The 64,541-nt window shown below is 38.7% G+C and overlaps 3 protein-coding genes across 3 annotated transcripts; 1 reads left to right on the plus strand and 2 right to left on the minus strand.

Moving 5' to 3' along the window:
- Positions 1-18,087: 18,087 nt before the first annotated feature.
- LOC308677878 (vomeronasal type-2 receptor 26-like) lies at positions 18,088-26,895 on the minus strand (the record flags this gene model as incomplete). The annotated part of the gene is made up of 6 exons (XM_081344573.1): positions 18,088-18,986; positions 20,485-20,611; positions 21,803-22,030; positions 22,477-23,337; positions 23,672-23,950; positions 26,755-26,895. The coding sequence occupies 6 exons, from the start codon at positions 26,893-26,895 to the stop codon at positions 18,088-18,090; spliced, it is 2,535 nt and encodes an 844-aa protein (XP_081200699.1).
- A 5,423-nt stretch (positions 26,896-32,318) lies between these two features.
- Positions 32,319-35,809, minus strand: LOC308677879 (vomeronasal type-2 receptor 26-like; the record flags this gene model as incomplete). The annotated part of the gene is made up of 4 exons (XM_081344574.1): positions 32,319-33,220; positions 34,202-34,328; positions 34,580-34,807; positions 35,261-35,809. The coding sequence occupies 4 exons, from the start codon at positions 35,807-35,809 to the stop codon at positions 32,319-32,321; spliced, it is 1,806 nt and encodes a 601-aa protein (XP_081200700.1).
- A 12,642-nt stretch (positions 35,810-48,451) lies between these two features.
- Positions 48,452-59,226, plus strand: LOC308677880 (vomeronasal type-2 receptor 26-like; the record flags this gene model as incomplete). Its single annotated transcript, XM_081344575.1, has 5 exons — positions 48,452-48,742; positions 49,985-50,839; positions 52,824-53,042; positions 54,771-54,897; positions 58,325-59,226. 5 exons carry the CDS (start codon positions 48,452-48,454, stop codon positions 59,224-59,226), a joined length of 2,394 nt encoding a protein of 797 aa, XP_081200701.1.
- Positions 59,227-64,541: the final 5,315 nt, after the last annotated feature.

Raw genomic sequence — 64,541 nt, forward strand, 5'->3', positions numbered from 1 at the left:
AAGCTCCCTTCGTCCTGTGCACTCCCACAGGGAGGGTCTTCTCAGGGTACCACCGGTAAAAGATTGCCGGTGGACAATACCCAGGGGGAGGGCCTTCTCTGTGGGTGCGCCTGCCCTTTGGAATCAGCTGCCTGTAGAGCTTAGGACTGCCCCTGACCTTCGTTCATTCCGCCGGGACCTGAAGACCTGGCTCTTTGAGCTCTCTGGCCTGGTCTGAGCATATTAATTGGGATTTTAACTGTTTTTTAACTGGGGTTTTATTGCAAGGTCTATATAATCTTTTTAATTGATTTAAAGTTTTGTAATTGTTGTATTGTTTTTTTAAAAAAACCTTGTGAACCGCCCTGAGTCCTACGGGAGAAGGGCGGTATATAAATTGAATAAATAAATAAATAAATAAATTAGAAGAATTCCACAAAGGAAAAATTCACCATTTCATGGGGCTTCCAATTCTGGGTGTTAGACACTATCTTCAAAAAAGTAAGGACAACACTCTGGAAATATTGCATTTTTAAATTTGAACATCCAGATGTTTAACTATTTCAGAGGAATATACCTCTCCCTTTGTTTATGACCCTGTAATCCCTTAATTTGGGGTAGAGTTGGGGCAACTGGATGGAGCTGAGAGTTTACAGGTTGGATGCCCTTTCTGATGCCACATAGAGTTTGCATCACACATTTTTTGTTTGTGCCTTAGGAGAAAAACATCTGCCACTACTTAGGATTGAATTCTCAATCTTCCAAGTGGGAAGCTAGCATCTTCACCAACAGGCCACCATGCCACTCATTTATAAACAGTACCTCTGAACCATCAAAATTCTACAAAGTATGGAGATATAGCTTCTCTTGAAGAGAGTTACATTTGCATATATAAAGTCATCCAAGCAATGTTGAATATTGTTTTCATTAACAGATTAAGCTTATGAAGATCAGGGGTAGTAGAATGATGTAAAGGAAGGTTTCACCAAAATATGTAGAGAGCTGACCTTTAAGATTTAAGGTGCTTGTACTTAACTTTAAAGCCCTACATGGCTTAGGCCCGGGATACTTGCAGGACCATCTGCTACCGGGAACGAATTCCCATCGCCCAGTACGCTCACACAGAGAGGGCCTCCTCAGGGTACCATCGGCTAGACAATGTCGGCTGGCGACCCCCAGGGGAAGGGCCTTCTCTGTGGGAGCACCAGCCCCGTGGAATCAACTCCCCCCTGAGCTTTGGATAACCCAAGATCTCCAGTCCTTTCACCGCGGCCTCAAAACACTCCTTTTTCACCTGGCTGACCTGGACTGACAGGGATTTTAATTATGTTTACAATTTTTAATTATTTTTAATTTTTAATTTTAATTTATTGCACAGAGGCCTTTAACTTTAATTTTATCTTAATTTCTGTATTTATTGTATATTATTGTTGTTAGCCGCCCTGAGTCCTTCGGGAGATAGGGCGGGGTATAAATCCCATTAATAAATAAATAAATAAATAAAAGAAAGTATTTGAGAACAGATAGAGTCTTTTATGTTGATTCTTGGGTCCAATATGTTTTAACTTAAGAACTTAGTATATTGTATTGAAATCATCTGATGAGAAATGTTAAAACCCCAGATTTATCATATGAAATATTTTATTTATAGAAGGAAAGTTCACTAGAAAATATTTGTTATCAGAGAAAATATGATTGATCTTCAAAGGAAAGTTCCAAGATCACCACCTAATTGAGAAAAGAGGAATTGGGTGGATGAATGCTATGCTTTTTTTAGGACATGAAGTGATGGGATTAGGCATGACTTCCTAACTGTAACTAGGACCAAGAAAACACAGGTTCAGGTCCACCTTAAGGCTAACTGCATGACTCAATATAATTCAAATTAAAGAAGAGCACCATGAAAATGCCTTCAGAAGGAAATCTGGAATATGTTTCAAGAAAAAAATGAAATTATATAAACAATTTCTTGAAAGATTGAAATTTTTTAGAGTATTGTTCTCAGTGACTCTTTTGAAGTTTATTGTGCTCATTGGTGACCTAAAGAGATATATTTGGAAAAGGTAGAGAATTCAGCCATAAATATTTGGCTTGGGAAAAATCTCATGAACAATGACTAAATTTACAGAAATAATTTACAGAAGTATATAAGTATTTAATGTGGAATCTCTTTAAAAAAAACCCTAAGAAGATAGTTACACAAAGCTGTAATGTGGAAATGAAATAATAGTTCTCCAAACCCTGGGGGTTCCTTTCACAAAGATGACTCTTTAATAGCAATTACTATTATTGCCAAAGCAATGACTATCATTGATGCTTTATGACATAGCTGCAACAACTTTCCAAGAAATACTGAAAAAAATTCATGAGTCAGTCTGGAAGAGGTTATAAAACCTTTCATTTCAAGGGAAAAGAAACAGGCAGGATTTTGTCCCTTTGAATTCTCATGGTGATTTTCATTTACTGGAGCGTGCTTGTATGTTGATTTGCTAACCTTGTTGGTGTCAACCCATTGGACAAGAGAACTGACAAAATTGGATCTATTAGATGAACATGTTCCTTGATTTTTGTAGTTGATGCAAAATAGCCTCACCATATGCAGAGACTGGGTACAAATAATAATCTTCTAGAGAAAATGTTGAAAACAGAGATGGTTCTATGGTTGCTGGTTGAGATGAAGTGCTGGACTGATGCCATAACTTGCCCAAGAAGTGAACCTTCTGCTATTCTTCATGAATGGTATAAACCAGGAAACCTCCTTATTGGTGGGATCACAACTCAGATTGTATACATATTTGAGGAGCTTCCCTTTGATAAGCATCCTTCACAGAAATCATCTATGCCACCTCTGTAAGTAATTCTCTTGTCGTTTTTCCTTCCTTTCCATGTGTCACTTGAAACTGCAGAAAAAATAAAGAAAAAAAGGAAAAAAAGGAAAAAAAGTAAGTATTTGTCTAATTTTTTAATAATAATAAAATAATAAACCTTTATTGTCAAAGTACAACATGTGTACATTGAGATTAACTGAGCCTCCCCCCCGTGCTCTCTCCCTCCAACACACAGTGACAACAAACCCTCCATCCTACCACACCATGTGAACCAACTACACCACACACCGGCCTCCCAAGTCAATTCTGCATAAGATTATGTCCCATTTAAAAGCCTAACAGCCCACGGATAAAAGCTATTTTTCAGCCTGTTGGTACGGCTGGCTATATTCCTATATCTCCTACCGGATGGTAGGAGAGTAAAGAGATACCGTCCAGGGTGTGAGTCATTCCTGAGAATCTTCCTCACTCTTCCAAGGCAACGAGCCCTGGCGATGTCATCCAGTGGTGTCAGGGGACAGCCCACAATGTCTTGTGCTGTGCTCACTACCCTCTGTAATACTTTCCTGTCCGCAGCTGTCAGACCAGCATACCAAACCACAATACCATATGAAAGGACTCTCTCTATCGTAGACCAGTAAAAGAGGGTCATTAGCCGTTGTACTACCTTGTTCTTCCGCAAGATCCTAAGAAAGTGAAGCCTCTGTTGGGCCTTTCTAGCCACCTGGGCTGTGTTAACTTTCCAGGTCAGATCTTCACAGAGGTAGACTCCCAGAAATTTAAAGGAGGAAACTCTCTCTACACAGTCCTCCCCAATGTAAAGTGGGGCAGGTTCCTCCTTTTTTCTCTGGAAGTCTAACACCATCTCTTTCGTCTTGCTGATATTTAGGTGCAAGTTGTTGTTACTACACCATATGGATAGTTTTTGTACCTCCGCCCTATATGTTCTCTCATCCCCACCTGTAATAAGACCCACCACAGTTGTATCATCTGCGAACTTGATTATCGCAGTGGATGGGTCAGATGATACACAATCATAAGTGTACTTGATCGAGGGCATTAGATTTTTTTATTTGCTACTGGGTAGTGGTAATGGTTGGATGGTTGCTAAATCAGCAAATGCATAACAGAATAACAGAGTTGGAAGGGACCTTGGAGGTATTCTAGTCTGATCCCCTGCTCAAGCAGGAAACCCTTATACCATGCCAGACAAATGGTTGTCCAATCGCTTCTTGAAAACCTCCAATGTTGGAGCACCCACAACTTCTGGAGGCAAGTTGTTCCACTGGTTAATTGTTCTAACTGTCAGGAAGTTTCTGCTTAGTTCTAGGTTGATTTTCTCCTTAATTAGTTTCCATTTGTTGCTTCTTATCCTGCCTTCAGGTGCTTTGGATAATAGGTTGACTCCCTCTTCCTTGTGGCAACCCCTTAAATATTGTAACACTGCTATCATGTCACTCCTAGTCCTTTTCATTTAAACTAGACATAGCCAATCCCTGCAACCATTCTTCATGGGTTTTAGCCTCCAGTTCCCTTATCATATTTGTTGCCCTTCTCTGCTTTTTTTTAAAGAATCTAACATCATTTTTATATCACGGTGACCCAAACTGGATGCAATATTTATATTATGCATAAAATTACTGAAAAACCCGTATGCACTTCAGAAAATATTGCAAGTGCAAAGGAGACTCTTTTCAGTAGACATTTTCTATATCTTCCCCAGGAAACCACCAGTTCCTAGCAGACATGTCAAACTCGCAATGTCACATGATGTTGTGCAACATATCGGAGCTTTTTTCCCATTGCTGGCAATGGGGTGGGCGTAGTTTCCTGGTGATGCATCCAGCCCGTGGGCCAGCAGTTTGGCTTCCTAGTCTAGTCTACAGCCCTGAGATTTCTTGATAAAAATCTATTTTATCTAGGAGGGAGATGGTTCTGCTTCAAAATTTAATAAATAAGTAAATATTAGTCTAAAATTATGGGATCAAAATATTTTAAATCTCCATTGGAACACCTGAGATCTGAAGGTTTAAGACGCAGTGGCTCAGTGGGTTAGGATGCTGAGCTTGTCGATCAGAAGGTCAGCAGTTTGGCGGGTCGAATCCCGAGTGCCGCGTAACAGAGTGAGCACCTGTTACTCGTCCCAGCTTCTGCCAACCTAGTAATTCGAAAGCACGTAAAAATGCAAGTAGAAAAATAGGGAACACTACGGTGGGAAGGTAACAGCGTTCCGTGCGCCTTTGGTGTCTAGTCAATGCCGGCCACATGACCACGGAGATGTCCTTGGACAAGCGCTGGGTCTTCAGCTTTGAAACGGAGATGAGCACCGGCCCCTAGAGTCGGAAACGACTAGCATGTGTGCGCGGGGGAACCTTTACCTTTACCTTTAAGTAGAAGAAACTCTGAGCATATAGTCAGTCTAAGGTAAGTGGGTTTCTTTCACTTGCAGAGGTGAGAATTAAGTAATTACGTTTAAGAATTGCAAGAATGATAAACCAATTTAATTAAAGCTATATATGGAAGCAGCAGAGGGGAGTGAATAGTCCAGTTATAACAACCCCCCCCCAAAAAAAAATGCTCCCAGCCCTCTTTCTCACAAACTATGTATGCAAACAAAGTTGTGGGAGTGTTTTGGTGTGTTTACCCTCCTGCTGCTTGTGGATAAGGCAGAAAAGGTAGCAAGACTTAGTAGAAATAAATAACACAATGTAAGAATGAACTTAAAAAAATTCAATCAGGCTTCAACTAGATCTTGCATCATCATTATTGCAATATTTGGAATATCATTGGAATATCTGCAAAAAATACCATTTCCCCAAAGGCAACAACTATTGGGACCAGAAAATAGACAAAGTAGTAGAAAATGAAGAAGCCAAAGTTCCCTGGGACTTTAGTACTTTGAACATATAAGCATCTTCCATGAAACATTCCAGACTTAGCAACTGTCAATAATAAAAACAAAAGAGTTTAGGTAATAGACATGGGAGTGTTTGGAAACAGCAGAATAGAAGAGAAATAAGTGCAGAAGATAGCAAAATGTGAAGACTTGCAAACAGAAATAAAATGACTGTGGCAAAAGAAAGCAAATATAATAGGTGTCTTAGGTGCAATCCTAAAACCACCAGAGCACCACTTGAACAATATTACCACTGACAAAATCAGCATCGGTCCATTGGAAAAAAAAAGCAGCTTTAGTAGAATAACTTCCTTCCTGCCACAATACTTTTAACTATCACCATACAATGAGAACCACCTATTCCCAGGTCCTTGGAAAGAATTGATATGTCCGTAAAAATGGCAAATCCTGTTTTAAACATCTGTCTGATTATCTATTGAGATTCTCAGTTATCCAGGTCCTGGTTGTCCCAAAGGTGTTTTTTTCAAGAGGCAACTGGACTTTCTTTGTTTTTCTTTGAAGCAGAACTGAAAAAGCTTCTTGAATGAGAAGCAAAATATCTTCAAGCAAAATCAAACCAAGTCCAGTTGCCTCCTGAAAAAACCACCTTTGGGACATCTGTCTGATTCTGTGATCAGTCATGGTCTAGCTTCATTATACAATTGAATTTAACTTCATATTTTCATGCAATCTAGCCCAGTTCTCGACAAACTAAATGTTCCTCATTGGTCTTTATATCTGATGCCTAACAAAATGTCCAGTTTCATATTGTTGTTGCTCACAAAATATATTCTTCTTTCCTCAATCCCTCTGTATTTCAATTTATGTTTTCAGATCCGTTTTAAAATTATACCAGCATTCCCTGAGCTTGGCATTTGCTGTGGAGCAAATCAATTCAAACCCAAGACTCTTATCTAACATTACCCTCGGACTTTTTATCTGTGACAACTATTTTGATGCCCGGCTGACTTACCATTCCACTTTGGAACTGCTCTTCCGATCGGATCAGTTGGTTGTCAACTACAGATGTGATACCAAGGAGAATCTCATTGTGGCCATTATTGGGGGATTTGGTGCTGATATCTCATTCTTCATGTCAGATATCATAAGTCTTTATAAAATCCCACAGGTAAGATATATTTATTGACATATGTGAAAACTTGTCCATGTGGCAAAATTGAACGGAAGGGGAAACAATTCTTTTCCAAGTAGGTCAGGGGTTCCCAACGGGGTGTGTGAGGTGATATTCCAGGGGATGCGAAAACCTGGGTTTAGAAATTCAAAATTATAGTGTACATATGCATAATTCGTTTCAAACTTTTTTAAGGGGTGCGAGAATATATCAGAAGTGTTCTAGGGGTGTGGGGTATAGAAAAGGTTGGGAACCACTGAAGTAGGGGTTAGATGCTATTTCAATTATGCATCAAAATGGACTGATGAAATTTGTGGAGTTGGAATTAAGACACATCTGATGCAACATATTAAAAATCTGTTTAAAACAGCTAACAGGTTCTGAGAGCTTCAGATGGTTGGATATTAGTTTATCCTCACCCATGTAGAATAGAATAGAATAACTTTATTGTCACTTTAAATGTACACTAATCGTCATACATAAAAAATGAAATTTTGTTGCATACAGCTTTCAAAGAGTAACCACCTCCAATAGACATGTGAGCTAACAGGTAATTGTGTCCATCACCCTTTCTCAGCCAAACTTACAGGATTGCTTAGAGTGCTCTATCGGTCTTCTTGGGCACCTGAAAAAAATGTCAGGGTATAAATTTAAGAAATAAATAAATAAATAAGATAGGGTTCCATATATATAGCGTTTAGTATATAGTCATCACAATGTTCAAAGCTTTATTTGCACTTGAAAGTGGAAGCCCATGCAAGGAAAGAGCTTGCAAAAAATGTATCTTTCTGTGTATTCTTTAAGAAAATATAACTTTCTCACAGGAATGGAGAGTTTACAACAAAGTATACATTTTATTTTAGCTCTCCTATGGCTCATTTGCTCCCAAGAAGCAGGGGGCAAAGAGGGCTGCTTCCTTTTACCGCATGGCTCCCAATGAAAACCTTCAGACTGTGGGGATTATCCAGTTGCTGAAGCATTTTGGATGGACGTGGATTGGCCTTTTAATTCTGGATGATGACAGTGGAGACAATTTCCTCCGAGCTCTGGACCCACTTCTTTCTGAGAACAGGATCTGCTCTGCTTTTGTGGAGAGATTTCCCAAACAAGCATTTATTTTTATTTTTCAAAATCCTATGGTGGGTAGGATAAATGTACACTTGAGGAAAACCAAAATCAATACATTCATCTTCTATGGAGAAAGCTTCACAGCAATGCTTCTATTTCTGTTTGTTAAATATATAGATGAAACTTGTGGGAAAATGTGGATTCTAACAGCTCAAATTGATCTTACATTAACAAGTCTTCACCGACCTTCAGATTTGCAATTGTTTGATGGAGCAATTTCTTTTGCTATTCACGCCAATGAACTGCCAGAGTTTCAGGAATTCATTTGGGCCATAAAACCATTTCAGACCCAACAGGATAACTTGTTCAAAGAGTTCTGGGAACAGTGCTTTGACTGTGTCTTTTTAGAGACCAATAAACCAGTGGAAAGTGATGATATTTGTACTGGGAAAGAAGAGCTAAAAAAACTTCCTGGACATTTATTTGAAATGACTGGCCACAGCTATAGTATCTACAATGCAGTCTATGCTGTAGCACATGCTCTTAATGGCATGAACTTACTTAAGTCTAAATACAAAAGACTAACAAAAAGTAGAAGGAATGAACTTGAAGATAAAGGGATCTGGAAGGTAATCACTTGTTAATCAAACAACATCATTCCAAAGAGTAGATTAATACTGAACTTCTTGTTTTTTCTCTAATTAGTTAGCAGTACTGGTTTAGGGGTGCCAAATAAAACAGATAACCCCTTCCTGTGTGTGTGTGTTCATAGCCTGGAACAGGACAATATATCTCTTAGGTTGGGTGAGATGTTGATATAAGCAAGAAAAATGATTGCTTCCCGATCTCAGCGTAGTATTCAATTAATTGGATTTTGATAGTATCCAGCTCTGGAAGTCATGCTAACCCATTGTCAAGGATGAAACTTTGGCAGCTACGTGCCTCTGTGTTTCAACTTGCCTTTAGATAAAGGGGAGCTGGAGGTGTTACTTTCAAGTGGATAGATGGAGAAGTAAAACATTTTTGATTCAGCTGCAGACTACGGGAGCCTGAAACCTTGTCAAGGAAACAAAAACAGGTGTGGATTTGAAGCAGATGGTTCCCATAACAAAGTAGACTTGTTGATATGGATTACATAAGATGTTGGGGTGGGGGGTTGGCCGGGAAAAGTCTATGAATTGGTGTGGGAAACTCAGAGTTAGTTTTGCTTTGACATAACCATTCCGTATATTCAATAAACAGAAAGATTTTCGGAAACAGAATTAATCTGGAGTCTTATTTGGATTCTCAAGCTGGATGTTGACAGCCATGATGTGGCTTATTTCACTTTGAATCTAACAGGTATCCTTTATAAGCTAAATGATGACAATATGCTAACATGTGTCATCTTTTTGTCTCATTTGTGGATGACTATAATTGTGACTGGTGCAAGTTGTCATGATCTAGTGATAAAAAGGTAAAGGTTCCCCCGCACATGCGTGCTAGTCGTTTCCGACTCTAGGGGCCGGTGCTCATCTCCATTTTAAAGCCAAAGAGCCAGTGCTTTTCCGAAGACGTCTCTGTGGTCATGTGGCTGGCATGACTAGACACCAAAGGCGCACGGAGCACTGTTACCTTCCCACCGTAGTGGTCCCTATTTTTCTACTTGCATTTTTACGTGCTTTCGAACTGCTAGGTTGGCAGAAGCTGGGACGAGTAACAGGCGCTCACTCTGTTACACAGCACTCGGGATTCAACTATCTAGTGATAGTCCTACACAAATTTGGTTGACAGATATTAGTGGGACTTAAGTAATGCCACTTTCATTTCTACAAATTTCAGGAAGTCTTGATGTAACCCATAGGTTTTTCCCCCCGTTATTTGTTCCCTTTCATTTTTATTTAGCTTCATTGGTTTCTTCAAGGCCTTTCATTCAATAATTCCCTTGGAGAAACTGTATCCATCAACCATCATGGAGAAGTGCTTTCTGGATTTGATATTACAAATGTGGTCATGTTTCCAAACAATTCCTACCATAAAGCGAAAATTGGAAAAATTGATCCCAAAGCTCTTGAGGGAAACACATTTGTGATTCATGAAGATTTAATTGTGTGGCACAAATATTTTAAGCAGGTACAGATTTTTGAAATATTGCATTATTCTGGGTGAAAGATTTGGAGATGAGCAATGAGTTTGATTGTACAGCCTACTTTCATATCCTTAAATTATTTAAAATTAACTATTTGTATTCCAATTTGTTTTTCCCCCTGCTGTATGGGACAAATTTACAGGAGACTTTTTCCCCTCAGGGAGATGGGGGATTTTGCTACTACCCTAGCTGCAAAAAAAAAAGAAAGAAAGAAAGAAAAAGAAAGAAAGAAAGAAAGAAAGAAAGAAAGAAAGAAAGAAAGAAAGAAAAGAGGGGGAAAGGGAAAGAAAGAGTAAGAGAAACAAAGAAAAAGAGAGGGAAAGTAAGTAAGAAAGAAAGATGAAATGAAATTCAGGAATAGATGAAAAAACAGACATTTTAAAATATTTGAAAATAAAATAAAAAGCCCTACCACCCACCTTTGACAGGTTATAAGAAGTTTAAGAATCAGTGAGCTGACTAATATTATATATCCTGGCTTCACTGGGGTTGAAACACTAAAGCCTCTGTATGTACAATAGTGTACAAAGTGAGTAACTGACTCCTAATGTCATGGTTATGAAACATCCTGGTTTATCAATAGATCTTGCCTCGTTCAGTGTGTAATAATCCCTGTTCTCCTGGCTATCAGAAGAAAAAAAAAGAAGGTGAGAAATTTTGCTGCTATGACTGTGATCGATGTTCTGATGGGAAGATGTCAAACATGTCAGGTAAATTATTCTCTGGTTTACTCTACTACACTACACTACATTACACTACACACCTTATTCTACTTTACTCTGTGGTTTATTAGACTTTTTCACTGCTTAATTGACCAGATAATAAATTACTTTTATTTAAAAGTATATTTGATTTCTCTGTTTCATTTATTTTATTCCAATACCGATCCACATACTTAAAGATTTCACAAGGTGCACACATAAAATCGAATAAAACCAAAGTGAAAAGCTTTCAAATAATTCCTAAAAGGAAAAAAAAAGTATGTTCAATAGAGGCAGTGGATTGCATCATGCTCATGAAATCTCTCTCTTCTGAGGGATCCAGGAGTCTGCTTGGGTTACAGAGGAGCTGGGGGAAATAAAATTAAGTAGGAGAGATCTAGAACATAGAAGGCACTTTGCCAAGGACAAAGTTGACCAAGCATGGAATAGTGCTTCTATTAAGACCTATCTTGTGATGCTAAGGGTGGGGAGGCACCAGTATGTCTTTGCCCCTAATGAAGTCACAGAAAGTCTCTACCATCCTTGGTAAGAAGGCATGTTGAACATGTTATAAGGCCATACAAAGGCAATTGCACAGAATTTGTCAGATAAAGTCACCGAGACTTGTTCCCAAGTGGACACTCATCTTGTTTCAGGAGATTACTGGGAAGATTCATGCCTGTTGTGAACCTGCTGGATCAAAGAGAATGGACAGGTTTCCTGGGAATGAGAGCTTGTCCACTTGGCTCGTAAAATGGAATTAAGGCAAAGTGTTCAGATACATAAATTTTATTAAAAAGTATTTTATCAGAATAAAAAGATTGATGCTTCCTAACTATGATCATCACTAACAAAGAAGATTCCCACCTCAATACATTCCCTTTAGATCTCATCTAATGATAGGAAGAGAAATTGGCCAAGTGTGATTGTACACACAAAGAATTTGTCTCTGGTACATAAGCTCTCAGTGTACATACAAACAAAGAAATGTATGTCATGATGTAATAAATTGTTATTCAAATTTAGCAACCTTAAGACCTGTGAATCTTAACTCCCAGAATTCCCCAGAAACAATTCTGAGAATTGAATTCCAGACTTCTTAAAGTGGCAAAATTTGAAAAACACTGATATATTCTAATATAAGTTATATATTTGATTTGGTGCTTCATCACTTTTTATGGTTAGATCTCATACTTTATGGTATGTCTCTTATTTTCAGACACAATTACCTGTTCTGAATGTCCAGAAGATCAATTTCCAAGTAAAGACAAAGTTCGATGCATCCCCAAAGCAATAACATTTCTAACTTTTGAAGAACCTTTAGGGACCAGCTTAGTTGTGATTATTATTTTATTTTCAACCATTACCATATTTATACTTGCAATATTTATTAAATATAAAGACACACCTGTTGTGAAAGCCAACAACAAAGACCTCACCTACACTCTTCTAATCTCCCTTCTGCTTTGCTTCCTCTGCTCTTTTCTTTTCCTTGGAAAACCTCTCCAACTGATTTGCTTCCTCCGACAATCTGCATTTGGCATGATCTTCTCGGTGGCCATTTCTTCTGTATTGGCCAAAACCATCACGGTCATTGTAGCATTCATGGCCACCAAACCAGGGTCTAGCATGAGAAAATGGTTGGGGAAGAAACTGTCCATCTTAATTGTATTTTCTGGCTCCTCTATTCAAGCAGGCATTTGTCTGGCATGGATGATCACCTCTCCCTCCTTTCCAGAGCTTAATATGCGATCAATGGCTGAAGAGATCATAGCAGAATGTAATGAAGGATCTGTTGTGATGTTTTATCTTGTCTTGAGCTATATGGGATTTCTGTCGCTGGTCAGCTTCATGGTGGCTTTTCTAGCTAGGAACCTGCCAGACACATTCAACGAAGCCAAGTTCATCACTTTTAGCATGTTGGTGTTTTGCAGTGTTTGGTTGTCTTTTGTTCCAACGTATTTGAGCACCAAAGGAAAGTATATGGTAGCTGTGGAGATCTTCTCCATCTTAGCTTCTAGTGCTGGGTTATTGGGATGCATCTTTTCCCCCAAATGCTACATTATTTTGTTGAGGCCTGAACTCAACAGCAAAGGGCAACTTGTAAAGGAAAAGCATTTCTGATTATTAAATCATGGCTATGTGTATTTCTGCTGTGAAATGCAATTAATAATCCTGTTCTAAGTGTAAAAACTGGGGTTGTTATTAGCTTTACCGACTTTACCAATTGTTTATATCCCTGGCATGTATAACAGTATGTCAAATTCTTATAAATGGAACTGGACAATAAAATCTTTCACTGTTTCATGACTCTACTTTTAATAATTTTGATTATTTAGCTGGTCTTTTTAATGAAGAGAATAATTAAGTCTTTAAAAGATATCTGCTGTTTGGTAACCATTAACAATGATCTACCATGGCAAATCTAGGGAAACAACCCTCACACAGGGAGGCGGATATCACTGCCTGGAGCCAGATTCGTGTTCCCTCTCGAGCAGAATATACCAGCCAAGAAGGGCACGGATCTAATAAACAAGTGGTGGAGCTCAGCTTCCTCATAATTCTGTCCACTTCCTTTGGGGTCACAGGATCGAACTCGTCCCATTTAACATCGACGAGATCACCCATGTTCTGATCGTTAGACTCTGCCCAGTCGGAGTCTAAGCCGGTCAAATGGGGAAGAAATGGAGGTAGTGACAGATTTTGTTTTCCTGGGCTCCAAGATCACTGCAGATGGGGACTGTAGCCAAGAAATTAAAAGACATGTGCTCCTGGGGAGGAAAGCCATGGCAAATATAGACAGCACACTAAAAAGCAGAGACATCACCCTGTCAACAAAAGTGCGTATAGTCAAGGCCATGGTCTTCCCAGTTGCAATGTATGGCAGTGAAAGTTGGACCATAAGAAAGGCTGAGCGCCAAAGAATTGAGGCCTTTGAACTATGGTGCTGGAGAAGACTCCTGCGAGTCCCTTGGACTGCAAGGCGATCAAACCGGTCAGTCCTAGAGGAGATCAACCCTGACTGCTCTTTAGAAGGCCAGATCCTGAAGCTAAAACTCAAATCCTTTGGCCACCTCATGAGAAGGAAGGACTCACTGGAGAAGAGCCTAATGCTGGGAAAGGTTGAGGGCAATAGAAGAAGGGGACGACAGAGAATGATGTGGCTGGATGGAGTCACTGAAGCAGTAGGCGTGAGCTTAAATGGACTCCAGAAGATGGTAGAGGACAGGAAGGAAGGAATGTTGTCCATAGGGTCGCGATGGGTCGGACACGACTTCGCAACTAACAACAACAACAAACAATGATCTAATATCTGGATAATATGGTCTGGATTTTATTATCATCAAGCAGCAATGGGGGAAAAACCCTGTTTCCCACTGTAAATCATTGAGCTAAAAGGATGTCAGAATATCTCAGCAATTAGAAATGTATTTGTTTTTTCCCCAAGAGTTCCTTATTCCCATGTTCTCTTTCATTATTTTCTAACTTTCTGAGTTTGAAAAAGACAGATCTTCTTTAAAATCTTAGTTTTACATTTCTCTTCTCTTTGACATCTGGAAGAATGATTTCATATACATACTCTAGTTTTTATTAAAGAACATTTTAAAAGAATAAAAATGTGCAGGTCACACTAGAAGAATGTCCTAGAAATTAAAATTAATTAAGTACAGTAAATGAAAGAAGAAAAAAAAAAGAAGTGGCTTCCAATCTTCTGAAGGATGGTTTCAAGCACATTTAAGTTGCAATATAAGTCGTGGTGGTGCAGTGGTTAGAATGAAGTATAGCCAATACTCCAGAAGATAGGCTTAAAATACAGGAGGATCTGGACAGACTCGAACACTGGGCGTTATCTAACAAAATGAAATTCAATGATGAAAAAAAGTAAGGTTCTACATTTAGGCAGGAAAAATCAAATGCACAGGTATAGTATAGGTCAGGGATCAGCAACCTGAAACAGTGAAAGAGCCACTCGGAACCGGTTCCCTCACAAAAGGAAAATCTGGGAGCCACAAAAAATGTGTGGACATGCGCGTACATGTGCGCATGTGCAGAACAGGGTTTGACTGAAGAGTGGAGCCAAGGCGAGATATGCACCTACCCTGCATATTTGAATTGATTGGTTGAACTTTTTTAGTCCCACTTTTTTTTTTTGGACTGCAAGTCAGAGGACTGGGAGCCGCAGGAGACGGCTGAAAGAGCCACATGCGGCTCCGGAGCCGCGGGTTGCAGACCTGTGGTATAGGTGGTACCTTGCTCAATAGTAGTAACTGTGAGAGGGATCTCGGAGTCCTAGTGGACAATCACTTCAATATGAGCCAGCAGTGTGCTGCAGCTGCCAAAAAAGCCAACACAGTGCTAGGCTTCATTAACAAAGGGACAGAATCAAGATCAAGTGAAGTACTAATACCACTCTACAATGCTTTGGTAAGGCCACACCTGGAATACTGCATCCAGTTTTGGTCACCACGATGTAAAAAAGATGTCGAGACTCTAGAAAGGGTACAGAGAAGAGCAACAAAGATGATTAGGGGGCTGGAGGCTAAAACATATAGGGAACGGTTGCTGGAATTGGGTATGTGTAGTTTAATGAAGAGAAGGGTGAGGGGTGACATGATAACAGTGTTCCAATATCTCAGGGGCTGCCACAAAGAAGAGGGAGCCAAGCTATTCTCCAAAGCACCTGAAAGCAGGACAAGAAGCATGGATGGAAACTAGTCAAGGAGAGAAGCAACCTAGAACTAAGGAGAAACTTCCTGACAGTTAGAACAACTAACCAGTGGAACAACCTGCCTCCAGAAGTGGTGAATGCTCCAACACTGGAAGTTTTTAAGAAAAGACTGGACAGCCATTTGTCTGAAATGGTATAGGTTTTCCTGCCTGAGCAGGGGTTTGGACTAGATGACTTCCAAGGTCCCTTCCAACATTATTATTATTATTATTATTATTATTATTATTATTATTATTATTATTATTATTATTATTATTATTATTATTATTATTATTATTATAAAAATTTATTTATTATTATTTTATTATTATTATTATTATTATTATTATTATAAAAATTTAATTAAATAAATTAAATAAAATAAATTATTATTATTATTATTATTATTATTATTGCAGGCTACTTCTGCTGACTGCTGGCTGCTAGCAGTTTGGTAGTTTGAGTCTCACCAGTTCAAGGTTGACTCAGCCTTCCATCCTTCCAAGGTCGGTAAACTGAGGATCCGGATTGTTGGGATCAATATGCTGACTCTGCAAACTGCTTAGAGAGGGCTGTAAATTCTAATGCTAAAATTGATGAACATGCTGACTGAAGGGGCTTCCAACCTATGCTTGATGTTATGGCAATTGCAGCACGGGGGGGAGGGGGCACACAATGGAAAGTCAGGTGCTTGGCAGCCTTCCTACCCTTAACAACCACAGGGGAAGTTTTGATTATCCCCACCCCACATTTTGATACTTCCATCTGGCTCTATTGTGCCAGCTGACTTTCAGTATATTACAGAATAACAGAGTTGAAAGGGACCTCGGAGGTCTTCTAGTCCAACTCCTTGCTTAAGCAGAAGACCCTATACCATTCCAGGCAACTGGCTGTCCAGTCTCTTCCTAAAAGCCTCCAGTGATGGAGCACCCACAACTTCTGAAGGCAAATATAACAATACACATGTCGCTCTCTATAGTTACAATATAAAGGTAGTCCCACAACTTCCAATGGTTAATTATTCTGTTAGGAAATTTCTCCTTAGTTTTAAGTTGTTTCTATCCTTGATTGGTTTCCATCCATTGTTTCTTGTGTTGACTTCTGGTGCTTTGGAAAATAGTGGTAGGCCATCAAATATTGGAACACTGCTATCATGTCACCTCTAGTCCTTCTTTTCACTAGACTAGTTGCACTTCCTGCAACCATTCTTCATACATTTTAGCATCCAGCCCTCTAATCATCTTTGTTGCTCTTTTCTGCACTCTTTCCTGAGTCTAAACATCTTTTTTTGATCTTGGTTGATCTGAACATAGAAATGTATAGCAAAAACAGCCTAGCTGTTCAGCCTTCGTGTTTGAATATATTTAGGAACAAGAAATATTAATAACATCAGTCAGTGTTGATTGGGTTTTTGGTTTTTTTTGCTATTCAAAATTCCCATGGCCAATGGATGTACCTGGCCTTTACCATCCATGCATAAATTCTGACTGAAAAGGATCCATCTAGAGCAGTGATGGCAAACCTATGGCATGTGTGTCTCTCTGTGAGCATGTGTGCCATCACCTCAGGCATGCCTCCCTCCACGACCCCCTCCTCAACAGCAACCCCCCGGAGGAGAGTTGCCCCTGGGTGTGGCCCGCATGGAGCAATGCAGCCAAGTACATGGCAGCTAGACAGCAGGGACAAGACTCTGCCTTTGCACCCCATCTTGTGCAGATGATGCTGCAGGGTGCAGGCAGAGGGCAGGCCACCATGGTGCTGCTGGGTCACCTGGGCAATCTGCTGCGTCAGGCCGTGGAGGTGGTGGGTGGCCCTATGGGCAGGGGATGGAGCAAGAGGGGGCAGGGGGGCAGGGGGTGGAGTGGGGGCAGTTTGGGGGCACACAGTCTTTAAAAGGTTCGCCATCACTGAGCTAGACTGCTTTGACAGGGAATCTACGCTATTTACCTACCCTCCAAAAGAAAGTTGGAAACTACTATCAAAATCCAATAAGGACTTAGCTTCTTAAGAGCTCTGAATTGGATGTTGGTAACTATCATCTTATACTTATACTCATACCCTGGACGGTATCTCTTTACTCTCCTACCATCCAGTAGGAGATATAGGAATATAGCCAGCCGTACCAACAGGCTGAAAAATAGCTTTTATCCGTGGGCTGTTAGGCTTTTAAATGGGACATAATCTTATGCAGAATTGACTTGGGAGGCCGGTGTGTGGTGTAGTTGGTTCACATAGTGTGGTGGGATGGAGGGTTTGTTGTCACTGTGTGTTGGGGGGAGAGAGCAGGGGGGGAGGCTCAGCTAATCTCAATGTACACATGTTGTACTTTGACAATAAAGGTTTATTATTATTATTTTATTATTATTATTAAGCCTCCTTCAAAGCGTTACCCATGATCCATGAAGACCCAAGACTACAACAAATCTGAGTAAATGGCAAGCAAAACGCTGGGCAAAATTGCCACGGGAAGAAATTGTACTTTATTTGTTGACACGGTTATAAACCTAGGCACATTCCAACATTTGACAAATATTTAGTTTGTGCGTTTTTGGAAAAAAAAATCTGTTTCAGTTTTCCGAAACTGCAAAGACTAGCAGAAAAAGGAAACACAACAGTGAGGAGAGTTTATAAGGTTCAGAAACATAATTCAGTTTTTTTTAATAAGTTTGTCCTTTCTGTTTAAATCCGGTCTCAGAAGAATTATATAGCATTTTGGGAAAAAGATACAGCCAAGCAACCCCACTGCTGAAGCCAGAATAGAGAAGATCTCCACCACCACCATGTACTTTCCCTTGGTGCTCAGATAGGTAGGAACAAATGTTACCCAAACGCTGCAAAACACCAGCATGCTGAAGGTAATGAATTTGGCTTCATTGAAGCTATCAGGTAACTTCCTAGCTAGGAAGGCTACCGTGAAACTGATAGCAGTTAAGAACCCCATAAAGCCAAGAACGGTATAAAACATGATGGCTGATCCTTCATTACATTCTAGTACAATCTCTTCAGCCATGGAGTGTGTGTCTGAATCTGGAAATGGGGGAGAAATGGCCAGCCATGCAACACAAATTGTGACTTGTATCAGAGAGCAAGAAAGGACAATGGAGTTGGCAAGCCTTTTTCCCACCCATTTCTTTATTTGGGATCCCGGTTTGGTGGCCATGAAAGCAAGAACCACTATGGTTGTTTTACCCAGAATGCAAGAAATGGCTACAGAGAAGATGATGCCAAATGCAGTTTGTCGCATGAGACATTTCACTTGATCAGGTTGTCCAATGAAAAGAAAACTGCAGAGGAAAGATAGCTGGAGAGCAATGAGAAGAGTATAGGTGAGGTTCCTGTTGTTGGCTTTGACTATGGGGGTTTCCCACTCTTTAATGAAGATCCTCAGCACCAAAGCTGAAGTTCCAAAAAAGAAGACAGCTACAGTGGCCAAAGTGATTCCCAAAGGTTCTTCATAAGACAAGAAAGTTATATGTTTTTCAATGCAAAGATTGTGAGCTTCATTTGGATATTGATCTTCTGGACATTGGAAACAGTCAACTGCATCTGCAAAAGAAAACATGAAAGGACTATTTATTGATCAGAGTTTAAGAGCTGCGTCGTGGCCTAGTGGTTAATCTCCACTTGGGAGGTTGAGAATTCAATAGCGGCAGATGTTTCTCTTAGGGTGCAAAGAAAAAATATCTGCTGCCAACTCCACATGGTGTCAGGAAAGGCATCCAGCCAGTAAATGCTCAATTCCATCCAGTTGCCCCGACTCTACTCCGAATTAAGGGATTACAGTCATAAGAAGGAAGTTATTTATAACTCAGAGTTGAAATGAGGAAACTTTGGTGCGATCTCAGATCAGTTGTTTCCTTGCAGACATTTCATAATAAAACGTGGCAACATCATCAGTGCTAGTCAAAGTCATTAATGTTGCACTGATGATGTTACCTAGTTTTGGTAGTGAAATATCTGCAAGAAGACAACCAAGCTCAGAGACTACCAAGCAGTCCTCAAAGAAAACATTGTGGCCCATAGAAGCTATGAAAACAACTCCATTTTTTCTAGTTAATTATGTCCATTTTATTTGTATTACACTCTTAAAAATTAAGAATGGGACCATCTACGTGCAGAAAAGTGCCCTGCATATGTTTGGTCAAATAGACATCAAGAGTGCAGTTGGTATCAATCTCAGTGTCATGTTTGAAGATGGAAGGATCATGCAACAGAAAATTTTGTAATAGGTCAGTTTCCTAGCTTATTTTCCAGAGAAACGGTGTGGTACTTCTTTTTGAGCTCATCTGGTTGGACATTTTACTTAATGACTGTTGTATTTTATGGAAAATAAGTTAAAATCTAACACTTTTCTTCTTAATAACTGACTTCTCTACATTTAAAAAGAGATAACCTAATTTTGGGAGAAATTTCTCTTTATTCAAAAGCTTTTTCATTTTGAATATTCTTCATGCTCAGGTGACAAATGTTTTAGCAAGAATTCCAGTTATTTATAAGGGTTAAAGATCCATGAAGATTGTAATTCATTATCAGACCGGCAGAAGGACCAATATTTATGTTTCATATCTATGTGCCTGCTTCTCTCCAGCAAGGATGAGCTCATTTTCTTGCTTCTTTATACTAACATAGCATCATATTCAATTCACAACAACAAACCAGTCAGTCAAACGGCCCGAATCCTGACCATGACTCAGAAACATCTGGACAAATAACATCCACACCAATTTTAAGGTCAGCGTTCTGACACATGAGCACAATTCAAAGCGCACTGAAGATTTCTCCCCGAATGGAGATGAAACATTTGCAGCCAAATTGCCAAGCTTGGAGATCAAACTAACAGCTCAACTACCAACCTGAGCTACTAATATTCAAATGCATCTCATCTAATACCAAGGTTACCTTGCTCCAGTGAGGCTAATACTCTAAATTCTGAATAACTGATTACATTTGAGAACAATACCGTGCAGATTAAACACAGATAAGTATACAGTATTGCTGGTGAGAATTAACAAGTCTTCTCAATTACATACATGGCACATCTTACCTAATCTGTTTGAAATTTTCCCTTTTGCACAAGGAAGACAGTCATAGCAGCAAAAAGGCTTCTCATCTATTTTTTTCTTGAGGTAGCCTGGATGACAATTTTCATTGCATACAGAAAGTGGTAATGCCTATTCAGAAATTAAACCAGGAGGAAATTGTACTTTATACACTCATATTTCACTACGTATATGATATTATGACAAATCTGCATAGCTTTTGGAGAAATTCTATATATGGGATTCAATTCAACGTATTATTAGATAGGCACATTTAATGAATGCCACCATAATAATGTGACATTCTCTATATGTCCTCATGAAACCATGTATTTTCTATGTATTTCCTATGTATTCCTATGTATTTCCCATGTATCCTATGTATTTCCCATGTATTTCCATGTTTTCGCAAAATCCTAGAGGTTTCCTGAAGGCTTAATTGTTCAAATTGGAGTCCCCTCCAATTCCATTTTGGTTAATCGGATCGTTAAATATCTATGAGGATTCTCAATTGTCCAGGTCATGGTTGTCCCAAAGGTGCTTTTTCAGAAGGCAACCAACTTTCTTGGTTTTTTCCTTGAAAATGTTTGAGAAACATTCAATTCCTTGAGAACTGAAGAAGCTTCTTGGATGAGAAGCAAAATTTTTCAAGAAAAAAAAAGTCCAGTTGCCTTTGAAAAGCACCTTTGAGGTGAATCTGATTGGTAATTTATCCCACACTTTGTAGGTGAAATTAAACTTTGGAATTATCTGCATTTTCATTGAGTCCAGTTCTTTCTGCCAAATAGGTCCTAAAAAGAAATACTACAGAGAGTGTACTCACGGGATACAGAGTTCCAATTGCATCTAGTCAGCCTTGTAGAAATTATTAAATAGACCATGTTTTAATGGTGACAAATTTGCAGGTTAAACTTAAAAAAACTAAAGAAAATAGATGGGATTTTAAAATATCTCTTAGACAATCTGCAGTTAGAATACAATAAAATTGTAAGGTAGCAATGGACAGGAATAAGATATTTCAATCTCAGCATGTCTCTTGTTTATTATTAAATAATTTCCAGCTTTTATAACTGAAAGATGCCCTACGTAGGACAACCTGAAAATGACAGCTGGTAATTGCGTACATTCAGAAATGCCCATAGATTTCTGGAAAGACAAGTTTACTAATGGAAGCCCTGTGTAATCTGATCTCTGCTCTTTCATTTTACATCATATTTTATTGCCTTCATTTTATTACTAATGAGTCACTGAAATGATAAAAGTGATTTTTGAAAATGGTAGGGAGGAGGATTTTAGACAACCTGAAAGATCAGTAGGAAATACCTGGTTGAACATGGTTGGCCAGATGATGTTTTCTTCAGAAATCATGAAAGACTCTTCTGGAGAAGTCAGCGGATCTATCTTTCCAACTTTGACTTTAAGAAAAGTTTGGTTTGGGAATGTGATCCAGTTGATGATATCAAATCCAGTTGCCAATTCCCCCTTTTCATTAAAGAAAACTGTTTCCCCAACACTGTTGTTAAATAAGACTGTCCTTAGGTAAGGATGGAGCTAAATGGAAGCAAATCAAACACAAATGTTTGTTTTTTGAATTATGTTGATTCTTTAGCTTTGTGTTTTAACTGTGCATGGTGTCCATATAAATTCAATAAATAAATGCAATTAATCTGGAGAAATAAATGAACACAACTACCATTTAGAAGTTGCTAATACTACTGTGCAAGTGAACCATAATATTAATAAACAGATTATCACCAAGTAAAATAGTTTGAGAAAATTTCAAACTGAATTATGCAGCTTGATTTAATCAGATTTTTTTTAAACTGGAGCTTTTTTACATAGTTCCTCCACGCTGTTGTCATGAAACATAAACCATGAATTTGTGTAAACAATGTGGATACTAAACCTGAATTGTATACTTTTTTCAGTCATAAAAAACACCTGATGACATCAGAGAGGCTTGATCAATTTGTCATTGTGATTTCTTTTATTATTACCTGCCATGTTTCTTCCTTGATAATCATCAGGCTTCCATGGTCCGCCCTTGCTCTGTGTTTGTATTTGGATGAAAACATGGCCTTTAAGGCATGTGCCACAGCATAGATCGCATTATAAATGCTGTAACTCTGCCCAGTCATGGTGGTCTCAAAGACAGAGTTAGGAAGAGCCTCCAACTTCTCTTCTCCAGTGCACAGCACTCCAGCGTCCTCATCTAACTTATTTTTAAAGAAAAAACATCCGAATGCCTGCTCCCAGAACAATCTTGTTAAATGATCTTCTTCTTCTGAATTAGGGCTTCTCATCTGCAAGAATAGTTTGAACCCAGTCACCTCTTTGGAAGATACTGCAAAAGATATGGCACCATGAATAAAGTCCAAAGGCTGTGTTTTTTGAAAAGGGACTGATGTGAATTCCATCTGGGCTGGCATGATCCAAACTTTGTCTTTTCTCTTTACTGGTAAATCATAATATTCTGAAAAATGGGGAAATATTCTGAAAATGCCAATGATGTGGTTTTCACAGTAGAGGATCACAATATTGGAATTGCTGTTCATGACAACCTTGTATATGTCAATTAAATAATTAAATACACATTCAATGTTGTTAGCAAAAGTTTCTTCGGGCAACTCTTTCATGAAGTCAAAGCAAATACCTTTCTGGACAAACAGTGTAAGGGCATTCCGTACAAACATCTGTCCACTCTCATCACGTTGGGAAATCAGCCCTATCCATATCCACTTTAAATGCAACAGCAGCTGAAGAATCCCCTTAGTCTGAAGTTCCTCGTTTGGGAAAAAATGATGCAAGAATACTCTATGTTCACTATTATCTTTCATTGGAGCAGATCCATACAGAAACTAGGGAAAAATGATTTAAAATAGTTGGGTATTAGAGTTTAGGATTCAGACTGTGTTCCTCACACACTTCAGGAAAAATATAATGTAGAAAGAAACCAGTTTTTCCTTTAATTTAATATTGGAATGCCAGAGATTTGACAATCTATTGATTCAGTAATTCCTGAACTTTAATAGGATAACAGAATAATACAGTTGGAAGGGACCTTGGAGGCTTCCTAGTCCAACCCCCTTCTCAGGCAGGAAACCTAATTAAATGGAAACCTAATAAAAAGTTAACCAAGCATGGATATTAGACATTGTGAAAAAAAGGCATTTATTCATAAGTAATTCGTACTTGTGGCATCTTGTATATATTCAGAATATTTGGCATAAATGGACAGATGTTTGCATTAGGTCCTGCTATAACAGATATTGTCTTCTCCTGGATATCACACTTATAATTAGGGATGAATTTGCCCTGTGTGGACAGTAGCTCCAGTGAAGCCAAATAGGTCCATTTTGCCATGAAATTGCTGTTAGTGATGCGAATGCCCAGAGTCATGTTGAATAAGAGCTGAGGGTTTTCATTAATCTCGTTTACGGCAAACATCAAAGCCACGGTGTGTTGGTAGTTCTGAAGAAAAAACCTGCAATGAGAATTATGCATGTATAAAATTATAGCATGAAAACCAATATGATCTTTTTTGGAGCATCTGGAACTGAGCCTTCTTTTGAATATATTTTAAAACTATCTAAAGCATGAAATATATATTTTCTATGAGAAAAAACAAACATCTTTCACTAGAGAATGGATGAATTACCAAATGGAAAATTCATGAATGGCATTACATTTTGCTTGTGTTATTAGACCTAATTCTAGTCCTACTTTCTACATCTTCTTTCTTCACTTATTTTTCTATAAATATGTAATTGTAAAGCCACTGCACAGTTTGCCAGGATCACAACTGCAGAAAGCAGATATGCAATCTTGGGGGGAAAATGTGGCTACTTTAAACAGGAAATAATGTATCCTCTCCACAGTTTAGATCTTCTGAGACTTGAAACTAAAATGCACACAGAGCTATATTTTCTTTAATATCCATCAAAAGGAATTCAAAACCAAAACACTGATTTTTCATTAATTGCAAAGAGTTATCAGGAATGCATTATTGGGGATTCATTCCATAGTATATAAATTAAAAATGAGCTATAGACTTTCAACATTTCTAGAAATAAAAGAAATTAGTTTAGTCACTTGACATTATAGGTGTTGCTTTATATTTGTTTAAGACAGGAAGTACTTATGGGCATCTAAATACACACAAGAAGGTTGGATCAGCAAGAAATACTGAATATTATTGGTATTAATGATATTGATGATACTATACTATAATGCACTTATGTATGTTAACTATTACAGTAATACAATTGGAAGGTAGGATTTCCATCAGTCCGATGTTCCCTCTTTAAATAAAGTTAAACATTCAAGTCACGATATAAAGAAAGGTATCTGTTTTATTATATGTTACACTTAAGAGCAGTATACATGAGGTCAACAACTAGTTCTTCAGATGGATGCCTTCTAAAATCCACTGCATCAGAAAACATGTAGAACTGAGAAATAATGCCAGCAATGATGAGATCTCCTTTATGATAATAATTATGCTTAAGAAGATTAGGCTTGCCCACCACACAGCTAGCAGTAGCAGGAATACGGCATACCACATCTGGCAGTAATACCATCAGTGACATGAACAGTAACATATTTTACAAGAAAGCTGAATTTCCTTCTGAAAAATATAAGCCTCACTGAAGTGCAATAGCTTCTTTTTTACTTGCTTGATTTGAACTTAGAATGTGGAGTTTGAAGAAGTGGATTATTACAGCTCTGTCTCTTTCATCCCATCCATGAATGAACAAGAAACGTTATTTGCTCCCTTCAATCGTATTTCATTGTTATGCTATGTTCCCTGAAGCTCCCTAGAGATTTCAGAAGGAATTTAATTAATAAAGTGGTTTTTTTGGTAATTATAGGAGAGATAACCATGACTCCTTCCAGAGACACTGAATAGAAAATAACTTTTTTTGGAAATAGCAAGAGAATCTTATGTTTGTAAATACTATTGAAACTTAATCCCCAGTTGATCCCAGGTTAGAAATTGAGGAAAGATAGATTTTGTAATCAGTGAGGTCCATTTTTTCAACACTTTTTAAAATACAGAATAAAAAGAATGGCTTGTTTCTCTATATTCATTTACTGCATATATACTGCGTAATTCATAATCAAAATGTGCATGCCACAACTTAGGAAGTTTTGTGATGATACTGAGCTGCAATTGCCTCCATTTATCTCTTGACATTTTAACAACTGCAATATCAATAAAGATTTAATTGTTTATAGGTTGTCTCATTTAATGTCCACTATCCAAATGATCATTTGAAATTATGATGGCGCTGAATAAGGACTACTTCTGACAGGTCATTGTTGTTGCACTCATTGTCATATCTCCATGGTCATACGATCACAACTCGGGTGTTTGGAAATTAAATCACAATTAATGATTTATCAACTTTTAAAACCACCCATCTCCCTAACTGAGGGATTCTTGGCGGTATACAAATAAAATATTGAAAATTTAAAAACTATATATAAAAGTGGCAAGCAATATTAAAAAATAATTAAAAGGTTGGGAAAAGGCTTTCAGGGCACTACCTACCTCCATAGCTGCATGCTTCTGTATACACCCCAAGCTAGGGCACCGAGCTATGTTTTCATGCCTTTGTGGAAGGCCAGGACAAATGAGAGAACACTGCCTACTGATGTCAAGAAAGTCCGTGTGGTCACCCTAGCTCTGGATGGTGGAGCAGTTGACTAGATCATGACCCTTTATAACTGCAATGCACCCAAATTGAGAAACTTCAATTTTTTTATGTGTTTTATTTGGAGTATGATCAGAGCGAGACGGCAGGCTGGGTTTCAGACATTTATTTTGCTTCAGCTCCAAACAGCTGTCAAGCTGTGTTTTAAATGTGCATGGTGTCCAGTGTTACATGTGTGAGATGGGTGGCCATATAAATTCAATAAATAAATGCAATTAATCTGGAGAAATAAATGAACACAACTACCATTTAGAAGTTGCTAATACTACTGTGCAAGTGAACCATAATATTAATAAACAGATGGTTTATTAAAACCAAGTAAAATGGTTTGACAAAATTTCAAACTGAATTATGCAGCTTGATTTAATCAGATTTTTTTTTAAACTGGAGCTTTTTTACATAGTTCCTCCATGCTGTTGTCATGAAACATAAACCATAAATTAGTGTAAACAATGTGGATACTAAACCTGAATTGTATACTTTTTTCAGTCATAAAAAACACCTGATGGCATCAGAGAGGCTTGATCAGTTTGTCATTGTGATTTCTTTCATTATTACCTGCCATGTTTCTTCCTTGACAATCATCAGGCTTCCATGGTCCGCCCTTGCTCTGTGTTTGTATTTGGATGAAAACATGGCCTTCAAGGCATGTGCCACAGCATAGATCGCATTATAAATGCTGTAACTCTGCCCAGTCATGGTGGTCTCAAAGACAGAGTTAGGAAGAGTCTCCTCTTCTCCAGTGCACAGCACTCCAGCGTCCTCATCTAACTTATCTTTAAAGAAAAAAACATCCAAATGCCTGCTCCCAGAACAATCTTGTTAAATGATCTTCTTCTTCTGAAGTAGGACTTCTCATCTGCAAGAATGGTTTGAACCCAGTCACCTCCTTGGAGGAAACTGCAAAAGATATGGCACCATGAATAAAGTCCAAAGGCTGTGTTTTTTGAAAAGGGACTGATGTGCATTCCATCTGGGCTGGCATGATCCAAACTTTGTCTTTTCTCTTTACTGGTATATGCTCGTATTCTGGAAGATATGGAAATATTCTGAAAATGCCAATAACGTGGTTTTCACAGTAGAGGAGCACAGCATTGGCAGTGCTGTTCATGACATCTCTTTTATCTCTTTTACAGCAAAAACCAAGGCCAGGATATGTTGGTAGTTCTGCAGGAAAAATCTGCAATGAAAGATATATTGTGTGGATCTAGGCAGGAAGTTATGATTAATTCATCATAAACAATTTTTACTAGAAACAGATAAATTGCTTGAAGAAAAATGATCATATTAAAACCCATATTTAATTTTATATATCCTTATATTTTTATCTTCTTCTTGGGTATGTTTTATGGTGGATATAGGCATGAAAAGTGTGTTTGGAGTAAACTTGAGGACAAATGTTAATATATATATACATATTTTTCTGGGATAATGATAGACCTTATCCCAATAAAGGTCACTGATGTTTCATTAGGGCAGAGAGGCTCTAAGTCTGTGTTCCATGCATGGTCAACAGCTGTTTGAAAAATAATTCAGAGCATGCAACTGTTCCCTAATATTAACTGAAAGAATTAAATGATTAACATAGATTTAGCTACAAATAGTGCAGCACCTTGATAGTACATCACTAATGATTCATTTAACAGTAAGAAAACAAGAAAATCTCAATATGGAATTTGAATAAAAACACCAGTAGGAGAGTTGTCATAAGTGTGTTTGTGTATTTATTTGCCAGGGCAACCTATTAGAGAAAGATATATGGTTTAAGATATGCTATAGTTAAGAAGAAAAAGTCTTTACATGAGTTCATCAATCTTCAGATGGGTGCCTTGTGAAACCAACTGGATCAGATATCGTGTAGAATTGAGATAGTATCCCAGCCACTATGAAATCCCCTGGCAGAAAATAGTTGTGCTTAATAAGGGGACATTTCCTCACAGAGAAGTGGAGCATTTAAAGAGTAAGAAAATGGGAAAATCACTGAGTTGAGAGCTGTCATAAGTGTGTTTGTATAAAATATTTATTTGTCCAGTAAGAAATATCAGTGTGATCAATCTATATTAGTTTTAGAATGAAGAAACTAACAAGCAAGAAACAGAACAAATAATTTGTGCTGCAAGAAATAAGAGTAATCAACTATGCCCCGCCAACCTATCGGAGAAAGATATGTGGTTTAAGATATGCTACAGTTAAGAAGTGAAAGTCTTTACACAATCTCATCAACCAGATCTTCAGATGGGTGCTTTGTGAAACCAACTGGATCAGATATCATGTAGAATTGAGGCAGTATCCCAGCCACTATGAAATCCCCTGGTAGAAAATACTTGTGCTTAATAAGGGGAGGTTTCTCCACAGAACATGCTTCAGTACAAAGAATAGGGCATGTAAGTCCTGACAGTAACATTGACAATATTGCCATCACTACCATGGAAAATTCCATCTTCTTCAAGAAAACAGTTGTCACTACATATGAACCAGTTCCATCTGTAAGAATGAAACATAAGGGGGAAAAACTCACTTTATTAGAATAAATATTCTTTCTAAGAAAAAAGTTGCTACATCTCTAACATTCTGATCCCACAATGAACAGACCCTTTCAATCTTGAGCTATTCTTTGGTGCTGTGCCTGAGAATTCCTGAAAGAGTTGAGAAAAAAACCTACATTAGTAAGATTCTTTGGGTCATTGTAGGGGAAATCAGTGAATGTTTGGTGAAGCTCCTTGGAGACTGTGGAGAAAGTAGAATGATGATATGTATGGGCTAGGGAAAAGAGCTCATAACAGAAAATTGTAAAAGAGATAAGAGAAGGGGAAAAAAATGAAAATTCAAATGAACAAATGCTAGTTCTGTAGCTGTAAACTTTAAATTCTCTAGAACAGGGGTGTCAAACTCAATTTCATTGAGGGCTGCATCAGCATTGTGGTTGCCCTCAAGGGGCCGGGTGGGTGTGGCCTGGGTGGGCATGGCCTACTGGGTGGGCATGGCTAGAGTGTGTATGGCCTACTGGGTGGGCGTGGCCAGCTCTACATCATTCGCATCAAGGATGCCTATGGGGGCCTGGGCAGGAGTGGGACAGATCTGAGGGTCTCTGGCAGGAGGGTCTCTGGGCCAGGGCCAAGGCAGTGGGGGCCGTTCCCTCACTGTTTCCAGGATGGCTTCGCGGGCCACATGAAACCACTTCGGGGGCCGGATCCGGCCCCCGGGACTTGTGTTTGACATGTCTGCTCTAGAACAATACAACTATTTTATTTATTTATTTATTTATTTATTTATTTATTTATTTATTTATTTATTTATTTATATACCGCCCTTCTCCCGAAGGACTCAGGGCGGTGTACAGGGCAATAAAAATAAGAATACAGGATACAAGATTTAAAGTTAAATGATTGTGCCCAATGTAGTAAGTTAGTTAAAAACAATGTTAAAACCCCAAACCCATCAGACCAGGCCGGCTTGTTCGAATAGATAAGTTTTTAGATCACGCTGGAAGGAGCGAAGGTCGGGGGACATCCGTAGTTCAGCCGGTAAGCGGTTCCAAAGGACTGGTGCGCCCACTTTGACTTTGACCTGTTAGGGCGTACATTAAAGCATGATTTTTTTCTCCCAAAGAGCCAAAAAGAAATTGACCCATAATGTTATAGGATCTCGCCCACCTTTATCTATCCTTTTGATAGGTTTTTAAGCACTTTGATTATTGTAATGTATTGGGATTTACTTGAACTGCTTTCTTCACATGTCTTTTGAATGCTGCTTAAAGTTGCTCAATTGATGTGTCTGTGTAACGGTCACCGACTTGCCAGACAAGCTGTCTCCAAGAAGATCATTGGAGGATTTGGGGCGGGAATTGGTTCCTTTAAACCTATTGGCTGCCACCTAGTTGCCAACCATATAAGTAGCTGCACAGAAGCCTCTGTTCTCAGTTTGCCTCAATAAAGCAATGTTCCTGTTTGCAACCTCTTGTCCGGCTTACTGCCTCCAAAGAACTCACTACACAACAATTATTGTATCTGTAATTTAATTAAATCATGACATTTCTTTTTAATCTTTCTAATGGAAGCAGGCCTGTGAGCTGTGCAGATTCCTTTGGGATAGGAACCATTTTCTCAGGCTCAATACATTCAAACTATTCCCAGATATTGAAGCCAGACTACTCCACAGGCATTAGCCCTCTGGATCTGTGAACAAATTACAGCAACGTTGTCTGACAGATGCTAATATAATCAAGAGATGCATGCAGCAACTCAGCAAGTGACAACTCTCAGCTACAATTATCTCCATTTATCTCTTGATATTTAAATATTAAATATATGAAGAAGAACTAAAGAGCCTCTTGTTGCGGGTGAAGAAGGAGAGTGCAAAACTTGGGTTGAAACTTAACATTAAGAAAACCAAGATCATGGCATCTGGCCCTCTCAATTCCTGGCAAATAGATGGGGAAGAAATGGAAGTAGTGACAGATTTTATTTTCCTGGGCTCCAAGATTACTGCAGATGGGGACTGTAGCCAAGAAATTAAAAGACGCTTGCTCCTGGGGAGGAAAGCCATGGCAAATCTAGACAGCACACTAAAAAGCAGAGACATCACCCTGTCAACAAAAGTGTGTATAGTCAAGGCTATGGTCTTCCCAGTTGCAATGTATGGCAGTGAAAGTTGGACCATAAGAAAGGCTGAGCGCCAAAGAATTGAGGCCTTTGAACTATGGGTGCTGGAGAAGACTCCTGCGAGTTCCTTGGACTGCAAGGCGATCAAACCGGTCAGTCCTAGAGGAGATCAATCCTGACTGCTCTTTAGAAGGCCAGATCCTGAAGCTAAAACTCAAATACTTTGGCCACCTAATGAGAAGGAAGGACTCACTGGAGAAGAGCCTAATGCTGGGAAAGGTTGAGGGCAATAGAAGAAGGGGACGACAGAGAATGAGGTGGCTGGATGGAGTCACTGAAGCAGTAGGCGTGAGCTTAAATGGACTCCAGAAGATGGTAGAGGACAGGAAGGCCTGGAGGAATGTTGTCCATAGGGTCGCGATGGGTTGGACACGACTTCGCAGCTAACAACAACATTTAAATATTCTGCAATATCAATACATATTTAATTGTTTATGAATTGTCTCATTTAATATCCACTCTTTAAAAGATAAGATAAGATAATCTTTATGGTCATTTTTTACTGTGGGCACAACGGCACACATCAAAAATGAAATTTAGTTGCCCACTCTCAAAGTGAAACACATACATGACACACACCTAAAACATACTACATACAACATATGTATTGACCCACACCCTTAAAAGTACATAACAATAAAATATTAAATACTGTCCATCATGAATATATAACGGAAGGAGGAAGGCTGAGAGTTCACAAGATTAATGCTGTATGGAATGAAACTGTGGTTGAATCTGGATGTTCTGCTATGGATATCACAAAGCCCCCTCCTCCCAGAAGGTAACAAGGAAAACAGGTTGTGTAGAGGATGACAAATTGACCAATTGAAGTTATGATGTTATTGAAGGAGCAGTACTTCTTAGAGATCCTCATAATTGTGCTCATTGCAGTTCCATGATCACAAAATTAAAGTTCAGATACTTGGTCATCAGAACACAATCATTTATTTATTCATCACATTTTAAAACCAACCATATCCTTCACAGATGATTCTGAGTGTTATAGTCTTGTAAACAGTATAAAAATGGAAAGCGGCAAGGGAGTAAAATGTTAAGGACCCTTTTTGCAAACTTTATCAACTTCTGATTCAGATTGAATCTTGACATCTATAAGTGAGATAAAAACTAATTCAGAGGAACAGCCAGAAGAAAATTTGAATTTCAACAGTTCAGAATGTACAAGTGTGAGCACTCAGATATTGTTTGCAACATTTCATTGCAGTTAGCCAAAATATTCTACTGAAGTATTCTACTGTTCTTCTTATAAGCAATTTTCCTAAAGGGAACCAAAATTATGGTCGCTTGATAGAAAGTTCTCGGGCTTTTGATGATGATGGTGAAGCTATGTTCAGATTTATGTACCAGTTCCAGAAACTTCAGCATGTAATGAAGCTTGAATTTTATATTGGAGTAGGGGGAAGTTTGCATTGAAACAATGGGCAAATTGAAATCACAAGTTTTTCACAAGTTTTTCTTTGTTAGTTGCTCCTTTGTATTCAGATCAGGTCTCAAAATAATGATGTAGCATTTGGGGAAAAATATGCAGCCCAGCAATCCGGCTGCAGAAGCCAAAATGGAAAAGACTTCCATAGCCACCATATATTTGCCCTTCGTGCTCAAGTAGGTGGGAACAAATGATACCCACACACTACAAAAGACCAACATGCTAAAGGTGATAAATTTGGCTTCATTAAAGCTGTCAGGCAACTTCCTAGCTAGGAAGGCAACTGAGAAGCTCATAGCAGTCAAGAATCCCAGAAAACTAAGAACGGTATAAAACATAGTGGTCGAACCTTCATTACATTGTAAGACAATTTCCTCAGCCATAGAGTGCACGTCAGAATCTGGGAATGGGAGAGAAATCGCCAGCCATGCTAAACAGATCGTGAGTTGAGTCAAAGAGCAAGAGAGGACAATAGAAAGAGCCAGCCTTTGCCCCACCCATTTCTGTATTTTGGAGCCTGGCTTTGTGGCCATGAAAGCAAGAACAACTAGGGTTGTTTTGCCCAAAATACAAGAAAGAGCTACAGAAAAAATAATACCAAAAGCAGTTTGACGCATGAGGCATTTCACTTGATCAGGTTGCCCAACAAAAAGGAAAGTGCAGAGGAAGGAGAGCAGAAGGGCAACGAGAAGGGTATAAGTGAGGTTCCTGTTGTTGGCTTTGACAATGGGGGTGTCCTGCTTTTTAATGAAGATTCCCAGCATCATAATGGTGATGACAGAAAAGAATAGACTAACAATGGACAAAGTGACTCCCAGGGGCTCATTGTAAGATAAGAAAGAAATTCTTTTTAGAATGCAAAGAGTTTGAGCCTTGTTTGGATATCGATCTTCTAAACATTGGAAGCAATCAACTGCATCTGGAAAAAGAAAAGAGGATGGCCAATTTCAACAAATAGTCAGGTAGTGTTGTGATTCAGGGTCAGCCTGTGGGTTTGGCAGTTGGGTCGGACGATTCAGAGGAGGAGGAGGGGGGTGTTGGAGAGCCTGCAGGGAACAGCCCGGAGGCTTCGCAGAGCCCTCAGCCAGGCCCCTCCCATCTGGTCACTACGCAGACCCAGCTGTGTGAGCGTGACAGCGTGGATGAAGATGACCCACAGCTGGCCCTGTTCAAGGACGCCTGACGCAGGAGGCAGTCAATCAGGAGTAAACAGAGGAAGGCAATGGGGCACCTCGGAAGGAGGCAGAGAGAAGCCACGCCTTAAACTGTTTAAAAGGGGAATGTGTGGGAGGGCTGGTTTGCTGAAGGCAACCGTTTGAATAGCTCCTGTTTCATGGTTCGTGTTTTTGTTTGGCTCTGTTTGCTCTGTTTTATGTCAATAAATTTGGCAGGCTTACTTCCAGCCTCTTGCCTTTTTGTAAAGGGGTTGTCCCTGCCTTTTCTGCAGGGCCGGTAGTAGGCTGGTACGGAACAGGTAGCAGAACTGAATGTTAATTTAGCAGATTAATTTATTCCTAATTAAACAATACCTGTTTGTATTTAGTTCCTGGCTATAAAGGAACTCTGGTGGGAAAACATGAAAAGCGTTAAGGGGGAGGAAGATATATATTATGTTACATTATTATTTAATGGAAATAAACTCCTAATTCAGCAACTGCATACCAGTCCTTTCTCTTTCCTTTTATACGCACAAATTTCAGCATTAATTAGAAACCGTAATTGGAACAACCTAGAACAAATAAGATTAGAAGTTTATTTTTGAATTCTTTGAAATATATTTTCATTTTTGCTATTTACAAAGAAATTTGATTAAATAAAAGCCTTTTGAAGGTAGTATAAACATTCCTCTTCTGAACCACAGTTATAAAAATTGAATACTCTTGCACAGGACCACTCTTACCCATCTGTTTTGAAATTTTCCCTTTTGCGCATGGAAGGCAATTATAACAGCAAAATGGCTTCCCTTCTATTTTCATCTTCCTGTATCCTCGATAGCAATTGTCATTGCATACAGAAAGCGGTTGAACCTATCAAAAAGTGAAAGCAGGAGTTATTGCAAGGCACACATTTTTTCTAGAAACGTTTATTTCAGTATGGATTTTACTTTTAAATCATAAATGTTGGATGTCTCTGCATTTCAGAATTGCTGCTCATTATTTCTTCAAGTTGGCAGTCTTCAGTCGGACAATTTGAAGGACAAGTTCAAATCTATATTACTGAAAACAAGAATGGAAGGGGAAGAATGCACGTTGTAGTTTGAAATCTGAGCAGGAAATACCTGGTTAAACATGGCAGGCCAGGTGATGTCCTCTGCAGAAATGACAAATAGATTATCTGAAGAAGCTGTTTGGTCGATCTTTCCAACTTTGACTTTAACAAAGCTCTTGTTTGGGAAGGTGACCCAGTTGATAATGTCAAATCCAGTGTTCAAGTCTCCATTTTCATTAAAGGAGACTTTTTGTCGTGCAGAGTTATTAAAAGAGATGGTTCTCAAATAGTGATGGAGCTAAACAGAAGCAATACCAGAAAATTAATGAAAAAAAGGAAGGAAGGAAGGAAGGAGGGAAGGGGAGTGAGGGAGGGAGGGAGAAGGAGGAGGAGAGGGAGAGAGGGTAGCAGTGGTATTAGGTTATAGATCATCCATTTAATATAATTGAGCACATTAATAGAATTAGTATTGCACAAATACTCATCTTATTTCTTCTCTGCCACAGATGTTTGAACCTCTGAGAATCGCCCAGATTTTGCAGCATCTAAACCTTTTCCTCCACATTGTTGTAGGTTTTTTTTTTATCTATTCACAATTGCAAAATGTTTCAAATCTTGGAAAGATGAGGAAAATGGAGAGATAGTAGACTTAAAATCATCACTCCTGTGTTCTCATTGGCTTTATAGTTTGTTCTGCAGCTCTTTGATTAGAACAAGATTAATGGGAAATCTTTATGCATTCTCTAATTACCTGCCAGGCTTTCTGAGTAAAAAATGTTTCTCTCCTAACTTTTATTTTCCTCTGTTTAAATGTGGGGAGGCGCATGGTTTGTAAAGCATGTGCCACAGCATAAACTGCATTATAGATGCTGTAACTCTGCCCAGTCATGGTGGTATCAAAGACATTCTTAGGTACATTCTCAAACTTCTCTTCTCCAGTACACAGCTTTCCATCATCTACCAATGCATGAGCAAAGGTACAATCAAAAACCTGTTTCCAAAACAGTCTCATTAATTGGTCTTCCTCTCCTGAAGTTGGCTTTGTCATCCGAAGAAATTTATTGAATCCAGGTATCTCCTTGGAAGACACTTCAAAAGTTATAGCACCGTGGAAAACATCCATATCCAACATTTTGAGAAGGGAAAGTGATGTAAATTCCATTTGAGCTGGCATTATCCAAACTTTATCTTTTCTCTTGACTTGTATCTCTAACATTTGTTCAAAATTGGGCAAAAGTGTGATAGTGATACTGTAGTGATTTTCACAGTATAGGATTATCACATTGGCAGTGCTCTTCATGATAATAATATATATTTTACGAAAATCATTAATTATATTTTCAAAATAATTGGTAAATGTTAGCTGGACTGTCTCTTCCATAAAGTCGAAACAGATTCCTTTCTGGGAAAACAAATTAACAGCATTTTCTATGAACTTTTCATCACTCTTTTCAGGTTGGAAAATCAGTCCAATCCATGTCCACTTTAAATACAACAGCAGCTGGAGAAGACCCATAATCTCTTGATCACCATTTGGGAAAAATTGATGAAAGAAAACACCTTGTGTTTTGCCATGTCTCGATGGAGAAGATCCATAAATGAGCTAAACATTGGAGAAAGAGGGAACATGGTTTTCCAAAATGAAATATTTATTAATTTTGAAAATTCTGTTCTTAATTTATTTTGTTTGTTGCAAATATTGAAAGATGTCTGATCAATTTCAGAAGAAACGAGGAATTTTTATATATCTGCTTACTGTAATATAAGTTCAAAGCGAGAAACATCAAATATACATTAATTCAGAAAATATTATAGTGAAAATGAACCACGTTTTAATGTCTGGTGTCATGGTTCCGATAGATGAAACCCATGAAAAGAACATCAAGGAGAATTTTTTTCCTTAAAGAACATCTTATTCAGGAAGCAAAGTGTCGAGATTATCCACTTTGGTGCACTGTGCAGCCTATAAATGTGCTTAAGAAACATCTTGATTAGTTTCTGGGCTGACGGGAATCCTTTGCAGGCGATGAAATGAGCCTGCTTTGAAAAAAGATCTATCACAGTCCAACTCACCATCTTCCCCCTATTTTCAGGTAACTCCACTATAAAATCCATAGTAATTTCTTCCCATGGCTAGGAAAGGGTCCACAACCAGCTGTAATAGTCCAGGGGATTTTCCTGGAATTCTTTTCATGGTGGCACATACATCACAGCTCTTGATATAATTCTCTACATCGTGTTTCAAACCCAGCCACCAGAATTGGCAATGAACCAGATGCAGTGTTTCTAAATAGCCAAAGTGTCCAGCTTGTTTTACATCATGACCATGCTGGAGAGCATTGAGGTGGAGGGTTTCATGCAACTACAACTTCCCCCCTTTGTAAGCCAATCCATCTCTGCCCATCAAGGAGGTTTGATTGTTCTTGAACTATCAATCATTGAGGAGTTCCTGTTTTAATTTCCTCGCCCCATGGTCATCGGGGTTTGGGATTCTCAAAGATGGGTCTCTTTGTAGCATTAATTGAGAAGCAGCTTGCAGTGTAGATATGATTGCTTCATTAACCTCTTCACGCTGGCTCTTGTATTGAGGCAATCTGGATAAAATGTCAGCTAAAAAGTTTTTTCCCCTGGTATGTAATTCAAGGTGAAGTTAAATTGGTTAAAATATTGTGCCCACCGTACTTGCTTCGGGGACAGCTTGTGGGGAGTTTTCAGTGTCTCAAGGTTTTTATAATCAGTCCATAATCAGTTGAAAGGCACCTTGCTCCCTTCTCGATAGTACCACCAGTTTAATAGAGTCCAATGAATTTCAAAGGCTTCTTTCTCCCACACTGCCCACCCTCTCTCACAGTCAGTGAACTTTTTTGAGGTGTAGGCACAGGGCTGTACGACCCTCTCATGGTTCTTTTGCAATAGTACAGCTCCGACGGCTACGTGGCTGGCATCGGCTTGAATCACAAAGGGTTTCCCTGGGCAGGGGTGCTTTAGGACTGGCTCGACCACAAATAGTCTTTTCAGATTCTTGACAGCAGTTTGACAGTTCATAGTCCATGTCAGCCGCTGGCCTGGTCTTGGCTTTCCCCCATCTTTGTCAGTTTTTAACAAGTCTGTGAGGGGTAAAGCAATGTTGGCAAATGAGGGGATGAATTGTTGGTAAAGGTTGGTGAACCCCAGAAAGCTTTGAAGCTGTTTGTGAGTTTTGGGGTTAATGTCATGGTTCCGATAGATGAAACCCATGAAAAGAACTTCAAGGAAAAAAAATTCTTCCTTAAAGAACATTTTATTCAGGAAACAAAGTATTGGCACTACATAGTTGAACCCAAAAACTAAATTCCCTTCCCCTGGAAACAAAGTAACAAAGTGCAATTCCTGCTCCCAATAGGTTGTCGTGATTCACATTCTCCAATTAGCTTAAAAAGCGGGCTTTCTCTGTAGCTCTTCAGCCCGGCAAAATATTATCAGTTTGTCTTTGGGTTCCCACAAAGCAGCATTATTATTATGGCTAGCTGAGCTCGAGCATTCATCCCACCCCACCCCCCTTCTGTGCCTGATTTCTAAATACCAGAAAAAGCATATTAAAAGCAAAGAGAAAATGGCTGCATTTTTCATCAGTTGTCAGAGCACGAACATCCAACATCCAACATTTACAGCGTTGACATCTATATCTTCTAGGTCCTGATTGAGGAAGGAAACCCTCAATACACACATATCATCAATTTTCTTCTCATAGGAAATGGAAGACATTTCAAGAAATGAAGTAATGATAGGATGAAGTAATGATGGGATGAAGTAATGACGGGATGGTGAGATAGGATGAGTAATTGAAGAACATCATTTCAGCTATTTATCTTTTAGTTTCTAGTATTTTTTGCTAAGTACTTGATGCATTTTACAGTATGATGAGCTATAAGGGAATTAATGGTCAAATAAATATTTTATTTGAATTTCATATTGATTCATTTGTAATACATAGGGTTTTTTGTTACTTGAGTCATCATGAAAAATTCATGGAGAGGAAGGAAGGAAGGAAGGAAGGAAGGAAGGAAGGAAGGAAGGAAGGAAGGAAGGAAGGAAGGAAGGAAGTATATTCTGCAATATAAAGATCAAGATAACTATTCCCTTTACTTCATCAAGTCCATGAATCCTTTACTTCATTATTAAATCATGGTGAGAAAATGGATGCATGAAATGAACTGATATTTCGTTAGAGTGCATTAATAAATAATCCAAGAAATCAAATAATTAATTGATTCAGATTCATATTGATGAATAAATCTAGCAGAGTACCAAAACATATCCATCTCATCTGCAAGGTTGACTCAGCCTTCCATCCTTCCGAGATAGGTAAAATGGGGACCCAGATTGTTGGGGGCAATAAGCTGACTTTGTAATAATGCTGCTTGGGGGGGGAAAGCCCTAATAATAAGCAGGCATATACATAGAATGAAGGCTATTGTTAAGCAGATTGATTTGTGCTTTAAATTGTAAGCCGCCCTGAGTCTTCGGAGAAGGGCGGGATATAAATGGGATTAAAAAAAAAATAACTTGTTCATCCCTCTCTGGTTTGCCATTTTATTTCCAATTCACAAAATCTAATGTAAAAGAAAAAAAAAACAAGATTATTTGTTGTTATTGTATTTTTAAAAAATAAGTATGTAAAAGTAAAAGGAGGGAGCATTTTTAGACTTGCAAGATTCTTTATGGTAACTTTACAACAGAAGATTTCAGGATTTTGTCTCCTAATCTGCATAATCTTGAAAGGCTGACATCAATCTTGAAAACTGGATAGCATTTGCTCTCCTGCCTTAATGTTCCAAAGAATGAAGTGTGTTTGGGGGTCAATCAGGAGATGTTTTCTCAAGTTACCCTTCTGGTTTAGGCCCAGATTATATTTATCAGAGTGTTGAAATTGCCTGCAGCTCTTCCTCCTGCCTCTCAAGATTGTTCTTACAGTCTACTAAAACTTTGTTGAAGAACAAATCTTACCTGAGGCATCTTGTAGACATTCAAAATGTTTGCCATGAAAGGAAAGATGGAAGAGTTAGGTCCCGCAATGACAGAAACCACCCAATCCTTGACATCACACTTATAGTTGGGCATGAATCTGCCCTGTGTTGAAACAAGCTCCATTGAAGCCAGGTTAGTCCATTTCGCCATGAAATAACTATTTGAGATTTGAAGACCCAGACTGATGTTGGATAATATATTATTGTTTTCGTTTATCTCCTTTATAGCAAAAACCAAGGCTAGGATATGTTGATAGTTCTGTAGGAAATATCTGTAATGAGAGATACATTACAAATCATATTTCTCCTCCTGAAGTATGACATCGCAGAACCGCCAATAATTTTCACTAAGCAACAGATGAACTGCTTCAAAGGACATTAATAATTCTATTAAAACATATCAGTAACTCTTAGGCATACTGTAAGTTATATAGTTTCAAAAGGTGATTTGAGAGTGGAGCATTTAAAGAGTAAGAAAATGATGAAATCACTGAGTTGAGAGCTGTTATAAGTGTGTATGTATAAAATTTTAATTTGTCCAATAAGAAATATGAGTGTAATCAATCTATATTGATTTTAGAATGAAGCAAGAAACAGAACAAATAATTTGTGCTGCAAGTAATATTATTTATTTATTTATTTGGTTTATATACCACGCTACTCCCAAAGGACTCAGGGTGGTTTACAAGGCAAAATTTAAAAACAATACAATATAAAATTATGAGTAATCGACTATGCTCCGTCAACCTATTGGAGAAAGATATATGGTTTAAGATATGCTACAGTTAAGAAGTGAAATTCTTTACGCAATCTCATCAACCAGATCTTCAGATGGGTGCCTTGTGAAACCAACTGGATCAGATATCATGTAGAATTGAGACAGTATCCCAGCCACTATGAAATCCCCTGGCAGAAAATACTTGTGCTTAATAAGGGGAGGTTTCTCCATAGCACATGCTTTAGTACAAAGAATAAGGCATGTAACTCCTGACAGTAACATTGCCAATGTTGCTATCACTGCCATGGAAAATGTTTGTCACCACATATGAACCATAGCCACCTTCAACAATGAAACATAAGGAAAAAAATCTTCTCACTGATTAGAATAGCCTCTATAAATATTCTTTCCTAAATAGGAAATTGTTGCAGCTCTAGCATTTTGGTCACCCAACTAACAACACTTTTCAACCCTGAGCTGTTCTTGGGTAATTGTCCCTTGAAATTCCTCAAGGATTTGAGAAGAATCTACTTCACAGATATTCTTTAGGTAATTATAGGGGAAATCAATGGACAGTTAATGAAGCTCCTCTGAGATTTTGAGTAGAAATTAGAATGATGATATTGATGGACTAGGAAAAGGTACTCATAACTGTGAACTGTATAGGAGCTAGAGGGGAAAAAAAGAAAATGCAAATGCAAATGTACAAATGCTAGTTCTTTAGCTGTAAATGTTTCATTCTGTGGAACAATAAAACTACCTAACTTTCCCGTTAGGAAGAACATTAAAGCATGACTTTTCCAAAAAGCCAAAGAGAAACGGACCCACCATATTATAGGATCACACTCACATTTTTTATTGTTTTGAGAGGTCTTTAAGCACTTTGGTTATTGTATTTGTAATTTAATTTTATCATGATATTTCTTTTTAATTTGTAAGCTGCTCAGATTCCTTTGGGATGGGAACAGTGTGTAATGCCTTGTAAGCAACCAGATAAAAAGGAATAACATTGGAGAAAAGTTTTTAATTGATTCACTTTTAGAGAGTGAATCAATTTTGGAAGAGAACGTTCTTAATATTAAGAGAACCCTAGTTTTCAACACTGTTTTTATTGAAAAATAAATAATAAATAGTAAAAATATAACTTGGCTCTTTTCACTCATTTCAAAGGGTTTTTAATCTATTCCCTCAAAGTCTCCTGATGTGGGCCATATTTTTTTTTGCATGTGATTACTGACATGATCCCCCACCTGATTTAATCAATCAATTATCCACCATTGATATTTCATAGCCCTGCAACAAATCTTTTTGATCACAAAAATGGGAAATCAATTAGAACACTCCTTCCTCTTTAATTGTGAAATAGCTTTAAGGAGTTTATTTATTTATAAATGTTAACTCCTTCCTTCCTTCCTTCCTTCCTTCCTTCCTTCCTTCCTTCCTTCCTTCCTTCCTTCCTTCCTTCCTTCCTTCCTCCTTTTCTTCCTTCCTCTAACCTCCTAGGACCCACTAAATTTTATTTATTTATTTATTTTATTAAATTTATATACCGCCCTATTCCCGTAGGACTCAGGGCGGTTTACAGGTAAAATTAAAAGCATAACATACAAAAATTAAAATCAGTTAAAACAATTAATTAATTCAAGTCCCCGAAATTTAAAACTAAAACCTAATTAAAATTAAAACCCCTCAGTCTGGGCCAGACAGCTCAAAGAGCCAAGTTTTCAGGTCCCGGCGAAATGAACGAAGGTCGGGGGCAGTCCTAAGTTCCGTGGGAAGTTGGTTCCATAGGGCCGGCGCACCCACAGAGAACGCTCTTCCCCTGGGAATAACCTGCCGGCATTCCTTAACTGGCGGTACCCTGAGAAGGCCCTCCCTGTGGGAGCGCATAGGACGATGGGAAGTTGATGCCGGCAGCAGGTGTTCCCTTAGATAATCCGGACCCAAGCCATTTAGGGTTTTATAGGTCATTACCAGCACCTTGAATCTCACCCAGAGGGCAACTGGAAGCCAATGCAGCTCGCGGAGAAGAGGTGTTACACGGAAGTATCGGGAAACTCCCATCACAACTCGCGCGGCTGCATTCTGCACCAGTTGAAGCCTCTGAGTGGTCCTCAAGGGCAGCCCCATGTAGAGAGCATTGCAGTAGTCTAGCCAGGAGGTCACGAGCGCATGGGTGACTGTGCGTAGGGCACATCCATAAATGCACATCCAAAGACAGCAGCACTCATAGGATGCCAGTTCTTTATATTGATTACAGCTCATCACATAGCAACCAAAGAGCCCACCTAGCACACTCATCTAGGTACTGAAGAGGAACCAAGAAGTATGAAAACTGCAGAACACCACATAGTAGGAGCCTCGGGCAGAGTTTTCTCTGACACCCATCCAGATCTATAAAAATACATGGGGTGGAACAATACAGTGGGCACATTCTCCCTGAAGCGGATATTGAGGGTAGAGAATTTCATAGAATACAATTTCTGTTCAGGCTCTGGATGATCTGGGGTAGATCTATGATTGTCATGGTGTTCTTTGACTTTTGACCCACATTGTATCCCACTCTTAAAGGTAAAGGTAAAGGTTCCCCCGCACATGCGTGCTAGTCGTTTCCGACTCTAGGGGCCGGTGCTCATCTCCGTTTCAAAGCTGAAGAGCCAGCGCTTGTCCGAGGACGTCTCCGTGGTCATGTGGCTGGCATGACTAGACGCCAAGGGTGCACGGAACACTGTTACCTTCCCACCATAGTGGTCCCTATTTTTCTACTTGCATTTTTATGTGCTTTTGAACTGCTAGGTTGGCAGAAGCTGGGACAAATAACAGGCGCTCACTCTGTTACACGGCACTCGGGATTCGACCCACCAAACTGCCGACCTTCCGATCGACAAGCTCAGCGTCCTAACCCACTGAGCCACCGCATCCCTTATCCCACTCTTAGAGAAGGCTAACTGAAGTCTGCTGTGGAGAAGTGAAATGGATTCAAGGTGATCAGACAGAGAGGTTGCTCTTAATTAATATTTAAAAGGCGAGGAAAGGGTTTTAAAGGTGCTAGCCAGTCCCATAGTTGTGTGCTCCTTTATGCCCACAAGCAAGGCTGCTGAGCCTTCTTTTCATGCCTTTCCAGAGATCAGGAGAGAGAGGGTCCTCCTCACTTATGGGGGGGACAATATTCCACAGGGTGGGGGCAACAACAAAGAAAGTTCTCTTAAGGATTCCACAATATAAATTTCTTGGCTGACAGAATCCCCAACATACTTTCCATGCCTGATATGGTGGGACAGACCAATGCAATGAGATAAAGACGGTTCTTTATGTAACCATGTCCTATGCCAAATTAGTCACTACAATGTCCCACAGTCGTACAATTTTTCATCTGCAACCTTTGCTGCTAGATTTCAAGAATCAAAATCAATGGGGAAGTGAGTGGGAAGTTATAAATGGAAAGCAGAAGACTACAGAATGCTGCAACTTCACAGGATTCATCTAACAATGGTAACTGGGAGGGCCAAAGATGCTGTTGTGTGAATTGAGTGCATCTCTTAGTTCTTCGTCCCAATTAATTTCAATGAGCAAGATTACCTAGATTTTCTTCCTCAAGTACATGCTTGTACAGAAATAAGTCATGAATAAAAATATTAAGGGGCCTTTTTTCAAACTCTGTCAAATTCTGATTCAGATTGAACCTTAACATCTATCACTGACATGAAAACCTCCGGAGGTAATGAAGTCTGCAATCCTAGGCTAGGACAGAATGACAGATCTCAAGTTAAAGATGGCCACTGCATTGATGGCTTGGACATCTAAATCCTCTAAGTCACCAAATAACTGGTAGGTATCTGCTAATGCAGAGGAACAGGCAGAAGAAGCTTTGAATTTCCACTGTTTAGAATGTACAAGTGTGAACACTAAGATATTCTATGTAACATTTCATTCCTGTTAGCAAACTGATTCTGTGGAAGTCTTTATCTATTCTTCTTAGTAGCAATTTTCCTAAAGGGAACCAAAGTTATTGTCACTTGATAGAACATTGCAGGTTTTTTTCCTAATTATGAAACTCTGCATATAAATTTTCCTCTTGAATTTTTCAGAGATATTTGACAGATGATTGTGTTGAGATGATGATGGAGTGAAGCTATGTTCAGATCTATGGTACTGAGTTCAAGTTCATTTGAACTGCCTGAATCTCCTGATTTCCTGGGAGTGTGACAACTGAATGGCATACAGACTGACTACAAGCAGTGGCATGACAAAGGAGCAACAATGGTGCACTGGAAGACCTGCAAGAAATATCATTTGCCTGTAAGCAAATAGACGAGAAAGAACTAGAGAAGATAACAAAATACAAAGACCTACAAACAGAAATAGAAAGACTGGGGCAAAGGCAAGCAAGGGTAGTACCAATAGTAATAGGCGCCTTGGGTGCAATCCCAAAACAACTGGAACACCACTTGAACACCATTGGCATTGACAAATTTGCCATTAGTCAATTGCAAAAGATGGCATTAGGAACTGCTTCCATCCTGTGACGATATCTGTAATACCATCAAACATCCACATTTGCCTATCCCAGGTCCTCGATAGGTAGACAAAAATGCCAAATCCAGTCTGAAAATCTGACTGTGCAAATAATAATAATAATAATAATAATAATAATAATAATAATAATAATAATAATAATAATAATAATAATAATAATAATAATAATAATAATAATAATAATAATAATAATAATAATAATAATGTTGAAAGGGACACTGGAGGTCATCTATTCCAACCCCCTGCTCAGGCAGGAAACCCTATAGCATTTCAGGCAAATGGCTGTCCAGTCTCTTCTTAAAAACCTCCAGTGTTGGAACATTCACAGCTTCTGGAGCAGGTTGTTCCACTGATTAATTGTTCTAACTGTCAGGAAACTTCTCCTTAGTTCTAGGTTGCGTCTCTCCTTGATTAGTTTCCATCTGTTGCTTCTTGTCTTCCCTTCAGGTACTTTAGAGAATAGCTTTGACTCTCTTTTCTTGGATCACATGTGGTGGTAAAGATATCTTCCCCCATACAGATGTTAGCTACATGCACCACTAATAGTAGTTAATATACCCCATTACGGAATCTATAATGGTATAGACTCTCCTGGTGGGTTTATCAAAAACATTCCAACATCATGCTGTAATTCCGGATTAGCTGATGGCGTATAAATCGAATTAATAAATAGAATTCACACTGTGTCTGCCTTTTCCTTTAGCTTGTCTGAAAATATGGTCGATCAAAGGTATATGAGCTATGGTTCTGCTTATGCTCAGGAAGCTGCCAACTATTTTGGCTCGGAGCACAGTCTACACTGCAGTTGTGTGCAAGTTTAATACATTTATGTTTGTAGCTTCAAAGGGATTTGGTTGCTTTAGGTGAGCTAGATTTTGGTCACAACAAATGTTTGCACTCTGCCGCTACAGTGCAATTCTGAGAAAAGTTTGATTTAGCTTATAGGGTTGCCACAGGTATAGTGAAGTCACCAATGCACTTCACGAAGCTTCTATCATTTTCTCCGGATTTGAAGAGATATGGAGCCCTAAATGACAATACCAGTTGGGACACATATGTGAAAACATTCAGTCTCAGTCAACACTGCCTGTGTCAATTTCACAGAAATCCAAACAAGAGTTAAAATGACAATTTTCCTCCATTGGCCAATTTCTTCATATTAATTTCCCCTGATGGAATAATAATAATAATAATAATAATAATAATAATAATAATAATAATAATAATAATAATAATAATAATAATAATAATGGAGTATCTAGTCTAGAGATGCTTTTCATCTGTATGGTTTCAACCCAGGCCACATTCCCTTTGCTTTTGTCAGATTACTGATCCAGAGACAAATTTCCCTACGGAGTTGTGAGCCAATGTGAAAAAGTCATATGACTTACCGTGACCCCCACCCCCTCTGAAGCCAGAAGTAATTATTTCTATGCAATTATCAGATTCTCATGACTCACCCAACCTCCAATTGCTTCCCAATAGCTGCCAGAAAAAGCATTAAAAAAAGCCATAAGTCTGAAATAATTCCAGGTTTCCATTCAGGGCAGGTGCAGAAGGAAAACAGGACTCTTAAATAATCATTTGATCCAGGGCATTTTTATTCCCAATCTTTCCCGTCTAGGCTAATGGCATTAATAGCAATCATGCATCTGTAGGTGGTCACAGTGGGACCTCTGACACTTGATGGTGATGATGGTCCTGGTTTTATTTCTTTTACCACCCATAGTGTGCAAATTTTCTGCAGAGACGTGCTCTAAAAATGATCCTCTTCCTGTTCGACATGAGTGGCAGCAACCAGGAGATCTCCTCCTTGGTGGAATGTCCTCGCAGATGATTTATATTTTGTTTCCACTTGCCTTCAAGAAACATCCATCAGAAGAGCTGGAATCTGATGTTCCCCTGTAAGGATTTCACACACACACACACACACACACACACACACACACACACACACACACACACACACTTTTTTTTTGCTGTTAGGACTTTGAAAAGAAGGTGCCCAAATGGTTTGACATACTCAGTTTTACTAAATCAGAATGATCTACTGTGAGTTGCAGGTGTTGGGTATATCTAGTTTAATGAAAAGAAGGACTAGGGGTGATGTGATAACAGTCTTCCAATAGCTAAGGGACTGCCAAAAGGAAAAAGAAAGGTCAACCTATTATTCAAAGCAACGGATGGAAACTAATCAAGGAGAGCACAAATCTAGAACTAAGGAAAAGTTTTCCTGACAGAAGGAACAATTAACCAGTGGAACGACTTGCCTCCAGAAGTTGTGGATGCTCCAACCCTCAAGGTTTTTAAGAAGTGATTGGACAATCATTTGTCTGAAAAGGAATAGGATCTCCTGCTTGAGAAGGGTGTTGGACTAGAAGATCTCCAAGGTCCCTTCCAACTCTTTTATTCTCAGTGAGAATGTCTTCACATGAGCCCATTATCGGTTTTAATGACTAAAAGTTGTGCTTGACTTGTTATGTTATCAGTTGTTTTGCTGAAGCTTTATCCTGAGCCTCCAAGTTCACTGTTTCAACCTTTTACCCTAGATTAGATGGAGATATAAGAATCAGAATGATGTAGCGGTTATGCCACTGGGTTAAAAACTGAGAAACTGTGAGTTATAATATTGCCTTAGGCGTGAAGCTAGCCGGGTGATTTGCAATCAAATCCTCTCTATCGGCCCTAGGAAGAAAGCAAAGGAAAATAATTTTTAAATAATGTTACCTGGAAAACTACACAAGGTGTCCATCTGGCCACCAGGAGTATAAAATGACACGAGGATAACTAAGGAAAAATAAATAAATAAAGGTGGAAAGGTAGTATTTGTTCACAGTTGTGTATGATTCATTATTCTTTTAAGAGAAAAATATAACCATGGCCACTGATTTTACTAAAACCTTTACTAAATCATTTGAAATGTTTTCAAATCATGCCTTCTGTTGAAGAATATTTTCATACAGTTTTAAGATATGCATTATGACATAGAGTTTTTATCTATCTATCTATCTATCTATCTATCTATCTATCTATCTATCTATCTATCATCTATCTATCTATCTATCTATCTATCTATCTATCTATCTATCTATCTATCTATCTATTCATCCATCCATCCATCCATCTATCTCTCTTTGCTAAAAATTGAGCATTCCCCCCCCCCCTAAATTTGGTGGTATGAATTTGAGATTTAAATGTAAATCATCCATTCCTTACAGAAAAATTTGAAAGACATCCCAATCCCAGTTTTATATTCATTATATATATTGTTTTCATATACAATATATGAATCTTTCTCATGATGGAGAAGAACACCTTGTATCTGGCTGCATGTATAAAATCCAGAAGTTGTGGGTGCTCCAACACTGGAGGTTTTCAGGAAAAAAATTGGACAGACATTTGTCTGAAATGGTATAGGGTTTTCTGCCTGAGGTGGTGTGTTTATGTATGTGTGTGTGTGTGTGTGTGTGTGTGTGTGTGTGTGTATTAGAAGACCTCCAAGGTGCTTTTCAACTCTGTTATTCTGTTATTCCCTCTTTCAAACAGTGATGAAAAACTATGACTGTTGTTTGCAATGAATCTGATTCAGGACTGCAGCATTTTTCTTTTAATGTTAGTCTATGCTGGGACAATTTGCTCTGTGGCATCTGCCAGTGAATGAGCTTGTCACTTTATTGGCAGCATGGTGACCAGGTTCTACCAACACATCCTGGCCTTGGCATTTGCCATAAATGAAATAAATGAGGATTACAAGATCTTACCCAATATCACGCTTGGATTCCATATCTGTGATAGCTACAACGATGCAATGCTGACCTATCGGACCACTCTGGACCTTCTTTTCAAAATGCACAGACTTTTACCTAATTACGAATGTGATTCTGGGAAAAAGCTTATTGCTGTTATTGGCGGACTTGGTTCCATTGTCTCATTCCATATGGCAAACCTTTTAAGTCTTTATAAGATTCCACAGGTAAGATCTGCTCACAGAATAATGGAGAAGTTTATAAATTATGATTGTTTTTCTTCTTACTTTGATTTTGCAGTTCAGAAATGCAATACAGAGGGACAGCAATGTTTCCCCAGGGTGGAAAAGGGATAGGAGATTAAGAGTAAAATTGTGTCAGGATAGAGCTGCAAGGCACTTTGAAGGTCTTCTAGTCCAACCCCCTGCTCAAGCAAGAGACCCTATTCCATTTGAGACAGGTGGCTGTCCAGTCTCTTCTTAAAAACCTCCAGTGATGGAGCACCCACAACTTCTGGTGGCAAGCTGTTCCACTGGTTAATTGTTCTCACTATTGGGAAGGTTCTCCCTAATTCCAGGTTGCTTCTCTCCTTGATTAGTTTCCATCTGTTGTTTCTTGTCTTGCCTTCTGCTGCTTTGGAGAATACGTTAACCCCCTCTTCTTTGTGGTAGCCCCTCAAATACTGGAATACTGCTATCAAGTCATCCCTAGTCCTTCTTTTCTCTAGCTTAGCCATACCCAAACCCTGCAGCCTTTCTTCATATGTTTTAGGCTCAGCCATTCTCAATGTATACATGGTTGTACTTTGACAATAAAGGTTCGTTCATTCATCCAGGCCTTTACTCATCTTAATTGTTCTTCTCTGCACTTTTTCCAATTAACTACTTCTAGTATACCTCTTAAGGGACGCGGTGGCTGAGTGGGTTAGGACGCTGAGCTTGTCAATCAGAAGGTCGGCAGTTTGGCAGGTCGAATCCTGAGTGCCCCGTAACAGAGTGAGCGCCTGTCACTCGTCCCAGCTTCTGCCAACCTAGCAGTTCGAAAGCACGTAAAAATGCAAGTAGAAAAATAGGGACCACTACGGTGGGAAGGTAACAGCGTTCCGTGCGCCTCTGGTGTCTAGTCATGCCGGCCACATGACCACGGAGACATCCTCGGACAAGCGCTGGCTCTTCAGCTTTGAAATGGAGATGAGCACCGGCCCCTAGAGTCGGAAACGACTAGCACGCATGTGCGGGGGAACCTTTACCTTTACCTAGTATACCTCTTTGCAAGATACTTGTTCCAGGAAATCATTTTTTTTAACATGCAGAAACATTCAAACAAAAGGAAATAGACGTTTACCTTGTGGGTTTATGCAGACAAAGATACTTTTTTTTAATTCTGACATGTACAAAATTTTTCTTGCATGCAGATTTGTTTATACATTCCTTCCAGCCAGTTTCTAAAACCTACTCTTTTTTTTTTAGCTTACTTATGGCTCCTTTGCTCAAGATGAGAGCTATATTACACCATCCCAAGCTCTATACCATATGGTTCCAAATGAAGCCAGTCAGTACAGGGGAATTATCCAGTTACTTCACCATTTTGGGTGGACATGGATTGGGTTCTTCATCACTGATGATGACAGTGGAGAACATTTCATGCAGGTGTTAGAACCCCTGCTTTCCCAGAATGGAATCTGTTCAGCTTTCACAACAAAAATCCCAAAAGCACAGTTGAATGATATCTTAAATCTTAACAGTAAAGTCATGAATATTTATCTGCCGATGACTAATGTCAATGTTAATACAATTGTTGTTTATGGAGAAACCTTGTCCATGATGTTGCTGAGCAATTTTTTGCTTCAAGCAACTCATAATAATTCAGATATATTCTTTCAAAGGGTATGGGTTATGACTGCCCAGATTGATTTTGGGATGACAATAATTCAGATGGGCTCAGATTTGCAAGTGTTTCAAGGAGCCATTTCTTTTACTGTTCACTCCCATCAACTGCCCAAGTTCCAGAAATTTCTTCTGGCCCTAGACCCATGTCAGGCTGAAGGAAATAATTTTCTGAATGACTTCCTGGAGCAAGCTTTGAACTGTTTATTTCAATGTCCAAAGAAGATGGAAGTCACAGAAGTATGTTCTTGGGAAGAGAGCTTGAAGAAACTTCCTAGATCTATGTTTGAAATGGACATGACCGGTCATAGCTATAGCATCTACAATGCGGTCTATGCTGTAGCACATGCTTTACATTCCATGGAGTTATTTAGATCCAAACTCACATCAAAGAGTGGTATGAAAAGGACCAAACTTCAAAGTCTTCAGCCTTGGCAGGTAATGACTGTGGGTATCTCTTTCCCTCATAAAAAGATTAGTACAGACTCATATATCATCCATATTATCTCTTTAAGGAGCGATTAAAGTCTAGTCTAGTGAAAAGAAGGACTAGGGGGAAACATGATAGTAATGTTCCAATATTTGAGGGGCCGCCACAAAGAAGAGGAGGTCAACCTATTCTCCGAAGCACCAGAAGGCAGGACAGAAAGCAACAGATGGAAACTAATCAAGGAGAGAAGCAATCTGGAACTAAGGAGAAACTTCCTGACATTGAGAACAATTAATCAGTGGAACAACCTGCCTCCAGAAGTTGTGGGTGCTCCATCACTGGAAGCTTTTAAGAAGAGACTGGACAGACACTTGTCTAGAATGATATAGGGTCTTCTCCTTAAGCAGGGTTTGGACTAGAAGACCACCAAGGTCCATTCCAACTCTGTAATTCTGTTATTCTGTATGATGCACTGAAGAACAATCGTAAGGTTTTTTTGCCCTTCAAATGGGAAACATGGCAGGAAATGCTTTTTTTTTAAAAAAAAACCACATTTGGATATTGTAAAAGAACTATAGTTTAGAATTCTAATACATTGATACTGCTACTCTTCCTCTGTTACTGTTGTTCCACATTGAAAAATTCAAAATGAGCCTCCATGGTCCCTTCACACTCTGTCATTCTGTATTCTGAAGTGCCTGTGTGTGCAAATAGCTTTATAGTGATGTAATGTCAACCAGTCTACAACACAGTCCTTTCAACAATTCAGAAAAAGCTCCACACACATTTGCTCTACTCAGATAAGGCTCTAGGTAGCACTAAGACTCACTAAAAGAATGCAAATGAACAGCTTTCTGCAGGAGTATAAATTCTTCCCTTCCCCACCATCCGGTGAGAGCTGAAGAAGCTTCTTGGATGAGAAACGAAATATCTTTGGTTCTTGTTTATTTGAGTGTGGAAAACATGCTATGATCTAGTGCATTCAAGCCTGAAAGAGTATAAAGCCTAAGATAAGCTCTCTGAAGTTGTAAGTTGGATAAAATTCAGAGAAAAGCAACTAAGATGATGAAAGGCCTGGAGACTAAAACATATGAAGAATGGCAGCAGGATTTGGGTTTGGCTAGTCTAAAGAAAAGAAAAAATAGGGGTGATATGATAGCAGTATTATAGTATTTGAGAGGCTGCCACAAAGAAGAGGGGGTCAAATTGTTCTCTAAAGGACCAGAAAGCAGGACAAGAAAAAATGGTTGGGAATTGATCAAAGAGAGAAGCAACCTGGAATTAATGAGAAAGAAGAGATTGGACAGTCACTTGTCTGAGATGGTATAGGTTCTCCTGCTAGAGCAGGGGGCTGGACTAGAAGACCTCCAAGGTCCGTTCCAGCTCTATTCTATTCTATTCTATTCTATTCTATTCTATTCTATTCTATTCTATTCTATTCTATTCTATTCTATTCTATTCTATTCTATTCTATTCTATTCTATTCTATTCTATTCTATTCTATTCTATTCTATTCTATTCTATTCCACTCCACTCCACTCCACTCCACTCTACTACTCCACTCCACTCCACTGCACTCCACTCCACTCCACTCCACTCCACTCCACTCCACTCTACTCTACTCTACTCTACTCTATTCTATTCTACAAAATAAAGCCCCTTTGTTCTCGTGATTTATGCCCTCTCATCATTTTCTGCATCTTTAATCATTCTCTTCATCCTCAACCAATAAGGTTAGCCCAGATAACAAGTATCATTATCAACTGATCTGTTTTTTTGTCTATCTACCTCTATCTTTTTAAAAATTATCTGTCTGTCTCTCTGTCTGTCTAACATGGTTATTGGTCTGTTGTGTCTCTGGTGAAGTTGCACATGGTAGACTGAATAGTCATGTGTTGCATAAAAGGAAGGAGATGCGTCAGAAACAATTCCAATCAATTTTCAGTGTGTTGTTTTCCTTTCTCTCTGTCTCCCTTTGTATGTTGGATGTAGCTCCATCTAGTTCTTCAATCTATTGTGTTCAACAATTCTGCTGGGGAAACAGTGTTCTTCAATGGAAGGAAGGAAACGGGTGGTGGATTTGATATCACAAACATAATCACATTCCCAAATAACTCCTTTCTTAGAGTGCATATTGGAACAGTGGATCCTGAAGGGAAAAACCTCAATATTGATGACTCGTTAATTAGGTGGCCCCAGCGTTATAATCAGGTATGATCTATGATTCTTTTCCAGAAAGTTTTTTCATCTTCAGACCTGTAACTAAACATTTGCTTTTTCTGAATGGGCTGAGTCCATCATGGGTGACAATTTATTTCCACAAAAATTAGGTGATTCTGAAACCTTGTGACTGTCTGTGGACAGAAGCCCTTCACCTCAGACACCTCCTGATGGTTATCTTCAGTTCTTCATAGGACATTCAACTAATACCATCTACCCATCTTTTCCACTGTCTTTCCATTCTTCTGAATGGGTGACAATTTATGTCCATAAAAATTAGGTAGGTATCATTAAGTTGAGTCTGAAACGTTGTGACTATCTGTGGACAGAAGCCCTTCACCTTGGACTGTTCCTGATGGTTGTTTTCAGTTCTTTAGAGGACATTCAACTAATTTTTTTTAAAAATCCCATTTATATCCCGCCCTTCTCCGAAGACTCAGGGCGGCTTACAATCTAAGCACAAATCAATGTGCTTAGCAATAGCCTTCATTCTATGTATACGCCTGCTTATTAGGGGCTTTCGCCCCCTCCCCCAAGCGGCATTATTACAAAGTCAGCTTATTGCCCCCAACAATCTGGGTCCTCATTTTACCTACCTCAGAAGGATGGAAGGCTGAGTCAACCTTGAGCCTGGTGGGACTCGAACCTGCACTAATTGCAGGCAGCTGGTGTTACTTAAGGAGGCATTAGCCCACTGCTCCACTCTTTTAATACCATCTTTTCCACAGTTTTTCCATTCTTCTACTTCACTCAGCCTTGTAAGTGTACTATAGGAAGTCCTTGGCTAGAACCATAATTGAACCCAACCTAGAACCACAAGTGAACCCAAACTTTCTATTGCTAAGTAAGGCAGTAGTTAAGTGAGTTTTGCTTCATTTCTTGTCTCAGTTGTTAAGTGAATCACTGCAGTTGTTAACTTAGTAACATGGTTGTTAAGTGGATCTAGCTTCCCCATTGATTTTGCTTTCAGAAAGTCACAAAAAGTGGTCACATGATCCCAGGACCTGCAATCATCATAAATATATACCGGTTACCACGCGTGTGAATTTTGATTTTTTGACCATGGGGATATAGTAATGAGGCCGTTAAGTGTGAAAAACAGTTTTTCATGGTCTAGTTTCATAGCTTATATTTATCTTGTTGTGTAATATATAATATAAAAGGAAGCCATTCTTAAATTTAGATAGATAGACAGACAGACAGACAGACAGACAGACAGACAGACAGATAGACAGACAGACAGACAGACAGACAGACAGACAGACAGACAGATAGATAGATAGATAGATAGATAGATGGTAGTTAGACAGATAATAGAGAGATAGATAGAAAGGTAGTTTCATTGCATTTTCCATAACTTAATTAAACTTTGATTGAGTTAGAAGAAATAATTGTTATCAACATCATCAAGGAATATCACTACTCATTTCTTCATTCTAAAAGTTTTGGATTGAGTCAATTGATTGATTGATTGATTATTTATTTGCTTGAGCTCTAGATCTTTATTATCTAGGTTATAAAAATAATAGCAGTCCACAATGTTCCTTTATATCAATTGCTGAAGAGGGAAATGCTGTGTTTAGACTGTAAATATGGCCTCATATTTTACTATCCCCATGACTACCCAGATGTCATTTCATTTGCAAATAGTAGGTGTGAAAACCTAAATTCCTTGGCTTGTTTCTCCTAAACCCATTGCTACTTCTTTCTTTGTGGTAGGTACAACCAGTTTCCGTATGTTCTGAATCTTGCCCTCCAGGTTATCAGAAGAAAAAAAGAGAAAAGGATAAATTTTGCTGTTATGATTGTGCACCATGCCCAGAAAGGAAGATCTCAAAGTTGAAGGGTAGGCAATGCATTATATTCAACAGCGCTAACTTCTTTGCTTGAGATAATAATAATAATAATAATAATAATAATAATAATAATAATAATAATAATAATAATAATAATAATAATAATAATAATAATAATAATAATAATAATTATTATTATTATTATTATTATTATTATTATTATTATTATTATTATTATTATTATTATTATTATTATTATTTAATTTCTATACCGCCCTTCTCCCGAAGGACTAAGGACGGTGTACAGGGCAATACAATAAAAAATACAATGTACAAAATTTAAGAAGGAATTAAATAGTGTAGCCCAAAATTACAATAAAAATTAATAAAATTATTATTAAAATACCCCACTCCCATCAGACCAGGCCGGCTTGTTCAAATAAGTAAGTTTTTAGGTCACGGCGGAAGGAGTGAAGGTCAGGAGCCATCCGGAGCTCAACTGATAAACGGTTCCAATGGTCTGGCGCGCCCACAGAGAAGGCCCTCCCCCTGGGGGCCGCCAGTTGACACTCTTTGACCGACAGCACCCTGAGGAGGCCCTCTCTGTGGGAGCGCACTGGACGGAGGGAAGTTGATGCTGTCCCCCTTGTTCTTGCATTCATGAGATCCCCTGGACTTTTCCATCCAACATCAAATCAAAGGATGGACTAGATGACCTCCAAGGTCCCTTCCAACTTCTTCTTCTTCTTCTTCTTCTTCTTCTTCTTCTTCTTCTTCTTCTTCTTCTTCTTCTTCTTCTTCTTCTTCTTCTTCTTCTTCTTCTTCTTCTTCTTCTTCTTATTATTATTATTATTATTATTATTATTATTATTATTATTATTATTATTATTATTATTATTATTATTATTATTATGAAAGAAAAAGAAAACACAATGGAAAAAAATGCTCATCCTCCCATGCTTCATGCCTGTCTCTGTGATAAACTGATACCTTCATCAATTCACACAGTGATAGAATCTTTGTAAAACTGTGGAACTGGATGGGGCCATGATGTTGATATAATGCTACCCTCTGGAGTACGCAATACAACCAAGGAAACAAACTTAGAAAGGAGGTTATCTAATCATTTTTTAAAAACCTCCATCAGTGGAGAACCCATAACATCAGTAGATAGATCCTTCCATTGTTGAGTAGATATCTTTCTCCTTATATTTATACAAAATCTAGAAAGCTGTAACCTATAACCAAGATTTTTGGTCCTAGTTCCAACTTTTGACTATTTTTCTTATGCCTCCCTTCTATGTATTTGAGCATAGAAAACATGTTCTCCCTTAGTGAAGTACTAATACCACTTTACAATGCCTTGGTAAGGCCACACCTGGAATACGGCATCCAGTTTTGGTCACCACAATGTAAAAAAAGATGTCGAGACTCTAGAAAGAGTACAGAGAAGAGCAACCAAGATGATTAGGGGGCTGGAGGCTAAAACATATAGGGAACGGTTGCTGGAATTGGGTATGTGTAGTTTAATGAAGAGAAGGGTGAGGGGTGACATGATAGCAGTGTTCCGATATCTCAGGGGCTGCCACAAAGAAGAGGGAGTCAAGCTATTCTCCAAAGCACCTGAAAGCAGGACAAGAAGCAATGGATGGAAACTAGTCAAGGAGGGAAGCAACCTAGAACTAAGGAGAAACTTCCTGACAGTTAGAACAACTAACCAGTGGAACAACCTGCCTCCAGAAGTGGTGAATGCTCCAACACTGGAAGTTTTTAAGAAGAGACTGGCCAGCCATTTGTCTGAAATGGTATAGGGTTTCCTGCCTTAGCAGGGGGTTGGACTAGATGACCTCCAAGGTCCCTTCCAACTTCTTCTTCTTCTTCTTCTTCTTCTTCTTCTTCTTCTTCTTCTTCTTCTTCTTCTTCTTCTTCTTCTTCTTCTTCTTCTTCTTCTTCTTCTTATTATTATTATTATTATTATTATTATTATTATTATTATTATTATTATTATTATTATTATTATTATTATTATTATTATTATTATTATTATGTCGCTTTCCTCCCTCCAGGCTAAATATCTCATACGTCATGTCCTCAAGTCCCTGTATCAACCTGAGGGCTTTCAACATCTTTCTGGAAATTTGGTGTCCAGAATAATACATAATACATTGGGTGTGGTCTCACCAGTGCCAAGAAAAGGGGAATAAACTGATAAAGAATAAAGAATAGTGCTTACAAGAAAAAAAATTGTCAAAGTGTTCTTCAAGCTGGAAGAAAGGGCATGAAATGTTGAGATGGAATTCAGTGATAACAAATGTCAGTATTGAAAAATATTGAGGCTTATGCCCTGATGGAGATTTCTATTAAAGAACCTTCGTTTCTTCAAGGCCCAGTTCAGCTGTACAACAATAACAAAATTAAGAATTTGCTATGAAGGAAAAAGTTTGAAAGGTTTCAAATATAACAAAGACAAATGATCAATTACTATATTATATTTCATAACAAGAACAAGAGAACAGGCAATATTAGCAGTAGGAAATCTTATTTGGTGCTGGATTTTCAAGAATATCGTGTATTCTTCAGAATGTTGTATATTGATGCTTAAACTGGATGTTTTCATTTCTTTTTTTAACCTCTTTATATTTCATTCAAGACAAAATTAAACTCCAAAGAATCCAAAAAGGGACAAACAGGGGAACCCACCCCCCACAAAACATCAAGACATTAAAAAAGAAAAAAAGAACCATAAGAAACCCCCAACACATATACATATGTTATCCCCCCTAATTGAATACTGATTAATACATTACTTCAATATTGGTTCTCACCCCTTGTGAAACAGCCCCCCCATTTTTAAATTAGTAAATCTATTTGCAAGTTATTGACCTGTCTTCTATATAATACATTAAGGATAATGGGTTTTATTACTGTTCAATGTATTTTAACTTATTGTTATAGTTTTTGGGCATCTTGTTTAATCTTTTTTAATTTTTGTATTCTTGTCTTTTAACATGTATTGCCCTGTTCACCGCCCTGAGTCCTTCGGGAGAAGGGCGGTATACAAATAAAATTATTATTATTATTATTATTATTATTATTATTATTATTATTATTATTATTATTATTATTATTATTATTATTATTATAACATATTTAACAGAAAAAATAATAACAATAAAACAAAACAAGATTAAAGTTTCAAAACTCTCTATCAACAAATTGTTATTGCAATCCACTCACAGAAAGTTTACCACTCATAGAAAGTTTATCTATCCCCAATCATCCCGAAAAATTACAAATAGTTTGTCCTGTATCAAATACCCATGTTTCTTTCTTAATGCCATATCTTATCAATTGTTGTCTAATTAACTATAATAGATTTGGTCTCCACAGTAAGTCTATCTTCCCATCAAGGTCCAAATAGAAGTGATTTCCAATTATATGTAATAAATACATCCAATATTTTCTTTTCTTTTTCAGATACGATTGATTGTACTGAATGCGCAGAAGATCAGTATGCTACCAAGAATAGGGATGGATGCGTCCCCAAAACAATAAGCTTTCTTTCTTATGAGGAACCTTTAGGAATCAGTTTAATGTCAGTGGCTGTTTCGTTTTCTTTGATAACAGTGTTGATGTTGGGAACATTCATTAAGCACAGAGATACCCCTATTGTCAAAGCCAACAACCGGGATCTCACTTACATTCTCCTTATCTCCCTTCTTCTTTGCTTCTTGTCTTCTTTGCTCTTTATTGGACAGCCAAGGGAAGCAACTTGCTTTCTCCGACAATCTGTTTTTGGCATCATCTTCTCTGTTGCTATTTCTTCTGTATTGGCCAAAACTATCACGGTGGTGGTAGCATTTATGGCCACCAAACCAGGATCCAAGATGAGGACATATATGGGAAAAAGATTGTCAAGCTCTATTGTCATTTCCTGCTCTCTGATTCAAGTAGTTACTTGTATTGTGTGGATGACAACCTCACCTCCATTCCCAAATTTAGATATGTACTCAGTCCCTGGAGAAATTGTAGTAGAATGTAAAGAAGGAACCACCATTCTGTTTTATGTTGTCTTGGGTTACATGGGATTCCTATCCTTTGTCAGCTTTACAGTGGCTTTCCTAGCCAGGAAGTTGCCAGATACTTTCAATGAAGCTAAGTTTATCACTTTTAGCATGTTGGTGTTTTGTAGTGTTTGGTTGTCTTTTGTTCCAACCTATTTGAGCACCAAAGGAAAGTATATGGTAGCAGTGGAGATCTTCTCCATCTTATCTTCCAGTGCTGGGTTATTGGGTTGTATCTTTTCCCCCAAATGCTACATTATTCTTCTAAAGTCTGAACTAAACACCAAGGAACAATTGATAAGAAGAAAAAGATGAGGAGTCTCTTATTATCATATAACAATGGCCTACATTTGTATGCTAAAATGGGATTATTTCTGAATTTATATGAAATTATATAGGGCAGAATGCCTGATCAACTAATTATTATTTGCACCAATCCACTTAAAGGTATTTAGTTATTCATACAAATATTGTGGCAGATTTATTTGAATTTGGAATGAAAAATAAAACTTGGAATAACCTGTTGATTTATTTATCATTCATGTAGTATCTAAATGTCATTTGAGCATTCATTGGGAACAATTCCTCTCTACTGTTGCCATATCACTCATATTTTCCAGAAACTAAACTTAAAGGACACTCTTTTTGCTTGTTTTAAGGCAGCTATGAAGATTGAGTAGCCCATTCAATCTTTAAACTAAACAAATCTACATTACATTGACCTGTAGCAATACATTCTGGTCAAAATATGTCCACAACTGCTTCTCAAATACTTGCTGTTGACTCATCAAAGCAGCTGCATCCTTTTTTCAGGATCAGGCAGCTGCTTTAAAGAGTTGCTGATAGCTGCCATTTTGAATTGAACCTGAAGTCCAGCTTAGATTTATTAATAATTAATGCAACTGGAGGACCATTCTTTGAAACATAGGAGGAGAGTGAGATATGAGCAAATCTCTTTCTGTGTTTTTCTCTATGTGTGTCTTTGTCCCTCTCTGTGTGTGCTTGTGAGTCTGTGTTCTGTTGGGAGAAGACAATACAATCAATTCACTTTGGAGAGGAGGTAGGGTGGAGACCCTGTTTGCCAGTAAAACTGTTACTGTAACTTGATGGTGACAGATGCAATTATCATTCCTATAATTATTGAAACCATTGTTATTTAGTTTTCTTGACCCTGTTTGGTGAATTTTAAAGTTCACTAAAGAAACAATATCTAAACAGGTTATCCTAGTGACAAGAAACCCTCTGCGTGGCTGAAGGCTGAAAAGAGAAGACCAAAGTGATGGTCCAATTCAGAGAAGTTAATAAACCACAATTCCTTTTTCCCAATTTGTGTTTTGCAAATCTCTGCTGGTGTTTTCTAAGTATGCATGTCTCATATTGATTTGAGAGAAAGAGAGAGAGAGAGAGAGAGAGAGAGAGAGAGAGAGAGAGAGAGAGAGAGAGAGAGAGAGAGAGAGAAAGGGAGGGAGAGAGAGAGAGAGAAAGAAAGGGAGAGAGGGAGGGAGAGAGGGAAAGAGAGAGAAGATGACACCTACTTAGAATCATAGAATCCCAGACAAGAAGAGATCTTTGAGGTCTGACTAGTGGGGAATGGAAGAATTTATATTCTTTGCAATCATCTGTTCTGAAGACTGCAGATCATGATTGCAGAAAATATCAATTCTTTCATTCCTCACCAGTCAGTTAGAACTGAAGAAGCTTCTTGGATGAGAAGTGAAATGTTTTCAGAGGAAAAAGACCAAGAAAGTCCAGTTGCCTTTAGGGGAAAAAAAGCACCTTTGGAACAACCATGACCTGGATGATTGAGGCTCTGTATAGACGTTCTCAATCCATAGTACATACACACACATATTTTTGACCCTTATTAAAACTTTATTGGTCACATCAATGCAATTGTTGTTGAAACAATCTATAATGATGGTTTTTAAGCTTCCCAACTGAAACAATATTTGTGGGGTTTCTTGAGTCTCACATATTGAAATATGAACCAAATTAGAGGCTGCTTAGCTAGCCACAGTATGGTTCAGTGGGTGAGTCAGGGGATAGGGACAAGGCATGGAGAGGCAGGGGCCAGGGTGGCTGCTGCCTGACACCATTGGCCCCCACACAGAGAGGCCACTGAGTGCATGGGGGCTGACAGTGTCCATCAGCAACCACAGTCTGTCAGCCCCTTGTTAGGTCCCGAGGTGTGCAAGGGGAATGCGCTCCCCCATGGGCCAATGGCAAGACCCTTGAGGGGGCTGAGGAGATGGGATGGAGGAGATGTGTCCAGAGATCCACATCATGTACTCCCCCAACTCCATGTGTTGCTGCTGCTGTCACAGCAGTGCTGTTGGAGGGCCGGTCTGGTATTCACAGTGAGCTATGCAGCCCCTGCTGCTGGATGCTATTGGCCCCTATGTGCTCACCAGGGGGGAGCACATTCCACTCATGCACCTTGTTTACCTACCACAGCTGCCAGTCACTCATGCAGATCCATTAGGCTGCCACCCAAAGCTCCAGGCCTGCCCAACACAAAGGAGGTAAAGCGCTCAGCTAGGAAATCCTGCATAGAGGTGGTACAGCATGCCCAGGCCCAGCAGAGATGAAGGGGCATGCAATCCTAGCTGAGACTGGGGGGCCATGGTGCCAGTGGGGATCTGGCTTTTCCTGCTCGGGGTGGCCTTTGGCTTGCTGGGTGTGGGAATGCTCTACCACCTCCACTGTGGCTTGCTAGCTGGACACTTAGCCTCCTTTGTGCTGGGCAGGCTGCTGCTTCAGGCTCTAAGTGCTGCCTCTGGCATGCATGCCATAGGTTTGCCACCACAGTTCTAGCCTCTTCTTAGGCATAGAAACCAGATAGATAATTCTGAGCCAGTCACTCTATTTCATCCATAGATGGGGAACTTAAAAAAAATCAACAGAATAATAAAGTTGGAAGGTACATTGGAGGTCATCTAGACCAACTCCCTGCACAAGCAGGATACCATACCATTTCAGAGAAATGGTTGTCCAGTCTTTTCTTGAAAGCCTCCAGTGATGGGTCACCACAACTTCTCAAGGGAAGACATTCCACTGGTTGATTGTTCTCTTATTTAGGAAGTTTCTCCTTAGTTCTAGGTTGCTTCTCTCCTTGATTAGTTTCCATTCATTGCTTCTTGTCTTGTCTTCTGGTGGTTTAGAAAATTTTTTGCCCTCCTTTCTTGCACTGGAAAATTGTGGTACATTATGATGCATAATTTCAATGAACTTCATTCTTCAGTTGATTGAATTGGGCTAATAATATTAATAACAAGTTAAAGAAACATCCTGGAATGACTTGAAAGGTCCCTTGAGGTCTAATCAACCTGCTGTACTGTACGTTTGGTTCATGCTTACAACGCTGGCCACGTCTACACTATCAATTGCATTTTCATTGTAAATTGTGCCACTTGCCCCAGGCAGAGGCTTTATTTCTCTGCAATTCAAGGAGAATTGAAACATTTGGTAAACAGCCTTGTCCACAAGAGGTCTAGTTGTCATCAATATGACAACAGATATTTGGGAATGTCAAGACACAAGGTCCACCCTTATATTTTTCTATCTGATGTAGATACAGAAGTTGCAAGATTCACATCACTATGTCATTATATGTCCCCTCTTAACATTTATTGTCATGAATTGTAAATGAAGGGCCTCTTCTATGTTGATGCCTGCAGGGAAAAGTTCTGTTCCCATGATCATCAAAAGAACCATAAACTGAAGTATGTCAATCTGTGTGCATGTATGTTATGTATACATACATACACTATACATGTACCTGTAGTTATACTTGTATGTGTACAAGTGTATCCATGTCTGTGTGTCTCTATGTATGTTTCTCTGTATCCACATCCAATGGAACACTCACAGTTTGTCCCCAGATATTTTCATCTTGGTGATCCTTCCTTGTATAACAAAGGGCTGTACATCCTTTTCTATTATTTGTGCTAAATTTCACCTTTGGTTTCCTTGTAAAATGCCACAATTCTAATATCAAATCAAATCCAATCACTTTTGATTATAGTAATTTGTCACCATATACTTTGAAGAAAGGATGAGGTATCAGGAAGAACATTTTGTTTCACTGCATTTTCCTTATTATTAATTAACCGGATAATAAGTTACAGTATAAATAGTTGGATGGATAGAGTCAGCAGAAAACTTTTTAAAAATAACATTATATGTACAGGTTTCAAAACATCCAGAAATAATAAATTTCAAACAACCCTTACCAATCCAAAACTCAAACCTTATGATAACCGTGTTAAATACATGTTTCTCTCAAAAGGGATATACACTCAAAATCTTATACATTCAAAATAAGAAAGAGTTAGTTTAAGAGAATGGCTGAAAATGTAGCAGCCTGAACACTTATTTTGGAATGGGGACCCATAAGAAATGTCAGAAATCATAATAATTCTCCATAAATCCTCTTTTGACAGAAATATCTACTTTTATATGTACTTCTAGACAGCAATCAGACATTCTATTCTTTTTTGGCAGCAATTTAATATAGTGAGAAATATTACATGATATACTAATTCCTCTTTATGAGTTGTGCCCTGTGGTTTAGCTCGGGCCGCAAAACAATGATGTAACACTTTGGCAAGAATATGCATCCCAGTAATGCAGCACTGGAGGACAAGATGGAGAAGACCTCCACAGCTACCATGGCTTTGCCTTTTGTGCTCAGATAGGCCGGAAAGAAGGAGATCCACACACTGCAAAAGGCCAACATGCTGAAGGTGATGAACGTGGCTTCATTAAAGCTGTCAGGTAATTTACGGGCAAGAAAAGCCACAATAAAGCTGGCGATAGCCAAGACACCCATGTAGCCCAAGACACAGTAGAAGAAGAAAGCTGACCCCTCATTGCACTGTAAAATCATTTCTTGAAGCTCTGAATGCATGTCTAACTCAGGGAATGGGGGAGATATCAACAACCAAAGGATACAAATACACACTTGGAAAAGAGAACAGGAAAGGACAGTGCAAAAAGCTAACCTTTTCCCCACCCACCTCCTCATCTGAGATCCCGGTTTAGTGGCCATGAAAGCAACAACTACAGTGATGGTTTTGGCCAGAACACTAGAAATGGCCACTGAGAAAGTGATGCCAAACATTGATTGTCGGAGAAGGCAGGTCACCTTGCTAGGTTGGCTGAGGAAGAACAATGAGGAGAGAAAACAGAGCAGAAGAGACACAAGTAGGGTGTATGTGAGAAACTGGTTGTTGGCTTTGACAATGGGAGTCTCTCTGTGCTTAATAAAAGTTCCAAGTACCCAAGAGGTCAAGAAAAAGAAAGAAAAAGCCATTGAGGCTAAACAACGTCCCAAGGTTTCTTCAAAAGTTAGAAAGACTACCGGTTTCAGGATACATCCTTTCTTTTCTTTATTTGGATAATGATCTTGTGAACATTCAAAACAATCATCCATATCTGAAAGAAAAGTCAAGACATTTTTCATTTATTATATATATTTATTAAATTTTTATACCGCCCTTCTCCCGAAGGACTCAGGGCGGTGTACAGGGCAATAAATATCAAAATACAGAGTACAAAAGTTAAAAAGAATTAAATAATTATGCCCGATATAATACAATAGTTAAAAGCCATGTTAAAACCCAAATCCC

The sequence above is a fragment of the Vipera berus genome (assembly GCF_964194415.1).
Source record: "Vipera berus genome assembly, chromosome: Z".
Classification (NCBI taxonomy): Eukaryota; Metazoa; Chordata; class Lepidosauria; order Squamata; family Viperidae; genus Vipera; species Vipera berus.